The following is a 72,089-nucleotide window of genomic DNA, read 5'->3' as shown; positions in this document are numbered from 1 at the left end:
ACAGAAGACTTTCGGCCATCATTTCCCCCTTTTCTGTTTAAACAAAGAAGAAAGGCTTTCACTTTAACATAGTAAGATTACATATAACAAAGCAGTTATCAAGTAAGAATTAGTTACAATATTTATATCTATTTTATCTTTATCATAACTAAGGAAAACTATAACTATAACCATTCTTCAACTCCATCAAAGACTGCAGAAGGATATAGTATTACCTAAGTAAACAACTTCCAAAACTCTAGAAGTGACAGAGAAATCTCGCTGTCTGGACAGTCACCCAAAGTTCTTTTGTACCATTGGGGCATCCATCTTCGGCCTACAGGACCATAGTATCCAGCAGACTCTTCCATGAAGCAGGAAATTTCAAAGGCAGTTCAATCACTATCTGCTGTGTCCTGCAGAATATCTCGCAGACTCTTTCATGAGTCAGGAACCCAAAAAGACCATCTCACCTTTAGGCAAGTTCAGCAATCCTCTTTCTAAGGGTTCCTTGTGTCCAGTTTATGCAACAGTCCATGCAAGAGCAGTTTCTTGCCCAAATGACTATCAAACTCCATAAGGAGCCTCTTTGACGCCCATCTTCTTCTTGAAGTAGCTGGTGCTGCCAGGAGCAGATGTGTCTCATTGTAATGAAATGCCCTAAGTTATTAAAACATTTAAATGCCATATTCTGCAGTCTTTGAAAGATATGAAGAATGCCTATCTAACTGAAATATATCTCTATGTATCTAAAGAATCTAACTAACATGACTACAAGCTTGACTATTATTGATAATTATCCATTAACAACCTATATTTCTAATTATACATTACACTTTTAAATGAAGTACACAATCACAATACCTTAATCAAGATCAGAAATACATATACATATAACAAAATTGACCTTAAAATCTATACCAATGCAAATTATTCATATCTATATCAATTTATATTGCTCTATTTTACACTTAACACCTAAAGCAGTACTGATGAACACAATATTAATCACACTTGTACAATTGAACAAACATTATGATGATCTGGAAAAGAATCAAAAAAGAAATCCAAAATATTAGGTAAGTTAGTCTCATAGTCCATAACTTTAATAAGCTCTATTTTGTAACTATCTAGGTTTAGACTCATGATTCTAATGAAAACACAGTAATAAATACATCATAACCCCACTATTTTAATCAGTAAAAATGTCTATCTTAATTTATCTCTTTTTACATTTTTTTATGAAATTTTACATCTCTTAGGTCTGCAATTAAAGACATAACTACAAGTGAAAACCATTAGTGTACTTTCCATGCCCTGTGAATTGTATAAACATTATGGTCACAAATGGTCCTAGATTTCTCTCAGTTTACTTCCAATCTCATTTAAACCTTTTATGAACTTGATTTTAGATTTAAAGAAGTAACTCCCAGCTACCAAGACAAACACTATTTTTATTTTCTTTTTTTGGGGGGGCAGGGAGGAGATAAATTGTTAACAGTGAGAATCCTTGTGGCTTCTTCAGCCATTCATATTGTTATTTTACCTACCTACATCCTCCTTCTGTATTTATCTCTCTTCCCCTTCCCGAAGGAGCCCCCTCATCTTTTTTTTCCATTCCCCTTATCGGATCAATTGTCTTGTGCAATTCCCCTTTATCTTACTCCCACCTTCTTCTGGATTTGCCTCCCCCTCCTCCCTAAGGAGCTCCCTTTCCCTCTCTCCCTTATCAGATGTTACCCTTCTATTACTCTCCATTCTTCCCTACCACCATCCCCATCCTGGCCATGGTTACATTTTGCTTTCCTGGTATCTGCAGTTACTACAGGCTACATACTCATATCTGCAGAAATGGAGTCAGGACCCTCCAACAAAAGAGAACATGCCACACTAAACAAACACTATTTTCAACACATTGTGACAAATATTAACTTGTCACAGATGACCATATAGTGATCCTGTTTGGGATTTCTGTTTTAAAAGAGCTTCTTTCCCATGCAGTGGAAACCAAGGTCCCCAGTGCTATCACACACCATCAACACACAGACAGCTTTTATAATTTCAATCAACAGTGTAGTAAGGAGGCCACTTGTTTGTTTCACGGCTGCCCAGACTTCCAAAATAACAACACAGAAACTGTATTAATTAATTGACTGTTTGGCCATTTACTTAAGCATATTGATAGCTAGATCTTTTTATTTTCTTGATTTTTTTTTATTTTTCCATTCAAAAATTTACAATTCTTCCCTTCCTCCCATTCCCCTTCTTCTCCCCCACTCTCCTTAAGAGGGGAAGGGACCCCTGCCCTGTGGGAAGTCCAAGGCCCTCCCCCCTCAATCCAGGCCTAGGAAGCTGTGCATTCAAATATACTAGGGTCCCCAAAAGCCAGTACATGCAGTAGAAACAACTCCTGGTACCTTTATCAAAGGCTTCCCAGTCAGCCCCCATTGTCAGATAGAAATAGAGAGTCTGGTTTGATCACACATGCTCATTCACTCCTGGTCCAGCTGGATTTGGTGAGCTCCCATTAGAACATGCACATTCTCAACAGAAGTTGTTCAAATGGCCAAAAGACACTTAAGGTCACGTTCAGCTTCCTTAGAGATCAGGGAAATACAAATCAAAACAACGTGGAGATACCGTCTTACACCTGTCAGAATGGCTAAAATCAAAAACACCAATGATAGCCTATCCTGGAGAGGATGTGGAGCAAGGGGAACACTCATTCATTGCTGGTGGGAATGAAAACTTGTGCAACCACTTTGGAAATCAGTGTGGTGGTTTCTCAGGAAATTGGGAATCAACCTACCTCAGGATCCAGCAATACCACTCTTGGGAGTATACCCAAGAGATGCTCAATCATACTACAAAACTATTTGTTCAACTATGTTCATAGCAGCATTATTTGTAATAACCAGAACCTAGAAACAACCTAGATGCCTATCAATGCAAGAATGGATAAAGAAAGTGTGGAATTGATAGCTAGGTCTCACACGTAGAATTAACCCAGCTCCATTATTTTATAATTTTCCATGAGTTTTGTGATCTATCAGCAAGGTTTCAGCATTTCTGACTCAGGCGGCGGCTCCGTGGCTTCTCCCCTAATTCCAACTTCCTTCTCCCAGCATTCAGTTTAGTTTTCCTCACCTAGCTCTGTTCTACCCTATCAGTCCAACCTAGTTTTTTTATTAAACAATGCTATTCACCATTTACAGAGAGGAATCCCACATTACCAACAGTCTTATATTTGATGTTTATGTTAGTTTATTTGGTCTGGTTACTAGTGTCATTATTTTATCAAATCAACATAATTCAGTACTTTAAAATTGGCTTTGTGATAGAGAAATAGATAGCAATTACCTTGAATCAGGTTCTTGAGAGAAAAAGTGTACCCAATTGTATTTTAAATATCACTACTATACTCCACATACACAAATTAATGCATGTATAAAAATGATGCAGAATTTAGTGGGTGAGCTCACTGTAAAACCTCCCCATGGATATGAGACCATAAATTATACACTTTATATTTACATGAGATTTACTTTTTAAAAGCTTAATCTAGTAAAAAATTGATTTATCCCAATTGCAAGAGCCAAACATCTGTTTCTCCCAACAACATATATCTACAGTAGTTACACTGTCATGTACTGTCTTTTAGAATCTCCAGGACAGGAATTGGAGAGACACTCAGTATTAAGAGCACTTTTGGCTCTTGTGGATCAGGTTTGATTCTCTAGTAGCAACATGGTGCCTCATGACCATTTGTAACTAGTTCCAGGGGCTCCATTGCCTTCTTCTGACTCAGGCAAACAAGTGGTACACAACAACAACATACATGCAGGCAACACACACACACACACACACACACACACTATATATATATATATATATATATATATATATATATATATATATATATTCTTAATATAAAAGTTTCAGAATAAAATTTCATTCAAGTATTCAAGTGTTGGTTTCCAAACTGTAAGAAAAATAGCCCAGTTCCAACTTTAAAATTGCCAGAGGTCAAACCATATAGTTATAATCATTTATTAGTAACTATAGATCTATACTTAATAATATAGCACATCTTCTATAAGCCACATAAAAGAGAATAATATAATAATATAAAAATAATAATCTGAAAATTTTTTCTTACCCCCAAAACTATGCACTTCATCCTCTCTACTTCAAATCCATTGCTTTGTAAATGATTATCACATACAAAAAAATGAGATATCTTCTAGTTAATCAAGTGGCATCTTTCTCTTGGGTTCACTGGAGTTGAACTGGACCAGAAAAGTCCATAGGTACCATGGCTCCAAACTATGGTGATATATTCACTGAGAAAAGTCATTTGTTACATATAAATTTTTTTGCAGTGCTGAGGTCATTCTAAGTTGTAGTAATAAGGGTGGCGGGGCTGCATTCCCAGCACCCTGGCCACCTGCTCGGCTAGCTTATGCCCCGAAATAATTACACGGAAACTGTATTCATTTAATCACTACTTGGCCCATTTCTATCTAGCCTCTTCTCTAGGCTAATTCTCACATATTAATTTAGCCCATTTCTAATCATCTGTGCAGCGCCCCTAGGTGCGCTTACCGGGAAGATTCTAGCCTATGTCCATCCTGGGTTTGAGCTTCATCACTTGCGTCTGCCTGGGAGCTGGGAGCATGACATCTCTCTGAGGCGTCTGCTCCCGAGAGGAGAGCTGTGGAGTCTGAGCTCACTTCCTCTTCCTCCCAGCGTTCTGTTCTGTTTACTCCTCCCACCTATCTTCTAACCAATGAGGACCAAGCAGTTTCTTTTTATTTAACCAATGACCTTCCTCCATCACTAAGTATTCTGCACTTTGAAGAAAAGCTCTCTAAAACTAAGACATGCAAATTCTTGAGCTCTGAGGTTTTATTTGTTTGTGCTTGTTTTTAAGACAAGACTTCAGTCTAAAGCAGTTTCTGGCATTGACTGTGCTGTGAACCTGAGGATGTTCTCAATTTTATGATCCTTCTGCATCTGCCTCCTGAATTCTGAAGTTACTGCTGTGCACACCAACCAGGATATTTATTTTAATTTAAATTCTAAGTATTTATTAGACATTTTATTTCATGCCTCTGGCAGTTCTATAAGAGAAGAAAAAGAATTGTCCATAGGTAATATAATCAGGAAGCCATAGAATAGAAGAAAACATAGAGGCCAGGCGGTGGTGGAGCATGCCTTTAATCCCAGCACTCGGGAGGCAAAGGCAGGGGGATCTCTGTGAGTTCAAAGCCAGTCTGGTCTACAAGAGCTAGTTCCAGGACAGGCACCAAAAACTACAGAGAAACCCTGTCTCAAAAAAATCCAAAAAAACCCCAAAAAACAAAAAAATACAAAACATAGAGAGAGAGTCTACAAAGTACAGCAGTGCCAAGGAGATCTGGACCCTCTAGGACACACTGCATACACACCTCAAAGTCTGCAGGAGTGTGAAGACTGGGGCTGCTCAGGCTGATATGAAAGCACTGAGCACATTCAGAGCAGACACTGAAGGTGGCTGTTGGTTATTTCAGCATCTGGATCTCACAATAGTTTAAATTGCAATACTTAGCTGTAAGTACTAAAACCCAAAATGTGCCCATAAATACTCATAACAGTGGGGAAGCCACCACCATTATATTGACCTAGAACAAAAGAACAAGCATTCTGAATGAAGCTGTTAGAAAAATGTGCAACAAAAGCAAGTGTTGCTTCTTGCATTGCTCCATGTTCTTCCAAGAAATATAACTTTATCCCATCATTATTATAGTATTTAATTTTAGAACAGTTTGTTTTATAAATTATTCTGGACTGTTCCTTTTGCTTTGAGGAGATAATAATATAATGATCATACAAACATATTAGATCAAGTATCACTTTCAATTTGTTTTACCATAATTAGTGAGTAATGAAAAAAATAAGTGTGCCTGCTCAGAGAGAACATAAAGTGATTGTGTGACTTCAGGTGACAAGATACATGGTGTTGGCTGATGTGCTGTCCACTGTCAGAAATATTAATAAGTCTTAGAGAATCTCAGAAAGATGAAGACCTTAGCCACCTAAATTAGTTTCCATGAGATCTTTATGAAATACATAATGCCAGCAAGAACAAATAGTAACTACATATTAATAAGACATTAATTCTTAGCTATTGCCCAATACTCTTAAATAATTTAAATATGCAAACTATTCTTTGGAAATTAAATTTAGCCCAGTTAATTGGAAGCACAAAGACATAGATAGATTATAACGATCTCACACTTACCAGCCAGGTCCCCTGCAAGGAAGCAGCAGCAGCAGTGTCACTGCAGAGCCTGTGGGGAAGCAGTCAGACCCAAAGATTGATCATAACTCCCATGACATAAGTCTGGGAAAGATAGGAAAATGTTCACTGGGAATGTGTCTGTGTGTGTGTGTGTGTGTGTGTGTGTGTGTGTGTGTGTGTGTGTGTGACATTATTGGACTACTGAGACTCAGAACAGAGCAATAGCATTGTGCACACTAGGAGTACTAACATGAACACCTGTACAGCCCTTGAGTGAAAACCTGTGAGTTATATCAAATATGTTCGTGAAATAAAATGAACTTTAAGAAAAATGGAGAGTGCATTTGTCCTCTGTTTTCTGTTGACTTCATCAGAGATGTGGGCCTTGCCTAGTCAGCCCATGCAGACTTTTAAAGTAAATTGCTCAAAAGAAATGAATGTTTTATAATGTTTGCAAATGTTAACTCATATTTTCTTTCTTTCTTTTTCTTTCTTTCTTTCTTTCTTTCTTTCTTTCTTTCTTTCTTTCTTTCTTTCTTTCTTTCTTTCTTTTTTTTCCTTCCTCCCTCCCTCCCTCCCTCCCTCTCTCTCTCTTTACTTGATGAATAAGAAGTTAGCGAAGCAGTCTGCATTTCCAGATTGGCTTAGTGTCTACAAGGAAGGACCCTGTTTCCCCACCACTTCCAGAAATAATTCTGCTGAGAACCTGAAAACCTCTATCCAGCTCCCACCACACCTGAGTCTCCCTTCACCTCTAAGAACCCTGTGTCTGTGCAATCAGAGAACAGCTCTAGTTGCAGCTGGAGGGAACTTTGACTTCCATGACTCGTTGGGAAGCCCTGCATGGATTTTCATGGAGGCACCCTCCTGAGTCAATGAGGAGAGAAATGGCCTTTGTTTTCATTTTCTGGTTTATAAAAATCTTCACATGGAGTTTCCAGAAAGCCACTGAACAGGAAAAATGACCTACAGCGGCAGGTAGCCAAGGTGAAATTCTATTAAAAACCTATTTCTCCAAAGCACATCGTCCCAAGAGCTTTATAGATAAGGCAACCTACTGAATGCATTTACCATATGAGGGCTCTGAGAGACAGGAAGGTTGGTTATCCTGGAGGAAGGCACTGTTCTGGAAGGAGAGAGACTAAGACAGAAATTCTTTGATCTTACATTTCCAGACTACCACTCAGGAGCACATAGTGAGTTGCCTGTTATCTGGAGGGGATGAAGTGAGAATGAACAGCTGAACCCTCTTAGCATCTTGAACTTCCCAACTGCCAGAGGAGTTCAGAGTGATACCCATGGCCCTGACTTTATTCCTGCATGTAGGTGGGTCTTGCATATGTACAGAGTTGATTTCATTTTTCTACTCAGTAGTTACACTGTGTTACTTGGGAAAATGTTGGTGAATTGAGTAAGCATGTCCTACCACTGGCTCTTCTTTAAGGTTAGTGGTAAACTCACATATTTTAATATTGTGTTCTATTCTAACCAATTGCATTTATATACGTGTAGGTTTTTTCCATTTCCATTCTCACAACAGAAAAAGATTTATGGCTTTAGGTTTTTTTCTGTGGTTTGCTCACAGTCCATGCCTGGCATCTGTGTCACCTGTGAGGCTTCATCACATCATTTTTGACATCCCTGCCATGGAAGCTTATCATATGCCACACTCTGTTTTTGAATCTCAACCTCTCTCTCTCTTTGAAGATGTTGACTTTAAGCAGCATCTATAATGTGTCTGTTTCTTTTTCTTTTTAGTTGATTTTATTGGTTAACTCATATTCTAACAATTCATTTTTGTGTTGTTGCTAATCTGTACCCATAAACTTAATGACAATTATTTGCTTCATTTTGTTCCATTTTATTGATAATTATATCATAATTCTACATTATCCATTTTCTACTTTAATTTTGTAGTACTTTTGTGTGTGTGAAAGATGGGGGGATCTCACTCTGTAGGTCAAACTGAATTCAAGCTCACAATGCTCCTGCCTTAACATTGAAAATGCTGCGATCACAGGCGGGAACCAACGCACCTGCCTTCACTTCCATTTAGTCTCCTGCATACATTGGTAAGTGATATTCAAGCAAGTTAAAATAGACTTCTGATATTCAGCACCTAAACTAATTGACTTGGCAATATGTGAATGTGTATTTTGTAACTGTTAGAAAAGACATTTGGCGATTTTGGCTTAAACTGATTTTAAACTATCAAGAATTGCAAACACTATTCTCACTGCTAATGAAAATATTATATCAGTATCAGTGCACAAAGTTCAATTTAGAAAATTTAAAATAGTATAAATAAATTTATTTAATTAAAACATACAAGACTATTTGAAATGTCTGTTTTACATTTTTGTAAGAATAACCTTACAAAGATTTAATAAATAAGAAAGGTGAGATTTCCAGATACTTTTGAAATATGTAGAAAAGATCTGCTTTATTAGAAATCCATCAGTCATCTTTCACCCTGTTAGCCTTTACTGTTTCTATCCACACTTCTGCTTGGTCCTGTGCTCTTCGCAATATTCCCTTTTTACTGTACATACATTATATTCAGGGATTACTGTAAATGATTATACTATATGGTTTTATAAATCATTACAGTCATGCTTTTATGTAACAAGCATCAGTTGTGATTGCTTAAGATACAGTGTGTCTCAAAAGTAAAATTCTAAGCAGACAATTCTGCAATCATTTATTCCAGAAAACTGTAACCCATTTCACCACCTACTTAGAGCTTACTCTTAATCAATAGAAAAACACTCACCCGGCCAGGCCTTTGATAAACATCCACACAGAATGAGGCTCTAAGAAGCAGTTATAAGGAAGAAATGTCATCAGCTCATCTCTCTCTAGACTCATAATTTTCGTGTCATCTGGAAAAGGACAGTTCTGACCTTGACGTTGTTAGAAAGTGCAACCATCAAATGGGAAAGTAAACTTTTCTAATTCCAGGAAAACAGTGAAGTAGGAACAAATGAGCTCTGGGTTTCCCATGTGAGAGCTCTTCTCCCCAGGCCATATCTGTCTGTGTAGACTAGATGCTCTCAGGCCTTGTGAACAAAATGAAACTAGTAGCATTGCTTTTAACAAAAGCAGACAAACATTTCAGATTCCCCCAAGGTATCCTTCCTGTTTCCAAAAACATTTCTGGTAATTGTTACACTTCCTTCAGGGACTCATCTATAAAGTATTAACACTTTTGTTAAAATTAAGAAACTGTCACCTCCTCCAAATACACTTAGGAAAAGTAATCTTTCTTACAGAGGGCACAGAGAGAAGGTGATGTAACAGTACTATCAGCAAAAGCAGGCTGTGGGGCTATGAACATAGATCAGCTGATAGACTGCATCCCTAGAAAGTTTGAATCCCTGAGTTTGGAGCCCAGTGCCACATAATCCAACATTGTAATGCATATATATATATATATATATATATATGTGTGTGTGTGTGTGTGTGTGTGTGTGTGTGTGTGTGTTTAAATACTACACTTTGGAAACAGATCATGAATTCAAAATTGTCTGACCCATGGCCAGTTCAAAGCTAGATCATGCTGCATTTCCCTGCCAGATCAGTTTCTTCCTCTACAGTTTCTCCAGGCTCCAGTTGTGGACTGTACTTCTATTCCTACTCCTTAACCTCCTCCAGTGAGTGTACTCACAGGATTGTTTAGATCATACACTCAGAAGTAGAAACCAATAGAGTCTTGTTTTTAACACATAACTGTCAATGACCCCTTCTTATCATTTACATAAAGCTTATTTCAGCCCTAATCATAACTGTCTCCTTGCTTATTCTCTTAATTCAAATCCATCTGATTTTTTAAAGGTGACATTTGGGTGGACAAGATAGATCTGTGCGATAAAGGCATCTTGCACCCAGTCTCATCACTGGCACGCAATCGCAAGGACCCACATAGTAGAAAGAGAGAACTTCCACAAGTGAACTTCTGACCTCCACATACACAGTATAGCATCAATGTGCACTTTTAGTAACAGATACAAACAAAACAAAATAGGTGAAATTTATTTTATAAACATACATATCTTCTTATAGGATAACAGCTCTCTGAACACAGTGGAGAGAGGCTAAGGAAAGGGAAAGACTGTAGCAGGCATCCTTATTGAATTATTTTTGGATAACCAGTCCCCAAATAATGACATGGAGATTCTTATTAATTATGAAAGCTTGGCCTTTAGCTTAGGCTTGTCCTCAACTAGCTCTTTTTGCCAAATTAATCCACTTTTGATAATCTACACGGTGACACACAGATTTGTGCCTTTCCTCATTTGGCAAGTCTAACTATCTCCAAGCATGATGACAACAATTGTGGAATCCTCCTAATCTCTCTCTCTTTTCCTGGAAAACGCACCTATTCTCTCCTGCCTAACTATTGGTCATTTAGCTCCTTATTAAACCAATCAGAAGGTATCCTAGGCAAAGACATTTATTTAGAGTGTAAACAAATACTCCACAATAATAGAAATTATTAATATTGTGGCAGAAATTTATTATTTTTTATTAAAATTTTTAAGTTTTTCAAAAATTTCACAAGAAATGTATTTACAAAATTTATTCTATAAGAGTACATGAATTTGACTTGAGGTGAGAAGGGACTAAAGAGAAGTTGGGGACCACTGGCAATGGAACCAGGATTTATCCCTCTAACTGTATCGGCTTTTGGAGAACCTATTGTCTTTGGATGAATCCTTTTTTCTGTCTTGATGTAGTAGGCAGCGCCTTGGACCTTCTGCAAAGCAATGTGCCTTAGCCTCTCTGTGGAGTAGACTGGGGATGTGGTAAGAGGGCAAGTGAAGGGAGTGGGAGGTGGGGAGGGAGTGGGAACTTGGACTGGAATATACAGTGAAAAAAATAGTTTGTTTTATTTTTAAAAAAACTAAAAAAAAACAAATAAATTGTGGCTGTTTTGTCTACATGTTTATAAGTAGACCACACTTATGTCTTGAGCTAGTAAATGCTAGAAGAGCCCTGGGAATAAGTTAGGCAGTTATGGGTTGCCATGTGGGTGCTGGAACTAAGCACAGATCTTCTGTAAGAGCAAGAAGTGCTCTTGATCACTTTGTAAATATAGTATGTATGCTAATATTATCACTGTAATCATTCAAATGATTATACTGTTTGTCTTTTCACTCTATTTTTTTCTTCAGTGTATTGTGTAGACCTTAACAACCATGAAATTCCTCAAAAAACTGCCTGGGTAAATACCATCTATGGATTCCTTTCTATTCTTGAGGATGGATTACCTAAATACAGCCACACAAACCCCAGCTGAGACACCTAAGTGGTTTTGAACCCTACAGTTCCTGTCTTTGTTCCTTTCTAAAGGCCCAGCTTTTCTGGTTGAAAGAGGGAAAGTCTAGCATTGAAGATGCACTGAAGAAACAGTGCAGTTGGAAGCTCAGCCCTCACCACATCGCAGAGCAAAAGAAAACACTATTCAGAGTATGATAACCCAGACCCAAAAAGCGGAATATGAACCTTCATCCAGTGATGGTGGAGATAGAGACAGACCCACATCAGAGCAAGGAACTGAGCTCCCAAGGTCCAGTTGAAGAGCAGAAGGAGGGAGGAGAAGCAAGGAAGTCAGGACCACAAGGGGTTGGTCTACCCACTGAGACAGTGTGCCTGATCTAATGGGAGCTCCCCAAAACCAGCTGGACTGGGACTGAATGAGCATGTGACCAAACTGGACTCTCTGAATGTGACTGACAATGGGGGCTTGTCGACATCTGGAGCATCAGGGTCCCTAGGTAAGGGTCTCGAATAAACAAGGATACAGGGGATGCAGAGCAAAAGCAGCAATTGCTACTCACGCTGCATGTTTATTATGCAGCCCATTTATACACTATTGAAACAATTGCTTCAGTCAACAGTTTAATCAGAAAGAGGAAGTATAAGTGGGTGAAGTAACCATTTTCAAGAGAGCACGATGTATTTATTTACGGCTGTGGTCGCAAGAATATCAGAACAACTGGAAAAATACTATCAGGTGGTGTGGCCACAAAAGTCTCCAGAGACATTATCTCAATGTCACAAATCTAATTTAAGCTATACTAAATATCTGAGCAAAGCAATTCTATATGTACTGTGCTGCAGGGCAGCCAATTCCTTAAACTCTGTGGCATTCAAAAGTTGTGGCAAGGGGACAGGGGAGAAGAATGTTTTCTTCTCCTAACCCTGGCATTCCATAGCTGACCTGGGTCCTAGCCACAGTCCTCAAATTACCACAGAGCCAGGGCAGCACAGTTCGCTGCAAACTAAAGCACAGATTCCAAATCCTTACAGGGGCAGACTGAGAAGCCAATGATAATGGCACTGTGATTTGTCTCTACTGCATGTACTGGCCTTTTGGAATCCTAGTCTGTTTGGATGCACACTTCTAGGCCTGGATGAAGGTGGGGAGGGCCTTGGACTTCCCACAGGGCAGGGTACCCTGCTCTCTCTTAGGACTGGAGTAGGAGGGGAAGAGGGGAGCAGGAGAGAAAAGGGAGGAGGAAAGGAGGTGGAAATTTTGAATGGTATTATTTATAAAGCAATAAAACTTAAAAATTAAATAAGAAAAAGTTGGTGAATGTACAGTAGAGAGTCATGATCCTTTGGCATGGGAACCTGTTAGAAAAGTCAAAGTGCATCATTTTCCTTTTGAAGCTGCAAAGACACCGCCTACTGACACAGCATCATATGACTGGGCACACAAAGGGGACTCCCACATCACCTCCTCTTTTCTGTTTAAATAAAAAAGGAGGTTTTAACTTTAACATAGTAAAATTACATATAACAAAACAGGTATCAAGTAAGAATTATAGTTACAATATTTATATCTACTTTACCTTTTATCATAACAAAGAAAAACTATAACTATAAATTGTTCAACTCAATCAAAGACTCCAGAAAGATATAATGTTACCTAAGTAAACAGAAAGTACATTGCAAGCAACTTCCAAAACTCTAGAATTGACAGATATATCTCACTGCCTGCACAGTCACCCAAAGTTCTTCTGTACCATTGGGGCATCCAATCTTCACCCACAGGCCCATAGTGTCCAGCAGACTTTCCCATGAAGCAGGAAATTTCAAAGACAGTTCCACCTACACTTGCAGTTTGTCTACCACATTTCTGTGTCCTGCAGAATGTCTAGCAGACTCTTTCATGAAGCAAGAACCCTGAAGAATTGTATTTCTTTAGGCAAGTTCAGCAGTCATTTCTCGGTGGATCCTACATGTCCAGTTCATCTACTAATCTCCATAAGGAGTCTCTTTAATGCCCATCTCCCTCTTGAAGCACATTGGTGCTGCCAGGAACAGATGTGTCTCATTCTCATGAAAAACCTATGTTCTTAAACATTTTAGATGCCATATTCCGAAGGCCTCTGAAAGCTGTGAAGAATACCTATCAGAAATACATCTTTGTATATCTAGAAAATCTAACTCACATGACTATAGGTTTGACTATTATAAATGACTCTCTATTAAGCTATATTTCTTAATTATACATTACATTTTTAAATGAGCTATACAAACACAATACCTAATCAAACCAGAAATATACATATACATAGCATAACAAAATTGACATTATATTTGTATCAATAAAGCAAGATCCATACCAATGCAAATCTCTAAAGCATATTCCCCTTTCAATGTAAAGAAACAATTACAAGAAATATTTGGGAATAGTAATAGACTATATGTTTTAGGAGTCTCTTGGACATGGTATACATTTATTTATATGTGGATTTTAGCTCTTATGTCTTTGAAAAGAAAGCTACAATCTATATATAACCACAGAGGTTAGGAATATAATAGGGGAATAGAGAAAATGGATGCATTTCCTTATGAAAGTGCATATAGAAGAGTTGATGTTGGCTGGCTGGCTGGATGGATGGATGGATGGATGGATGGATGGATGGAAGGTTGGATGGGGGAGTTTGAATGGAAGATATAATGGGGATAGGGAAGAAAGGGAATGTGGAGAGAGACAACTAAAACTAAGGAACCCTTGAGGGGTTGTATGGGAATGTAATACAGTAAAAACTTACATATGTTTCTGAAAGTGAACTATATTAAATAACCAAATAATAGAGGAGACAGAGCCAAAAGTGAGCATTGCTATTGGCCAAATGTGGATTCTAGTGCCAGAAATGGGTTATATTTAATTGAGTTGTTGAACAAATGTGTGTTGAAAGAGATTTCTGACCTGCCCCGTTCTACTGCCATTTATTCCCAAAGACACACACAGAGGTCTACATGAATTATAAACTGATTGGCCTAATAGCTCAGACTTCTTATTAACTCTTATAACTTATAGTAGCCCATATTTCTTGTCTGTGTTAGCCATGTGGCTTGGTACCTTTTTCAGCAAGGCATTCACATCTTGCTTCTTTTGTGACTGGGTTTCTTTGTGTCTGGGTGATGACTGCACACTGCTTCTTTTCTTTTTCCAGAATTTTCCTGTTCTCCTTGCCCTGCTTCTATTTCCTGCCTGGTCAACCTGCTTCTACTTCCTGCCTGGCTACTGGCCAATCAGCATTTTATTAAACAAGTATAAGAAACAAATTTTTACAGGGTAAAACCATTGTCCCACAGCAAATGGGCCCCATGGAAACCCCACAAAACCCAGGATATCACCAAGGATATTTATTGATTGCTCTTCACAAATTGGTGGTAAGGCCTTTTTGCTGAAGACAATCCCAACACAAATCATTTAACATAGAAAATTTGAGCTGGTGCCTATCTAGAACCTTCACCTCTATGGTTTAATGTTCATTATTCTGTAGGGTACTCTGTACACCAACCCAGCTATAAACCCTTCAAGCTACAGTGCCTTGCCTGCCTCCAAGATATGCTGCTGCAATAGTGGCACTAAGCTTGTATAAATAACCAACCAATATCTGATTTGATTTAAAGCATGCACACCATGAGATGAAATCCATACCTGACACTGCTTGGGTGGATAAAAACCTGAGATCAGATAGGCCAGAAGCCTAGGGGAAAACCAAATACAGCAGAATTTCTACATTCTGCTATAATAACGTAGCAATGAAATGACTCCGAATGGCAATCTGCTATAGTCATAGATTAGTGCTTTTCTCAGCCATCATCAGAGAAGCTTCCTCTGGGAGCACATGGGAACAAATACGGAGACTCACATACAGACAGGATGCAGAGTGAGACCTAAAACACTCAGTCCTACATGGGATATTTTCTTCAAATCTTTACTCTCAGGACTCAGGGAACTCTGTGGAAGAGGAGGTGGAAAGAATGTCAGAGCCAGAGGGACGGAGGACACCAGGAAAACAAGGTCTTATTATCAGAAATTGCTCCAACAAAATCAGGTGAGGGATTCAGGGTAGGATATGAAGATTAAGGAAATGTCAGAGTGAAAGACATTGAGACAGAAAACATAGGATAGATTTGGGGGACTGCCAGCTTACAGTACAGTACCAAGTTTACTTCAGAGCCTGCTTACTTACAAAAGCAGAACAAAGTACAACATAGATGGTCAGTCAGTATCTAACCATAAGATTATTACTGTCCTGATTAAGCAGTTTTAAATTCTATCTTGATGTTCCTAAGGTTTGGCATCAGCAGTATTCTTTCTACTAGGTAGTATGTCATCTTCTAAAGGGCAAAATGCTCTTTCCCATGGTCTTAATCAGAACTTTTTCATAGCCCTCAAGAAATCTGGAACAAGCAGAACAGGCAAGATTGAACTCAAAGGATGTTTTAAGTCAGAATTGACTCCAAATGAAAACTGAGTCAAACGTGGGCTCCTACACCTTCTAAACACAGCACACCAACACGCATATAAATTCAGAGACTGTGGCAGCATGCACAGGCACTGCACAGGTCTGCACTACATGGGGTCCTAGAGCTGAGAGAAGTGGACACAGGATCACAATCCTAATCTAAAAGCTATCTCCTTTTTATAGCCCCTGCAAATGAAAAATTAGTTTTCTTCAAGGGAGCCTCACTAGGGAAATAAACCACTCTTTTTTTTTCCAAGTTTAACTGTGGTTTTTATTGTTTTATATCCAGTTAGAGATTTTTACTTGATTATATAACCTTTCAGGAAAATAAACAGTTTTGTTTACAGAATGTTTGGTTCTCTTCAAGAACTACAATAAACAGTGTGCCAAACATTTGATGTCAACAAGGAAATGTGAAACCCTAGCACGTGTTCTGTCCCTATAATGGTACATATTGATGAGAGCCATAATAAACGCAGGCCACCTGTCACATGCTAGTTGATCTGTTCAGAGCTGAAACCTCTTTGAAACCCACTTCCCTCTCAAATCTGTCATGGGGAGTCATGATGCCTGGTGTCCTGCCTCAGCCCAGTCCAAGACCAGCCATGTTCCACTCACTCAATTATATAACTTGTCTGAGCTTTAAAGCCTGAGCTCTATAAAATGAAGGCTTACATGATCTGTGTCTTAGTTTGCTCTCTATTGCTGTGATAAAACACCATGACCAAAGCAATAGTCTATCATCCAGGGAATTCAGATCAGAAACTGATGCAGGAACAGATACTCAGGTCGTGGAGGAACACTGGCTTACTTCCCAAGGCTTACTGAATTTGCTTTCTTCTATACCCCAGGACTGCAGGCCTAGGGCTTGCACCACCCACAATGAGATGGGCTCTCCTACATCAATTGTTAATCAAGAAAATGCCCTGCAGATTTGTCTGCAGGCCAATCAGACGGGCATCTTCTTAGTTGAAGTCCCTCTTCCCAGATGACCCTGGCTTGCTTCAAGATGACTAAAAACTGTGGGCATAGACTCTAAGAGAGCATCCAGTCCTAGATAAAATTTTATGTTCTAGTTACAAAAATAAAATTAAAGGCTGCAATGCCCACCCACAGAATTCTAGTTTTCAAAGATGACAAGTCCTTTGTCTTTATTTTTGATTTTACAATTGGCTTATCAGTAATTCAAACTTACCATTCTCTTTTCCTGGCTTTCGATTCATTGATAAATTATCCCATGACATATATAAATTATTCACAAACTTCCCCTTCTTCCTGATTTCAAGCCTATTTTCTCAAGAGATACTGCTGTTTACAAAAATAAACCACTCTTAATGCTAGTTCCCATGCCCTGTATTAGATAATCAGCACAAAATAATCTAAATGAAATATTCACAGATCCTTAACATCGATATTGTGACTTTTTTTCAGTTTTTATAAGATTTTTGTGTGTGCAAATGTGTGTGTTTCTATGTCTGTATGGTTTTTTGTGCTTTTTCTTTTCTTTTTTTAGATTTTTTATTTTATTTTACTTTTTTATTTTTCCATTCAAAATTTACACCTCCTTTCCTCCTCCCATTCCCCTCACTTAAGAGAAGGCAGGGAACTATGCCCTTTGGGAGTCCAAGGCCCTTCCCAGTACAGCCAGTCCTAATAACCTTTGCATCCAATAGACTAGGGTCCCAGAAAGTCATTACATGCAGTACAAAAAAGTCTCAGTGACTTTATCAATGGCTTCTCAGTCACCCCCATTGTCAGCCACATTCAGAGAGTACAGTTTGATCACATGCTCATTCAGTCTCAGTCCAGCTGGATTTGGTGAGCTCCCGTTAGAACAAGCACACTGTCACAGTGGGTGGACGAACCCCTCGCGGTCCTGACTTCCTTGCTCATCTTCTCCCTCCTTCTGCTCTTCAACTGGACCTTGGGAGCTCATTCTGTTGCTCTGATGAGGGTCTCTGTCTCTATCTCCAATCATCCCTGGACGAAGATTCTACGGTGATAATTGAGGTATTCATCAGAGTGATAGTGGGACAAGTCCAGTTCTCCCAAGGACCTAGCTGGGGACATCTCCGTGGACACCTGAGATCCTATCTAGAGCCAAGTTTCTTGTCAACCCTCAAATGGCTCCCTTAATATAGATATCTTCTTCCCTGCTCCTATATCCTTACTTTCTTCATCTCTACCCGCCCACTCCCACAAGCTCTCCCCAGTCTTTCCCTTCTCACTTCTCTCTCCCCTCTTTCCTTCCCCCAACACCGAACCCACACCTATCCCCACCCCAATGCTCCCAACTTTGTCTGGAGATCTTGTTTGCTTCCAATCTCCAAAAGCATGCATATATATATATATATATATATATATATATATATATATATGTGTGTGTGTGTGTGTGTGTGTGTGTGTGTGTGTGTGTGTGTGTTTTCTTACTACTGAATGGGAGAAGATCTTCACCAATCCTTCAATAGACAAAGGTTTGAACTACAAAATATATAAAGAACTCAAGAAACAGGACATTAAAATTCTAATTAACCCAATTAAAATGGAGTACTGAAATTGAATAGAGAATTCTCAATAGAAGAATTTCAAATGGCCAAAAGCCACTTAAGTCATGTTCAACCTCCTTAGCAATCAAGAAAATGCAAATCAAAACAAGGTTGAGACACCATCTTACACATGTCAGAATGGCTAAAATCAAAAAATACCAATAATAGCCTATGCTGGAGAGGATGTGGATAGAGGAACACTCATCCATTGCTGGTAGGAATGCAAACTTGTGCAACCACTTTGGAAATCAGTGTGGCGGTTACTCAGGAAATTGGGAATCAACTTATCTCAGGATCCAGCAATGACACTCTTGGGAATATACCCAAGAGATGCCCTAGCATACTATAAAAGCATTTGTTCAACTGTGTTCATAGCAGCATTGTTTGTAATAGCCAGAACGTGGAAACAACCTAGAAGCCCCTCAATGGAAGAAAGGATAAAGAAAGTGTAGAACATATACACATTAGAGTACTACTCGGTGGAAAAAAAATGACATCTTGAATTTTCCATGCAGATGGATGGAAATAGAAAACACTATCCTGAGTGAGATAACCCAGACCCAAAAAAATGAATATGGTATGTATTCACTCCTGTGTTTTTTCTTTGGCTCTTTTTCTTCTTTTATTCTATTCTGACTAATTGCTTTTGTTTTATCTTAGGGTTGTTTATTGGAGGGGATGTGGGGATGAACTGAGATGAGTAGGAGGAGGGGAACCTTAATCAGAATATATTGTATGAAACAAACCTCTTTTAAACAACAGAGAATAATGTTTGAAAAAGCTGGACATGGTGGTGAAAACTTTTGTCTCAGAGTTGTAGTGGCAGAGACCAAAAAATGCCTGGGGCTACCATTTGCCCTATCAGATAAGCCCCTTGTCATAGTGAGAGATGCCCTCTCATAACTCAAGGAGAATGACATATGAAGAACAACAGCCAACAACAATGGCCACCATGTGCACATTCAAACACATCATTAATCTGTGCACACACACACACATGCATACGCAGATGCAGTGTATAGCACGTATGTAGGTATAAACTATATCTATCCACCAGCAATATTTTACGAAGCATAGAGGAAATGAAGTGCAAATACAGAGGTACATGAAAACTTCATGTCATAGTGTTTACTTAACTGTAGTGAAAAATGGATTTGAAACTCACATAATGTTAATGGATCCAGAGAAATAATAATTAGGAAACAGATTTAAACTACAATCAGATATTTAAACAATTATTGATGACTGAAAGTAAATTAAAATATTTTCAAAAGAAAAACATAAAAATCAGTAACAGCACCAGCAGTGATGACACATGCCTTTAATCCAAGCACTTAGGAGTCAGAGGCAGGTGAATCTCTGTGAGTTCTAGGCCTGCCTGGTCTACAAGAGCTAGTTCCAGGACAGGCTCCAAAGCTACAGAGAAAATTTGTCTTAAAAACCAAAAATGAAAGAAAGAAAGAAACAAACAAACAAACAAAAAAAACCAGTATCACCATTTGAGTAGCATCAACATCAATGGTACATTAATGATATAAAGTAAAAAGAAGAGAATAAGAAAATTCCTGTAGAAATGTCAACTTATGGTATATAATAAACTTAAAGGACTCTATAGAACTTGGCAGCAGAAATGTCACAAGAATGTTTATGTGGTATATGACAAAATCATATTTATATATGTGAAAAATCTTGATTTGATACTTGGACTATTAAACAGTTAATGAAAATTGTGTTTTTTAAACAAAAATTATTGGTGCTATACCAGCATCATTGTCTACAACCATCTGCACCCCCAGGTCGAGGGAATTCAATGACCTCTTCTGACCTCCCTAGGAAACAAAAATTCACACATGCACACAAGCTGGAACAACACTCTCCATATAAACTAAAATAAATACATTTTAAAGAAAAATACATTTTTTTACAAAATCTGGTTGTATTTTGACCGAATGTTTTTTAGTATATTGATTATTCTGTTATCAGAGCTGATTTGTACCAAAGGAGTAATTGTGGGATAAACATTCATCACAAGCTTCTGAATACTCTGAATAACTGGGTCATACATCCATAACAGGACTGCAGTGGATGAGATGATGAAGTCCACCCAGTACATGACCACAAAGAAAGTCACCAGAAGCAAGATGGTCTGGGTGGCCTTTTTCTCAGGAGATGATCTCGGGTGGCTAAGGCTGTGAAGATACCTGTGTTGCCTCTGATGTCTGATCAAGATAAGCACCATGTATGCACTTGTGGTCAGCATAACTCCTACAAGAAATATATCAATTGAGGTTGCCACTGTTAAAATCAATCCTTTGATGATGTAGCTAATGGGGAAGAGTGAGCAGTATTTAGTGACCTTCATCTGACTGGTCTCACTCACATTGGTAAAACCACCTACATAGAAGATCAGGTAGCTATAAAATGACAAAGTGAGAGACCAAATATAGAAGAAAGCATAGATTATGTACTTCTTTAGCTTAAGTTTAAAGTTTGCCAAGAAAGAGGTACTGGGACTGATGGTGACAGCCTGGAACACACTCAGGAGGCAGGTGATGCAGATGGAGAGGCCTCTCATCACCCTGCTTATGTAAAACGATGTCTTGCATTTGATGTCATTGTCAATGATCAGTGAATCAAGTATTTCTGTAACCCAAACAAATCCTCCAGTGAGGAGCAGCACTATGTGGATGAAGGTCAGTTGACAAGAGATCAGGTCCATGGTCTTACGTCTGTGACATAGAATTATGAAAGTGTAGAAAAGAAAGAGAAACATATTGGCAAGGACCCCAAGTCCATTTTGGAAATAAAAGACATTGTTTAACAAGGACATAATTGGGAAGTGTAATCATCCAAAAATGCATAGATGAAGCATATTTCATAAACCTAAAAAATAAGAGAGTATACATCAAACTTGTGACTTGTGTCAATATGTCTATATCATCACTCTCTTTTACCTGCACTTTCTTGATTTATCTGTCACTTTACTTTTGTTGTTCCAGACTAGAAATGGCCTATATTTCTATGTACCATCCGCGTAATTCCTATATACATAACATATTGTGCATAATAAATGCATTGTTAGCTAAATACTAAACAGAATGCACACTTCGTGTTCCTGTATTTCATCTCGACCTCATGTCTTAGAAATCCAATCCTACTGATTTATATTGCTTTATTTTATAATTGAAACCTAAAAGAGTCCCCTCTAAATTGTCTTCTACCATCACCGTCATCTTGGCCATGGTTCTATTTTGGCTTTGCTGGTATCTGTAGCTACTACAGGCTAGATATTCAAATCTGCAGATGTGTAGCTATGAGCCTCCAAAAGAGAAAACATGCCACAAAAAAACAAATATTATTTGCAATACATTGTGACAAGCATGAACTTTCCAAAGATGACCACGTAGTGATCCTATTTTGGAATTTCTGTTTTAAAAGAGATCTTTTCCCATGCAGTGGAAATCAAGGGCCTCAGTGTTACCATACATCATCAACACACAGGCAGTTTCTATAATTTCAGCCACAGCCAACAGTCTTACCTTTGGTGTTTATGATAATTATTTGGCCCAGTTACAAGTGTCACTATTTTATCAAATTAATATACTTCAGTACTTTAAAAGTGCTTTCATGATAGAGAAATAAAAAACTATTACCTTGGCACAGGTTCTTGTAAGAAAAGTTGTGCCCAATTGCATTTTCAAGTTCACTACTATACTCCACATACACAGATTAATGCATGCATGCATGTATAGAAATGTTAGTGTGTGTACTCTGAAACCTCCCCATGGATGTAAAACCATATAGAAACCATAAATAGTATGCTTTATATTTACATGAATATGTAAAAAGATTAATCTAGTAATTGAATAATTTCATCCCAATTGTAAGAGCCAAGAATCTGTTTCTCCATCAAACATATATCAACGGTAACTGCACCATGTTGTTCTCTGTTTTAGAATCTCCAGACAGGGACAGGAGAGGTGGCTCAGTGTTAAGAGCACAGTTGCTCTTGTGGAAAACCTGGGTTTGATTCTCCAGTAGAAACATGGTAGAAAATGACCATCTGTAACTAGTTCCAGGGACTCCGTTGCGTTTTTCTGACACAGGCAAGCAAGTGGTGAACAACATGCACGCAGGTAAAACACATATGTTTATAAAATAAAATAAATAAATCTTAATTAATAAAAGTTCCAGAATAAAATCTCATTCAAGTGTTGATCTCCAAACTGTAAGAACTGTAGCCCAATTCCAAATGTAAAATTGCAAGTGGTGAAATCATATACTTGTAGACAATTTTTATTAACTCTAGATCTATAACTTATTAATATAGCACGTGTATTATAAGCCACATGAAAGAGGATAATAAAATAATATAAAAGAAAGTAATCTAAAATGTTTTCTTATCTCAAAACTATGCACTTCAAAATCTCTCCCCACATCCATTGCTTTGTAAGTGTTCATAACAAACAAAAAATGAGATATCTTCTTGTTACTCAAGTGGCATCTTTCTCTTGGGTTCACTGGAGCTGAAACTGGATCAGAAGTAAGGTTTATGACTTTAGGTTTTTTTCTGTGGTTTGCTCACAGTCTTGCCTGGCATCCGTTGTTCCTGTGAGGCTTGATCACATCTTTTTTGACATCCCTGCCCTGAAGCTTCTCATATGCCGCACTCTGTTTCCGATCCTCCACCTCTCTCTCTTTGAAGATGTTGACTTTAAGCAGCATCAATAATGTGTCTGTTTCCTTTTCTAGTTGACTTTATTGGTTATCTCATATTTTAACAATTTATTTATGTGTTGTTGTGACTCTATGCCTATAACTTAATGACAGTTATTTGCTTTACTTTGTTCCATTTTTTGATAATTATGTCACAATTCCACCTTATCCATTTTTTACTTTGATTTTGTTAAATTTTTCTGTGTGTGAAAGATGGGGGGATCTCACTCTGTAGGTCAAACTGATTTTAAGCTAACAATGTTCCTGCCTTTGCCTTCAAAATGCTGTGATCACAGGCAGGTACCAACGCACCTGCCTTCACTTCCATTTAGTCTCCTGTACACATTAGTAAGTGATATTCAAGCAAGATAAAATGGACTTCTGATATTCAGTACCTAAACTAATTGACTTGGAATTTTATGAATGTGTATTTTGTAACTATTAGAAGGGATGTTTGCGATTTTGTTTTAAATTGATTTTATACTATTCGAGAATTGCAAATACTTTTCTCACTGCTAATGAAAATATTATATCAGCATCAGTTCACAAAGTTCAATTTAGAAAACTTAAAATACTTGAAATAAATTTATTTAATTAAAACATACAGGATTCTTACTGAAATGTCCTGGTTTACATTTTTGTAAGAATAACCTTACAAAGATTTAATAAATAAGAAAGGTGAGATTTCCAGATACTTTTGAAATATGTAGAATAGATCTGCTTCATTAGAAATCCATCAGTCATCTTTCACCCTGTTAGCCTTTCCTGTCTCTATCCACACTTCTGCTTGGCCATGAAGTCTTCCCTTTCTAACATCACATACATTATATTCAGAGATCACAGTAAATGATCATAGTATATTCTTTTATAAATCATTATACTCACATTTGTATGTCAAAAAGTATCAGTTGTGCTTACTTATAACCACAGTGTGGCTCAAAAATAAAATTCTTAGCATGAATTCTCTAATCATTTATTACAGAAAACTGTAACACATTTCACCACCTACTTAGAGCTTACTATTAATGAATAAAAAAAACACTCACCAGCCAGGCTTTTGATAAACACCCACATACAATGAGGCTCTAAGAAACAGTTATATGGAAGAAATGTCATCAGCTCATCTCCCTCTAGACTCATAATTTTCATGTCATCTGGAAAAGGACAGTTCTGACCTTGAAGTTGTTAGAAAGTGCAACCATCAAATGGGAAAGTAAACTTTTCTAATTCAAGGAAAACAGCGAAGTAGAAACAAATGAGCTCTGGGTTTCCCATGTGAGACCTCTCTCCCCAGGCCATATCTGTCTGTGTAGACTAGATGCTTTCAGGCCTTGTGAACAAAACCAAACTAGTAGCATTGCTTTATAACAAAAGCAGACAAACATTTCAGATTCCCCCAAGGTATCCTTCCTTTTTCCAAAACTTTCCTGATCGTCATCATACTTCCTTCAGGGACTCATCTATAAAGGATTAACACTTTTGTTAAAATTAAGAAACTGCCACCTCCTCCAAACACACTTAGGAAAAGTAATCTTTCTTACAGAGGGCACAGAGGGGAGGTGATGTAACAGTACTATCAGCAAAAGCAGGCTGTGAGACTAGGGACATAGCTCAGCTTATTAGACTGCATGCCTAGAAAGTATGAATCCCTGAGTTTGGAGCTCAGTGCCACATAATCCAACATTGTAATGGATATATATATATATATATATATGTATATATGTATTACACATTACACTTTGGAAATAGATCATGAATTCAAAGTTGTCTGCCCCATGGCCAGTTCAACGCTAGAGGGAGATCATGCTGCATTTCCCTGCTAGAACACTTCCTCTACAGTTTAGGCATGAACTTCCAGGCTGCAGTTGTGGACTGTTCTTCTATTCCTACTACTTAAAATCCTGTAGTGAGTGTACTCACAAGATTGTTTATATCCTACTCTCAGAAGTATAAACCAATAGAGTTTTTTTTAACACATAACTGTCAATGACCCTTTCTTAAAATTTAACATAAAGTCTATATCAACCCTAATTATAATTGTCATCTTCGTTACTTTCTTAATTCAAATCCATCCTATTTTTAAAAGGTGACATTTGGGAGGACAAGATAGATCTGTGGGATAATGGCATTTGCAACAAGTATCATCACTTGCACGCAATCCCAAGGACCACATAGTAGAGTGAACTTCTACAAGTGGAATTCTGACCTCCACATACACAGTATAGCTTCAATGTGCACTTTAAGTAAACAGATAGAAAAAAAAACAAAAAAGGTGAAATTTATTTTGTAAACCTACATATTGTCTTATAGGCTAACAGCTCTCAGAACACAGTGGAGAGAGGCTGAGGAAAGGAAAAGACTGTAGCAGGCATCATATTTGAATTATTTTTGGATCACCAGCCCCCAAATAATGACATGGAGACTTCTAATAAATTATGAAATCTCGGCCTTTAGCTTAAGCTTGTCCTCAAATAGCTCTTTTTGCCAAACTAACCTACTTTTGATAATCTACATGCTGACACATGCATTTGTGCCTTTCCTCAGTATGGCAAGTCTAACTTTCTCCAAGCCTGATGACAAAATCATGTAATACTCCTAATCCCTCTTTCTTTTCCTAGAAGTCCCACCTATTCTCTCTTGCCTCACTTGGCCATTTAGCTCCTTATTCAACCAATCAGAAGGTATCCTAAGCAAAGACATTTATTTAGAGTGTAAACAAATACTTCAGAAATTATTAACATTCTGGCAGAAATTTATGATTTTTTTATTTAACTTTTAAACTTTTACAAAATTTCACAAGTAATATATTTACGAAATTTATTCTATAAGAGTACATGAATTTGATTGGGGGTAAGGGGATACTCAGGAGAAGTTAGAAGAATCAGTGAACAGAGTGTTGGTGCTTTGAAAAGTCAATCAAAACTAAAAAGCCCTTAGCCAAACTGAAATAAAGAGAAGACCCAAATTAGGAAAATTGAGAGGAAAGGTATTCATTAGAACAGACACTGTCGAAATTTAGAAAACCAAAAAGAAATGCATTTAAAATACATATTCCACTAAATTGAAAATAATGAGACCTCTACCTACAACACAACGAATCTCTAGATTTCCTCCATAACCTACCTACCTCCACCTACCTAGACAATTCTTTGTGCCACCCCAGTTAACCCACTCCATACCCATAGTTTTTCTTTTCTTTTTTTATCCATCTTTTCTTTTTTTTTTAAATTTTTTTTATTAATTTATTTATTAAAGATTTCTGTCTCTTCCCCGCCACCGCCTCCCATTTCCCTCCCCCTCCCCCAATTAAGTTTCCCCCCAGCCCGAAAAGCAATCAGGGTTCCCTGTCCTGTGGGAAGTCCAAGGAATCCCCACCTCCATTCAGGTCTAGTAAGTTGAGCATCCAAACTGCCTAGGCTCCCACAAAGCCAGTGCAATACCCATAGTTTTTATATCTGTCAACAAGGTATATATTGGTGTGCACCCCAAGCTTCTTATCCATACCCTTTCTATAACCTAACAAATTCAGACTCTGTCCTAGAAACAGTGTATCTGCCTAGTCTGGCCTTCCATGCCTTTATTGCTAGGAGCTCTAGGATTGGACCAAAGCTTACCTTATCATCTTCATGCCCAGCTCCAGCACTCTACAGTGTCATATTCAGGCTTTCAACTCAGACCAATTATTCGAGTAATATAGAAAATATTGAGAGTCTGGTTTAGAGAAACAGTTAACACTTTAAGTAGATAGACCTTAATTGCCCATCCTCTTCAGACCATGGAAGACAATAGTGCTGAAAGAAATTGGGACAATGGAGGCTCCAGTCTCAGAGGTTTCAAAGGAAATAAATATTAGTAAATAGCCTACAGACCATTCTTGTAATATTTTGTCAATGTATGTGGTCAGTTTCTGCCTTGCCCTTAAAATCTGCCTGAGGATAAAGTGGGGAGTTTTCAGATTAATATATTTGGCAAAGGAAATTACAAGATATCTTAGTATTTACTGTGTCAGATGATTATAAGTAATGACTGTTATGAAGATCTACATTGAAGAGTAGCAAACAGGACAAAGATAAATATAAAATGTATACTTTGAGGAAAAAAAGAAAAAACAGGAAATATAATGTTGGAGCCAAGTCTTAAGGAAACATTTAATGAAAAGCCTAATGCTAAATGGAATAAAGAGAATGGTGTTGTCAAATTCATTTGTATTTTAATCAATAAAGCTTGCCAAAAGATCTGAGAGTAACACAGCTCCACTAGTCAGCCTTACAGACCAGGCAGTGATGACACAAAACTTTAATCCCAGTAGTCATTCTAGCTCTCATAGAAACTGGGCAGTAGTCATGCACACCACTAATCCCAGCCCTAGAGAGGCATTTACGACTGGAGGAGAAAGTTCTCACACAGTCTCATCAGAGATTCCTGGAGGTGGGATCGATTGCCATTTATGACTGAGGTAGAGGTAAGAGCCAGTGGCTGGTTGTTTTGCACTTCTGGCCTTCAGTGTGAACCCCATTATCTGTCTCTGGGTTTTTATTATTAATGATACAGAATGGCAAGGCCCAATCAAGGTAATACTGAAACCAGTGAAAGGAAAGGCCTGAGGGATTTCCTGGGTCTTAACAACAAAATGACTTTGACCACCTGATTCTGGAATTGAGTCAATAACAATATAGGAAAATAATCAGGGTAGCTGAGTTCCTGCAGGTGATTTTATCTTGTTTCATTTTATCAAAGACAAAACAACACACAGAAACAAAACTACAAAAAGAGAGACACAGACTCAATACCAGAAGCCACACACTGCAAAACTGAAAGTACAGATGAAGGCAGATCATGCCTCCCAGGAACTAGGGCATCCTGGTCGCCCCTCCCTCAGAAATGCCCATACAGCATACTCCTGTGCTGGGGCAAGGGGTCTCAGGACATGTCTGCCTTGCCCCTTGTCCCACTTCAATACTAACCCTGCAAATGTACAATTTTCAAATTACTAACTAAAAATAACACAGAAAGAGGAAAATAATAAACGAATAGACAGACATAAAAGCAAGCTCATTCTTTCTTACCTCCAACGGGGTGGGTCTGGAGTAGGTCTGCCAGCAACTCTTTCCTGGCCAATGAACCAAATGTTGGATCCTAGACTCCAAGTACCTAGGACAAGGTCTCCCAAAGAAAACACTCTCACACTGCAGTTGATATAAAAGCAAGAGGATTTAATTCTGTCGCAACAGGGTCTTTCAGTATTTGAGAAGCCAAAATACCCCGAATAGCTGGGACAGACTATTTTTAAAGTAAAAAGTCATAGAAACAAGGTGGGGGAAACTTGGGGATTGTTCTTCAACTATTATGACTGGCTTACTCATAGGACTACTGGCAATGATTGGTCTGAGCCATGGCCAGAGAGTGGTTGCTAGATCAGGCGGGGTAAGGGGGAACATCTGTGGATCATTGTGACCCTATATTAGAAATTGAGTCAAAATATCAGGAACTGAGTCAACATCTAAGGGTTACCTTGCCCCAATTCCAGGAACAGAGATCTATTTGGAGAACATTCACAAAAACTGAGGGGAGATAGAAAGTTCCCAACATTTCAGTAAGTGCATGAATAGTTGTTAGGTCCTCGGTTCCCAGGGGAGGAGAGAGTACTAACTAATGCTGAGATGCCTCAGAAATGGCCTCAGAGTTGTTTTAAAATTGTACAATCTATAGAACATTCAATCCAAATACAAAGACTATACCTTCTTCTCAGTTCCTCATGGAACCTTCTCTAAATATGAACAAATACTCATCAACAAAGCAAACATCCACAGCCACAAAAAAATAGAGTAACCCCCGAGTCTTATCAGATCACCATGGATTACAGTTAGAATTTAACAACAATACTACTCTCAGAAAGCGTACAAACTCATGGAAATTGAACAGTTAACTCCTTGAACTATCCCTGGGTCAAGAAAGAGAGAGAGAGAGAAGGAGAGAGAGAGAGAGAGAGAGAGAGAGAGAGAGAGAGAGAGAGAGAAAGAATGAATAATTTCTAAGAATTCAATGAAAATAAATGCACAATGTATACAAACCAATGAGAAACTATGAAAGCAGTGATAAGAGGAAAGTTCATAGCACTAAAGGCCAACATGAAAAAAAATGGAGAAAGATCACATCAGTGACTTAGCAGCACACCTGAAAGTTCTAGAACAAAAAGAAGCAGACTCATCTAAGAAAAGTAGAAGACAGTAAATTATAAAATTGAGGGCTGAAATAAACACAATAAAAACAAAAAAAATACAAAGAATCAATGCAACAAAGAGCTGGTTCTTTGACAAAACCAACGAGATAGACAAACCCATATCCAAACTAGTCAAAAGGAAAAGAGAAAATATCGAAACTAAGAAAATCAGAAATAAAGGTATATAACAAGAAATACTGAGGAAATTTGAAGAATTATATGGGTATAATACAAGAAAACTGTGCTCCACATAATTGGAAATATAAAATAAAAGGACAATTTTCTAGACAGCAATCATATATCAAAATTAAATCAAGACAATGTAAGCAATTTAAATAGACCTATGAAATGTAAGGAAATGAAAGCTGTCAGCAAAAACCTCCCAACGCCCCCCCCCAAAAAATATAAGAAAAGAAAAAGACAAAAAAAGAAAAGAAAAGCCCAGGGCTGGAAGGTTTTAGTGCAGAATTTTAGAGGAACATCCAACAAGAGCTAGAAACTACACTCTTCAAAGTGTTCTGCATAATAAAAACAGAAGGAACATGGCCAAAATTTTATGAGGCTACAGTTACCCTGATATCAAAAGCAGAAAAAGATTCAACTAAGAAAGAGAATGACAGGCCAATCTCACTTATGAAAAAGCTTTTGACAAAATCCAAAACCCCTTCATGATAAAGGTTTTGGATAGATTAGGGATGAAAGGAACATATTACAATATAATAAAAGGAATACACAAGTCAACAGCCAACATCAAATTAAATGGAAAGAAACTCAAAGCAATTCCACTAAAATCAGGAACAAGACAAGGCTGTCCTCTCTCTCCATATCTCTTCAAGTACTTAAAGTTCTAACTATAGCCATAAGAAAACAAAAGGAGATCAAGGGGATACAAATTGGAAAGGAAGAAGTCAAACTTTGTTATTTGCAGATGACATGATATTATATATAAGAGACACCAAAAACTCGACCAGAAATATCATACAGCTGATAAATACATTAAGTGATGTGGTAGGATACAAGATCAACTCAAAAAATTCAGTAGCCCTCCTATATACAAATTATAAAAAAGCTGAGAAGGAAATCAGAGAAGCAACACCCTTTACAATAACAACACATAGCACAAATATCTTGGGGTAACACTAATCAAAGAAGTGAACTACCAATTTGACAAGAACTTTAAGGCTTTGAAGAAAGAAATTGAAGAAGACACCAGAAAATGAGAAGATCTCTGATGTTCTTCGAAAGGTTGACTTAAAAAGGAAAAATGGAAGTCCTACCAAAATTAATAGATTCAATGTAATCCCTATCAAAATCACAACTCAATTTTTCACAGACCTTGAAAGAAAAAATAATTTCATATGGAAAAATCCCCAAATAGCTAAAACAATCTTGGACAATAAAGGAACTTCCAAAGACATCACATCTCTGACATCAAGCTCTATTACAGAGATACAGTTACGAAAACAGGTGAGTGATGGCATAAAAACAAGGAGGTTGACCAATGGAATCAAATTGAAAACATGAATATTAACCCACACACCTATGAACAGCTGATTTTTCACAAAGAAGCTAAAATTATACAATAGAATAAAGAAAGTATCTTCAACAAATGGTGCAGACATAACTGGATGTCAACATGTAGAAGAATGAAAATAGATCCCTATCAATCCCTATGCACAAAACTCAAGTCCAAATGGATTAAATACCTCAATATAAATTCAACCACACTGAACAGGATAGGAGAGAAAATTGGAAGTATCCTTCAAAGCATGGGCACAGAAGACCACTTCCTAAATATAACCCAAGTAGAAAAGACACTGAGAGAATCAATAAATAATGGGACCTCCTGAAACTGGGAAGCTTCTGTAAAGCAAAGGACACAGTCAAGAAGTCAAAAAGGCAGCATACTAAATGGCAAAAGATTATCACCAACCACACATTATACAGATGACTGATCTTAACCTGTCAGAATGGCTAAGATATAAAACACCAATGATAGCTTATACTGGAGAGGATGTGGAGAAAGGGGAACACTCATCCATTGATGGTGAAAATGCAAACTTGTACAAACACTTTGGAAATCAGTATGGTGGTTTCACAGAAAACTGGGACTCAACCTATCTCAGGATCCAGCAATACCACTCTTGGGCATATACACAAAAGAGGCTCAATCATACTACAAGGACATTTATTTGTTCCACTATATAAATAGTAGCATTATCTGGAATAACCAGAATCTGGTAACAACCTAGATGTCCCTCAAATGAAGATTGGATAAAGAAAGTGTGACACATTTCGACTGAGAGTACTACTCAGCAGTAAAAATCAATGACAACTTCAATTTTGCATGCAAGTGAATGGAACTAGAGGACACCATCCTGAATGAGGTAACACAGACCCAAAAGACAAATATAGATTGGTTTGTACTTACAATTAATTAGTGGATACTAGCTATAAACAAAGGATATTGAGCCTATGGTTCATGATCATAGAAAAATGAAGTAATAAGTAAACCCTAGTACATACATATATAGATCCATAATAGATAATATTGCCTGACAAAATTGGCAGCTTGGAGTTTGGGGGAGAAGGGAGGTTGGAAGAGAAAGAGGATGAGAGAAAAAGAGGAGTGAGGAGAACTTGAGGGAATTGGATAGTTGAGATGGAGGAAGGACAGAAATATGAGCAAGGATTGAGATATCTTGATTGAGGGAGCCCTTATGAATCTCGAAAGAAACATGATTCTATAGAAATTCTCAGGAATGCAAAAGGATGACCCCAGATAAGACCCTAAGCAATAGAGAAGATGGTGCCTGAACTGGCCTTGCCCTGTAGTTAGACTGATGAATATATTAAATGTCCCCAAAGAATCTTCATAAAGCAATGGATGGATACAGAGGCAGAGACCTCCATCAGAGTTCTGGACTGAGCTTTCAAGGTCCAGTTGAAGAGTGGGAGGAGTGAGAATATAAATAAGGAGGTCAAGACCATGATGGATACACACACTGAAACAGTCTACCTGAGCTAATGGGATCTCATGAACTCCAGCCAGTCAGACTGAGAAGAAACAAACATAGGTAGAAAGAAGTCCCTCTGAGTGTAGTTGACAGTAGCATGCCTGGGGCAGACTTGGGGACCACTGGCAATGGAACCAGGATTTATCCCACTGCCTGTACTGGCTTTTGGGGAACCTATTGTCTTTGGATGGATACTTTTCTCAGCCTAGATATAGTAGGCAGAGCCTTGGACCTTCTGCAAAACAATGTGTCTTAGCCTCTCTATGGAGTAAATGGGGGATGTGGTGAGGGGGCAAATGAAGAGAGTGGGAGGAAGGGAGGGAGTGGGAACTTGGACTGGAATTGTGCAGTGAAAAAAAAGATAGTTTGTTTTATTTTTTTAAAAAATCTATATAAAACAAATAAAAAATACATGTTTTGTCTACACAGTGTACCATGCTTATGTCTTTAGCTAGCAAAGTCTAGAAGAGCCCTGGGAATAAGTTAGGCATTTGTGGTTTGCCATGTGGGTGCTAAAACTAAGCATAGATCTGTAAAAGCAGTGAGTGCTCTTGACCATTTTGTAACTACAGTATGTATGCTAATATAACCACTGTAATCATTAAAATGATTATACTATTCATCATTTTGCTCTATTTTTTTCTTCAGCATATTGTGTGGACCTTAACAACCATAAAATTCCTCGAAAAACTGGTTAAGTAAAGGCCATCTGTCGATTCCTTTCTATTCTTGAGGATGGATTACCTAAATCCAGCTACACAAACCCCAGCTGAGACACCTAAGTAGTTTTGAACCCTACAATTTCTGTCTTTGTTCCTTTTTGAAGGCCAAACTTTTCTGGTTGAAAGAGGGAAAGTCCAGCTTTGAAGATGCACTGAAGAAACAGTGCAGTTGGAAGCCCAGCCCTCATCACACCACAGAGCAATAGAAAACACTATGCTGAGTCAGATAACCCAGAACCAAAAAGATGAATATGTACCTTCATACAGCAATGGTGGTGAAAGAGACAGACCCACATCAGAGCAAGGGATGGAGCTCCCAAGGTCCAGTTGTATTGCAGAAGGAGGGAGAAGATAATGAAGGAAGTCAGGACCACTTGGGGTTGGTGCAACCACTGAGATAGTGTAACTGATCTAAGGGGAGCTCAACCAGGCCAGCTGGACTGGGACTGAATAAGCATGTAATCAAACTGAAATCTCTGGATGTGACTGAAAATGGGGGCTGACTGAGAAGTCAATGATAATGGCACTCGGGTTTTTCTCTACTGCATGTGCTGGCTTTTTGGGATCCTAGTCTGTTTGGATGCACACACTCCTAGGTCTAGATGAAAGGGGGAGGTCCTTGGACTTCCCACAAGGCAGGGTACCCTGCTCTCTCTGAGTACTGGAGAGGGATAGGAACAAGGAGGGAGGAAGCAGGAGGGAAATGGTAGGAGGAAATGAGGTGGAAATTTTGAATGGTATTATTTATAAAGCAATAAAAATTAAAAAAAGAAAAAGTTGGTGAAGGCACAGTAGAAAGGCATGACCCTTTGGCATGGGAACCTGTTAGGAAAGCCAAAGTGCATCATTTTTCCTTTTTAAGAGTCAAAGACAAGCCTCCTGACACACCCTCATATGACTGGACACACAAAGGGGACTCCCACATCAACTCCTCTTTTCATTTAAATAAAAAAGAAGGTTTTAACTTTAACATAGTAAAAATACATATAACAAAACAGGTATCAAGTAAGAATTATACTTACAATATTTATATCTACTTTACCTTTTATCATAACAAAGAAAAACTATAACTATAAATTGTTCAACTCAATCAAAGACTCCAGAAAGATATAATGTTACCTAAGTAAACAGGAAGTACATTGCAAGCAACTTCCAAAACTCTAGAATTGACAGAGACATCTCACTGCCTGCACAGTCACCCAAAGTTCTTCTGTACCATTGGAGCATCTAATCTTCAGTCCACAGGCCCACAGTGTCCAGCAGACTTTCCCATGAAGCAGGAAATTTCAAAGACAGTTCCACCTATACTTGCAGTTTGTCCACCACATTTTTCTGTGTCCTGAAGAATGTCTAGCAGACTCTTTCATGAAGCTGGAACCCTGAAGGATCATCTTTCCTTTAGGCAAGTTCAGCAGTCATTTCTCGGTGGATCCTCCATGTCCAGTTCATTGACTAATTTCCATAAGGAGTCTCTTCAATGCCCATCTTCCTATTGAAGCAGATTGGTGCTGCCAGGAACAGATGTGTCTCATTCTCTTGAAAAATCCTATGTTCTTAAACATTTTAAATGCCATATTCTGGAGGTACCTGAAAGATGTGAACAATATCTATATGGAATACATCTTGTATATCTAGAAAATCTAACTAACATGATTATAAGTTTGACTACTATAAATGACTCTCTATTAAGCTATATTTCTTAATTATACCTTACATTTTACAATGAGCTATACAAACACAATACCTTAATTAAAAACAGAAGTATGCATATACACAGAATAACAAAATTGACCTTATATTTGTATCAGTAAACCAAGATCCATATCAATGCAAACCTCTATAACATATCCCCCTTTGAATGTAAAGAATTATAAAGAATATTTGGGAATAGCAATAGGCTATATGTTTTAGGAGTCTCTTGGACATGGTATGTGTTTTTTAATATTTGGATTTTAGCTCTTATATCACTGATAAGCAAGCTACAGAGGTTAGGAATAGAATAGGTGAATAGATGCATTTCCTTATGAAGTGCATATAGGAGAGATTATGCTGGCTGGCAGGCTGGCAGGCTGGCAGGCTGGCAGGCTGGCAGGATGGATGGATGGATGGATGGATAGATGGATGGATGGATGGATGGATGGATGGATGGATGGATGGATGGATGGGGGAGTTGGTATGGAAGAATAGAATGGAGATAGTGAAGAAAGAGTGGGGAAAGAAGGAGAATGTGGAGGGAGATAACTAAAACTAAGGAACCCTCGAGGGGTTGTATGGGAATATAATACATTAAAAACTTTCATATGTTTTTGAACGTGAACTATATTAAATAACCAAATAACAGAGGGGACAGAACCACAAGTGAACATAACTATTGGCCAAATGTAGATTCTAGTATGAAAAATGGGTTATATTTAATTGAGTTGTTGAACAAATGTGTGTGTTTTTTTAAATTTATTTATTTATTAAGGATTTCTGTTTCCTCCCCATCCCCGCCTCCCATTTCCCTCCCCCTCCCCGATCAAGTCCCCCTCCCTAATCAGCTCGAAGAGCAATCAGGGTTCCCTGACCTGTGGGAAGTCCAAGGACGGCCCACCTCCATCCAGGTCTAGTAAGGTGAGCATCCAAACTGCCTAGGCTCCCCCAAAGCCAGTACGTGCAGTAGAAGGAATCCAAAGACAAACATATAGACATCCTCCTGAATATTAACCTTCATCAGGCGATGAAAGGAGACAGAGACAGAGACCCAAATCGGAGCACCGGAAAGAAATCTCAAGTTCCAAATCAGGAGCAGAAGGAGAGGGAGCATGAGCAAGGAACTAAGGACTGCGAGGGCTGCACCCACACACTGAGACAATGGGGATGTTCTGTCGGGAACTCACAAAGGCCAGCTGATCTGGGTCTGAAAAAGCATGGGATAAAACCAGACTTGCTGAATATAGCGGACAATGAGGACTACTGAGAACTCAAGAACAATGGCAATGGGTTTTTGATCCTACAAATGTGTGTTAAAAGAGATTTCCTACTGCCATGTTCTAATGCCATCAATCCCAAAGAAACACAGAGAGGTCTACGTTAATTATAAACTGATGTGCCTAATAGCTCAGACTTTTTATTAACTCTTATATCTTATCGTGGCCCATAATTCTTGTCTGTATTAGTCACGTGGCTTGGTACCTTTTTCAGCAAAGCAGTCACATCTTGTCTGTTTTGTGTCTGGATTCCTCTGTGTCTTGGTGATGACTGCACACTTCCTCTTTTCTCTTCCTAGAATTTTGCTGTTCTCCTTGCCCTGCTTCTACTTCCTGCCTGGGCAACCTGTCTCTACTTCTTTCCTGGCCTCTGGCCAATCAGCATTTTATTTAAAAAGTACAAGAAACAAATCTTTACCGAGTAAAACCATTGTCCCACAGCAAATGGGCCCCATGGAAACGGCACAAAACCCAGGATATCAAAACCGCACAAAACCCAGGATATCACCAAGGCTATTTATTGATTGCTCTCCACAAATTGGTGATAAGGCCTGTTTGCTGAAGACAATCCCTACACGAATCATTTAACAGAGAAAATTTGAGCTGGTGCCTATCTACAACCTTCACCCAAATGATTTAGTGTTCAGCATTCTGAAGGGTGCTCTGCACACCAACCCAGCTACAAACTCTTCAAGATACACTTCTGCAACAGTGCCACAAAGCTTGTATAAATAACCAACCAATATCTGATTTGATTTAAAGCATGCACTCCCTGAGATGAAATCCATACCTGACACTGCTTGGGTGGATAAAAACCTGAGATCAGATAAGCCAGAAGCCTAGGGGAAAACCAAATACAGTAGAATTCCTACATTCTGCTATAATAGCGTAGCAATAAAATGACTCCATCATCACAGAAGCTTCATCTGAGAGAACATGGGAACAAATATGGAGACTCATATACAGATAATATGCAGAATGAGACCTCAAAACACTCCATTCTACATGGGATATCTCCCTCAATCTTGCCCCTCAAGACTCATGGAACTCTGTGGAAGAGGAGGTGAAAAGAATGTCAGAGCCAGAGGGACTGAGGACACCAAAAAACAAGGTCTTATTATCAGAGATTGCTCCAACAAAATCAGGTGAGTGATTCAGGGTAAGGCACGAAGACTAAGGAAATGTCAGACTAAAGACATAGAGACAGAAAACATAGGATAGATTTCGGGGACTGCCAGCTTACTCTGCATAGTCCCAAGTTTATTTCAGAGCCTGCATATATACAAAACAAAACAAAGGACAACACAGACAGTCAGTATCTAAACACAAGACCATTTCTGTCCTGTTGTAAGAAGTTTCCATTTCTATCTTGATGTTCCTAAGGTTTGGCATCAGCAGTATTTTTTCTACTAGGTAGTTTTCCTCTTCTGATGGGCAAAATGCTCTTACCCATGGGCTTAATCAGAACTTTTTCATAGCCCTCAATTAAGCTGGAACAAACAGTGCAGTCAACCTTGAACTCAAATGGCATTTTAAGTCGTAATTGACTCCAAATGAAAACTGAGTCACACGTGGGCTCCCACACCTTCTAAACACAGCACACCAACACACATATAAATTCAGAGACTGTGGCAGCATGCACAGGCACCGCACAGGTCTGTACTACATGGGGTCCTAGAGCTGAGAGAAGTGGACACAGGATCACAATCTTAAGCAATCTCCTTTTTATAGCCCCCTGCAAATGAAAAATTTGTTTTCTTCAAGGGAGCCTCACTAAAGAAATAAACCACTCTTAAGGCTAGTTCCCATGCCCTGAACTAGATAATCAGCACAAAAATAATCTAAAAGGAATATTTGCAAATCATTTACATCCATGTTGTAACTTTTGTTTTTTCAGTTTTTATAAGATTTCTGTGTGTGCAAATGTGTGTGTTTCTGCATCTGTATTTGTTTTTGTGCTTTTTCTTTTTTTAGATTTTTTATTTTTCCCTTCAAAAATTTACATTTCCTCCCCTCCTCCTGCTCCCCACTCTCCCTTGTCCATCCCTCTTCCTTCTTAAGAGAGGACAGGGAACCCTGCCATGTGGGATGTCCAAGGCCTTCCCCTGTATATCCAGGCCTAGGAAGCTTTGCATGCAAATAGAATAGGGTCCCAAAAAGCCAGTACATGCAGAGAAACATGTCCCAGTGCCTTTGGCAATGACATCTCAGTCAGTCCCCATTATCAGCCACATTCAGAGAGTCCGGTTTCATTACATGCTCATTCAGGCCCAGTCCAGCTGGATTTGATTAGCTTCCATTAGACAGGCACACTGTGTCAGTGGATGAACCAACCCCTTGCAGTCCTGACTTCCTTCCTCATCTTCTCCCTCCTTCTGCTGTTCAACAGGACCTTGGGAGCTCAGTCTCTTGCTCTGATGAGGGTCTCTGTCTCTATCTCCATCTGTCATAGGGTGAAGTTTCTATGGTGATATTCCAGATAATGATGAGTGTGATACTGGGATAAGGCCAGTTCAGGCATCCTCTCCACTGCTGCCCAATATCTAGCTGGAGAATTCCAAATGCACACCTGAGATCTTCTCTAGAGCCAAGTCTCTTGCCAACCCTCAAATGGCTCCCTTAATGTAGATATCCTCTTCTCTGCTCCTTTATCCACCCTTCCTTTATCTCCACCTTCCTACTCCCCCAAGCTCTCCTCAGTCTTTCTTTTCTCAACCAAGAAAACATGCTTTATTCTATTCTTTCCCATTCTTTCTCAGGCTTTATGTGGAGTTCAGACATCCACGTCTGGCCTCCATTCTATAGAAGGAGCTGTGGGCTGCTTTCCTGCTGTGCGGCTCATGGTCACCTGGCTAGCTTCTGCCAGAAATAACAACACACAAACTGTATTCAAATAAACACCGCTTGGCCCATTTCTATTAATGTGTGTAGCACCACGAGGTGGTGACTTACCAGGGAGATTCTAGCCTAGTCCTTCTTGGATCGGAGCTTCATCTTGTCTGCCATGAAGAGGAGAGGCATAGCATCTGAGCTCACTTCCTCTTCCTCCCAGCATTGTGTTCTGTTTACTCCACGTGCCTATGTTCTAACCTATCAGGCCAAGCAGTTTCTTTCTTAATTAACCAATGAATGCAACGGCTATATGACACTTCAACATCAGCTGGCTGGATGACTGGCTGGCTGGCTGAATGGATGGCTAGAAGGCTAAAAGGATGGATGGATGGATGGATGGATGGATGGATGGATGGATGAGGGAGTTGGTATGGAAGAATAGAATGGAGATAGGGAAGAAAGAGTGGGGAAAGAAATGGAATATGGAGGGAGACAACTAAAACTAAGGAACCATTGAGGGGTTGTATGGGAATGTTTCTGAACATGAACTAAGTTAAATAACCAAATAACAGAGGGGACAGAGTAACAAATGAACATAACTATTGGACAAATGTAGATTCTAGTACCAGGAATGGGTTATATTTAATTGAATTGTTGAACAAATGGGTGTTAAAAGAGATTTCCTAACTGCCAGGTTCTAATGCCATTTAATCACAAAAAAACCACACAGAGGTCTACATGAATTATAAACTGATTGGGCTAACATCTCAGACTTCTTATTAACTCTTATAACTTATCATAGCACATAATTCTTGTCAGTGTTAGCCACGTGGCTTGGTACCTTTTTCAGTGAAGCAGTCACTTCTTGTCTGTTTTGTGTCTGGATTCCTCTGTGTCTTGGTGATGACTGCACACTGCCTCTTTTCTCTTCCCAGAATTTTGCTGTTCTCCTTGCCCTGCTTCTACTTCCTGCCTGGGCACCTTGCCTCTCTTCCCATCTGGCTATTGGACAATCAGCATTTTATTTAAAAATACAAGAAACAAATGTTTATAGAGTAAAACCATTGGCCCACAGCAAATGGGCCCAATGGAAACTCCACAAAACCCAGGATATCACCAAGGATATTTATTGATTGCTCTTCACAAATGGGTGGTAAGGCAATATTTTTGCTGAAGATAATCCCTACACAAATCATTTAACAGAGAAAATTTGAGCTGGTACATATCTACAACCTTCACCCCTATGATTTAGTGTTCATCATTCTGGAGGATGTTCTACACACAAACCCTGCTACAAACTCTTCAAGATACAGTGCCCTGCCTGCCTCTAAGATATGCTGCTGCAATAGTGGCACGAAGCTTGTATATATAAACAACCAATATCTGATTTGATTTAAAGCATGCACACCATGAGATGAAATCCATACCTGATACTGTTGGGTAGATAAAAACCTGAGATCAGATAGGCCAGAAGCCTGAGGAAAAACCATATACAGCAGAATTTCTATATTCTGCTATAATAACATAGCAATAAAATGACTCCATCATCACAGAAGCTCCCTCTGAGAGAACATGGAAACAAATATGGAGACTCATATACAGATAATATGTAGAATGGGACCTCAAAACACTCAGTTCTGCATGGGATATCTCCCTCAAATCTTGCCCCTCAAGATTCAGGGAACTCTGTGGAAGAGGAGTGAAAAGAATGTCAGAGCCAAAGGGAATGAGGACACCAAGTAAACATGTTTTTTTTTTTTTTATCAGAGACTGCTCCAACAAAATCAGGTGAGGGATTGGGGTAGGGCATGAAGATTAAGGAAATGTCAGACTGAAAGACATTGAGACTGAAAACACAGGATAGATTTGGGGGCACAGTTGCAAGTTTATTTCAAAGCCTGCATATATACAAAACAGAAAAAAGCACAGCACAGACAGTCAGTATCTAAACACAAAACCTTTTCTGTCCTGTTGTAAGAAGTTTCAAATTCTATCTTGATGTTCCTAAGGATTGGCACCAGCAGTATTCTTTCTACTAGGTAGTATGTCATCTTGTGAGGGGCAAAATGTTCTTTCCCATGGGCTTAATCAGAACTTTTTCATAGCCCTCAAGGAAGCTGGAACAAGCAGAGCATTCAAACTTGAACTCAATTAATGTTTTAAGTTAGAATTGACTCCAAATGAAAACTGAGTCACACGTGGGCTCCCACACCTTCTAAACACAGCACACCAACACACATATAAATTCAGAGACTGTGGCAGCATGCACAGGCACCATACAGGTCTGTACTACATGGGGTCCTAGAGCTGAGAGAAGTGGACACAGGATCACAATCTTAATCTAAAAGCTATCTCCTTTTTATAGCCCCCTACAAATGAAAAATTGGTTTTCTTCAAGGGAGCCTCACTAAAGAAATAAACCACTCTTAAGGCTAGTTCCCATGCCCTGAAGTAGAAAATCAGCACAAAAATAATCTAAATGGAATATTTGCAGATCCTTTACATCTATGTTGTGACTTCTGTTTTTTTTCATTTTTATAGGATTCCTGTGTGTGCAAACATTGTGTGATTGTGTGTTTCTACATATGTATGTGTCTTGTGCTTTTTCTTGTTTTATTTTTTATTTTTTTTATTTTTCCATTAAAAAATTACATTTCCTCCCCTCCTCCTATTCTACTTCTGCTCCCCACTCTTCCTTGTCCCTCACTCTCCCTTCTTAAGAGAGGACAGGGAACACTGCCTGTGGGAAGTCCAAGGCCTTCCCCTTTATATCCAGGCCTAGGAAGCTTTGCATCCAAATAGAATAGGGTCCCAAAAAGCCAGTACATGCAGAGAAACATGTCCCAGTGCCTTTAGCAATGACTTCTCAGTCAGTCCCCATAATTAGCCACATTCAGAGAGTCCGGTTTCATTACATGCTCATTCAGGCCCAGTCCAGCTGGATTTGATGAGCTTCCATTAGACAGGCACACTGTCTCAGTGGATAGACCAACACCTCAGAGTCCTGACTTCCTTCCGGACCTTGTGAGCTCAGTCTCTTGCTCAGATGAGGGTCTCTGTCTCTATCTACATCTCATAGGGTGACGTTTCTATGGTGTTAATCCAGATATTCATCAATGTGATACTGGGGCAAGGCCAGTTTAGGCATCCTCTCCTCTTCAGCCCAAGGACCTAGCTGGGGAAATCCATGGGTGAAGGCGTAAGTCATAAACAATGCCACACCAGTTTGGAATTATGATTAATAGGGTGGTATTTATTTAAAGGGGGAAAAAACTTACAGATCACCGTCAGCCCTCTGCACAACCAGGAAGGAAGTCTAGTTGCCAGCGGAGCAGGAAGTGAAGAGAGAGAGGAGAGGGAAGTGGCCGCTTTTTTTAAAGGGAGAGAGACCACACTCCAATGGGCTGGTATCTCAGTGGTGATAGGCTGGAGGAGTGGGAGGACCTCCCGTAACACACCGGGACAACTGAGATTCCCTCTAGAGCCAAGTCTCTTGCCAGCCATCAAATGGCTCCCTTAATGTAGATAACTTCTTCCCTGCTCCTTTATCTGCCCTTCCTCCATCTCCACCCTAATACTTCCCCAAGCTCTCCTCAGTCTTTCCCTTCTCATTTCTATCCCCCACTTTCATCTTCACCCAACCCAGGACCCACCCCAACCCCCAACTCGATGGTCCCAACTTTTCCTGGTAATCTTATTTGCTTCCAATTTCCAGGAGGATCTATATATGTTTTTCTTACTACTGAATGGAGGAATCTTCACCAATCCTGCAACAGACAAGGTCTGATCTCCAAATTATATAAAGAACACAATAAACTGGATATTAAAATTCTAATTAACCCAATTTAAAAATGAGGTACTGAACTGTACAGAGAATTCTCAACAAAAGAAGTTCAAATGTCCAAAAAACACTTAAGGTCATGTTCAACCTCCTAGAGATCAGGGAAATCAAAACAACTTGGAGATACCATCTTACACCTGTCAGAATGGCTAAAATCAAAAACACCAAGGATAGCCTATGGTGGAGAGGATGTGGAAAAAGGGAAACACTCATCCATTGCTGGTGGGAATGCAAACTTGTGCAACCACTTTGGAAATCAGTGTGGCGGTTTCTCAGGAAATAGCGAATCAATGTACCTCAGTATCTGGTAATACCACTCTTGGGAATATACACAAGAGATGCCCAATCATACTACATAAGCATTTGTTCAACTATGTTCATAGCAGCATTATGTGTAATAGCCAGAATCTTGAAACAACCTAGATGCCTCTCAATGGAAGGATGGATAAAGAAAGTGTGGAACATATACACATTAGAGTACTACTCAGCGGCAAAAAAAACAATTACATTTTGAGTGGCATGGAAATGGGTGGAAATAAAAAACACTATCTTGTATAACTCAGACCCAAAAAGATAAATATGTTATGTACTCTCTCTTGTGTTTGTCTTTAGCTCTTTTTCTTCTTTTTTTCTATTCTGATTTATTTGCTTTTGTTTTATCTTAGGGTTGTTTACTGGAGGAAATGTGGGAAGAACTGAGAGGAGTAGGAGGAAGAAAACCCTAATCAGAATACATTGTGTGAAACAAACCTCTTTTCAATAACAGAGAATAATGTTTGAAAAAGCTGGAGCATGGTGGTGAACACTTTTATCCCAGAGTTGTAGTGGCAGAGACTAAAGAATGCCTGGGGCTACCATTTGCCCTATCAGGTAAGCCCCTAGTCATAGTGAGAGATGCCCTTTCAAAACTCAAGGAGAATGACATATGAAGAACAACAGCCAACAACAATGGCCACCATGTGCACATTCAAAAACATCCTTAATCTGTGCACACATACACACATGCATACACATATGCATTGTATAGCATGTATGTATGTATAAACTATCTATCTGCCAGCATATTTCAGGAAGCATAGAGGAAATGAAGTGTAAAAACAGAGGTACATGAAAACTTCATGTAATAGTGTTTACGTAACTGTAGTGGAAAATGGATTTAAAACTCATATAATTTGTATAGATCCAGAGAAACGATAATTAGAAAATAGATTTAAACTACAATCAGATATTTAAACAATTATTGAAAACTGAGAGCAGATTAAAATATTTTCAGAAGAAAAACTTAAAAAGTCAGTATCAGCACCAGACAATAGTGACACATGCATTAATCCCAGCACTTGGGAGTCAGAGGCAGGTGCATCTCTGTGAGTTTGATGCCTGCCTGTTCTACAACAGCTAATTCCAGGACAGGCTCCAAAGCTACAGAGAAACCCTGTCATAAAAAACAAAAAAAAAGAAAAAGAAAGAAAGGAAAAATCAGTATCACTAAGCAGGTTCAGTTGAGTAGCCTCAACATCAAGGGTACATTTTTGATATAAAATATAAAGAAGAGAATCAGAAAATTTCTGTAGAAATTTCAACTAATGGTGTATAATTAATTCAAGAACTCTATAGCGGTTGGCAGCAGAAATGTCTAAAGAATGTTTATGTGGTATAAGACAAGATTGTATTTAAATATATGACTATTAAACGGTTAATGAAAAGTCTGTTTTTAGATAAAAATTATTGATGCTACACCAACATCATTCCCTAAAACCATCTGCACCTCCAGGTCCAAGGAATTCGATGACCACTTCGGACCTCCCTGGGAACCAAAAATTCACACATGTACACAAGCTTCCACAACATTCTCTGTATGAATTAAAATAAATACATTGATTAGAGAATAAAAATGACGTTTTTACAAAATCTGGTGGTATTTTGAGCGAATATTCTTCAGTATATTGATTATTCTGTTATCAGAACTGATTTGTACCAAAGGAGTAATTGTGGGATAAACATCCAACACAAGCTTCTGAACACTCTGGATGACTGGGTTGAACATCCATAACAGGACTGCAGTGGATGAGATGATGAAGTCCACCCAGTACATGACCACAAAGAAAGTCACCAGAAGCAAGATGGTCTGGGTGGCCTTTTTCTCAGGAGATGATCTCGGGTGGCTGAGGCTGTGGAGATATTTGTGTTGCCTCTGATGTCTGAACAAGATAAGCACAATGTATGCACTTGTGATCAGCGTAACTCCTACAAGAAATACATCAATGGAGGTTGTCACTGTTAAAATCAATGCCTTGATGATGTAGTTGGAGGGGAAGAGTGAGCAGTATTTAGTGACCTTCCTCTGACTGGTCTCACTCACATTGGTTAAACCACCAACATAGATGATCAGGTAGCTATAGAATGACAAAGTGAGAGACCAAATATAGAAGCAAGCATAGATTATGTACTTCTTTAGTTTGAATTTAAAGTTTGCCAAGAAAGAGGTACTGGGACTGATAGTGACAGCCTGGAACATACTCAGGAGGCAGGTGATGCAGATGGAGAGGCCTCTCATCACCCTGCTTATGTAAAACATTGTCTTGCATTTGATGTCATTGTCAATGTTCAGTGAATCAAGTATTTCTGTAACCCAAAGAACCCCTGAAGTCAGAAGCAGCACTGTATGGGTGAAGGTCAGTTGACAAGAGATCAGGTCCATGGGCTTAGGTCTGTGACATAGAATTATGAAGATGTAGAAAAGAAGTAGAAATATATTGGCAAGGACTCCGATTCCATTTTGGAATAAAAGACATTGTTTAATGAGGACATAAGTGGGAAGTGTAATCATCCAGAAAGCATAGTGGAAGCATATTTTATATACCTAATAAATAAGAGAGTATACATCAAACTTGTGACTTGTGTCAATATGTCTACATCATGCTCTATTTTGGCTGCCCATTCTTGATTTATCTGTCATTTTACTTTTGTTGTTCCAGACTGAACATTGCCTATATTTCTATGAGTCCTCCATGTAATTCTTGTATATATAGCATATTATGCATAATAAATGCATTGTCAGCTACATTTTATACAGAATGCACCCTTTGTGTTCCTGTATTGCATCTTTACCTCATGTCTTAGAAATGCAATCCTACTGATTTTTATTGCTTTATTTTATAATTGAAACCAAAACAGTCCTTTCTTCATTGTCTCCTACCACCACTGCCATCCAGTCCATAGTTCTACATTTTTTTCCTGGTATCTGTAGCTACTACAGGTTAGATATTCAAATCTGCAGATATGGAGCTATTACCCTCAAAAGAGAGAACATGCCACACTAAAACAAATAATAGTTGCAACACATTGTGACAAACATGAACTTTCCAAAGATGACCATATAGTGATCCTGTTTTGGAATTTCTGTTTTAAAAGAGATGCTTTCCTGTGCAGTGGGAATCAAGGGCCTCAGAGATACCATACATCTTCAACACAGGCAGTTTCTACAATTTCAATCAACAGTCTTACACTTAGTGTTTATGTTCGTTATTTGGCCTGGTTACAAGTGTCATTATTTTATCAAATTAGCATAATTCAGTGTTTTAAAAGTGGCTTTATGATAGAGAAATAAAAACCCATTACCTTGACACAGGGTCTTGTAAAAAAAGGTGTGCCCAAATGTATATTCAAGTTCACTACTATACTCCGCATGCACAGATGAATGCATGCATGCATGTATAAAATGTTAATGTGTGCACTAACTCTAAAACCTCCCCATTGATGTGAAATTATATAGAAACCATATATCGTATGATTTGTATTTACGTGAATATGTAAAAAGCTTACTCTAGTAATTGAATAGGTTCATCCCAATTGTAAGAGTCAAGAATCTGTTTCTCTATCCCACATATATCTATGGTAGCTGCACCATGTTGTTCTCTGTTTTAGAATCTCCAGAACAGGGACAGAAGAGATGGCTCAGTCTTAAGAGCACATTTGCTCTTGTGGAAAACCTGGGTTTGATTCTCCAGTAGAAACATGGTAGATAATGACCATCTGTAACTAGTTCCAGGGACTCCACTGCCTTCTGACTCAGGCAAGTAAGTGGTGCACAACATGCATGCAGGCAAAACACATATGTATATAAAATGAAATAAATAAATCTTAATAAATAAAAGGTCCAGAATAAAATTGCATTTAAGTGTTGATCTCCAAATTGTAAGAACTGTAGCCCAATTCCAACATTAAAATTGCAAGTGTTCAAATAATATACTTATAATCAATTATTATTAACTCTTGATCTATAACTTATTAATATAGCATGTGTATTATAAGCCAAATGAAATAAGATAATATAATAATATAAAAAGGTAATGTAAAATATTTTCTTATACTAAACCTATGCACTTCCAACTCCCTAGTTCATATCCATTGCTTTGTAAATGTTTATCACATACAAAAAATGAGATATCTTCTAGTTGATCAAGTGGCATCTTTATCTTGGGTTCACTGGAGCTGAAACTGGACCAGAAAACCCCATAGCTACCATGGCTACAAACTGAGGTGTTAATACATATATTCACTGAGAAAAGTCATTTGTTTTATAGGAGCCTTTTTTTTTGCAATTCTTAGACCACTGTAAGTATTCTGCCCTTTCTAGAAAAGCTCTCTAAAATGAAGACACACACACATCCTTGAGCTCTGAGATTTTGTTTGTTGGTTCTTGGTTTTAAGACAGGACCTAAGGAGCGAACCTGATCCTGGACCGGAAGACCCATTAGAGGGGTAAGTGTGTTGTTGACCTGCAGCAGGAGCCCAGAAATGGAGCACAGACATTCCCCGAGCCCCTTCACTCCCCAGTCATTCGGCAGGGGCTGCTCCCCTCTGCTGAAATCTCTCTCCCTAACCCATCACAGTTTGCTCCCAGGAACCTCCTCCCTTCTTCCTCCCTTCTGCAGGGCCACAGGAAATGCCAGCTCAGCCTGTTTGGGTGCTGGGACGGGTGCTGAGGGTGGGCAGGAGTTCTTTGCTTCAATAGACTGCCTGCACCAAAATAGGCCTTTTGTCAGCGAGGTTCCTGGCCAGCAAGGGAACCTAATCCTGTTCCATAAGATCCATTGGATAGCATTTGAAGGAAGAGATGGGCAGCGCCAAGGCAAGAATTCCTCCAACAATCTGAAAAACAATATGAAAACACCAGAATCCAGTGATCTTACAACAGAAGGTCTTGAACACCATAATCCAGAAGAAGAGGAAAAATTGACATTATGAAAGCGATAGAGTCCCTTAAAAAGCACGTAAAAAGACGCCCTTATATAAATGGATGAGAAGTATAACAAAAAGTTTGAAGAAATGAATAAATACGTAAATGATACCCTGGGAAACCAAGAAAAAACAAACAGGTAATGGAAACAATTCAAGAATTGAAAACTAAAATGGAGGCAAGGAAGAAAACACAAACCGAGGGATGGCTGGATATGAAAAATCTAGGTCAATGAACAGAGACTACAGAACAAGCATAACCAATAGAATATAAGAGATAGAAAGAATCTCAGACTCTGAAGACACCATAGAAAATATTAAATGCGCTGATCAAAGAAAACAGCAAATCTCAACAAATTCTCATCACAAAACATTCAAGAAATATGGGACACAATAAAAAGACCAAACCTACAAGAGCTAGTTCCAGGACAGGCTCCAAAACCACAGAGAAACCCTGTCTCAAAAAGCCAAAAAAAAAAAAAAAAAGACCAAACCTAAGAATAATAAGGATAGAAGAAGGAGAAGAATTACAGCTCAAAGGCCCAGAAAATATATTTAACAAAGTTATGGAAGAAAACTTTCCCAATATAAAGAAAGATATTCCTATGAAGGTTCAAGAAGCATACAAAGCACCAAATAGACTGGATCAAAAAAAAAAATTCCCTCGCAATATAATAATCAAAACACAAAACATACAAATTAAAGAAAAAATATTAAGAGCTGCAAAGGAAAAAGGTCAAGTAAGTTATAAAAGGAAACCTATAAGACTTACACTGGACTTTGTCAGGAGCCAATTTCCTCCTAAAATCATTACAGGAACCATCACCCTGGGGAGTCTGCAGAGAACCCCACACCCCTAATTGTGTTAGGAATCAAAGCCTACCCCACACCCAAATTGGCTGTTAATGAGAGCTATCTGTTAGCGGAACCCGCCCCACATTCCAAACTATCTAGGGAGCTAGGCGTGTCAACTTCCAGGCCTACAGTGATCTGACTGAAGATAACCTCCTGCCTACGTGACCAACTCGGACCATGGGACCATGTGACCAACGTGAATCATGCGGCAAGAGCCCAGAACCCTGTGCCCATCCCCCAACTCTTTACCATATATAAAGCTGTACCCCATCTGCAATAAACGGAGGCTCTGACAAACTTTGCATGGCCTTCTTCCTGTCTCCTAGCCCATATCTTCCAGGTAGTGCCTCTCCGTGACCCTGGAATAACTGAACTGCCAGGCGGGCTACTAACCCTAGACTAAGTAACCCACCAAGGCAATCAACAGTGGCGCCCGAACAGGGACTTGAACCAATCAACAGTGGCACCCGAACCAGCAACGCGGAGCACGGTCAACTATCGGACGACAACGCGCAGTCCTGGGAGAACAAGAAGAAAACAGAAGGTTCTGCGGCTGTAGAACTCGGACAGATCTGCAGGACAAGGTAGGCGCAGGCTCACCGTCGTCCAAAAAGAAATGGGACTTTCAAGGGAAGAGAAATTCATACAGGAATTTAATCAATCACTCAGGGAGAGAGGAGTAAAGTCAAAAACAGAGATTCATGTGTTTGCTTTATATGTTTGCTTAATGTGTTTGCTTGTGGACTCAAAAGGGAGTCCCTCGAGATGCGAGAAGTTAGGGTACAATTCACACAGCTACGCCTGCCAAGCAGGCTGGCTGCTAGGGCTAGAGAGCCTATGTCTTTAACCCCCTGCCATATGGAGCAAAAGCTGATAGGCAGGTTTGCTATACAGGAATCTAGACTCAAAAAGCTGCAGCTTCATTTAGGACAGTAAATATGCTTCTTTTTCATTTTAAAATCTTGCTTCTTGGTCAAAAATCTTTAGTTTGTAGGTATATATGTTTATATCTAAGGTAGATTAATTTCAGCACTGTGTTTCTGTAGGAAAGTTTTAAAATCAAAATTGTGATATATTCAGAGGATTTTAAGAATTGTTTAGGCTATCCTGAGTTTTTATTTCTTTCGTATAAGGTTGAAGATTGTTCTTTTGAGTTTTATATTGTTCTTTCGAGTTCTGTAAAAAGTTTTGCTATAATTTTAATGAACATTTACATTAAATCTGTGAGTTCTGTGAGGAATGTTGCTATAATTTTTAATGGACATTTACACTGAATCTGTAAACTGCTTTCAGTGAAATTGTCATTTTTGCTGTGTTTCTTCTGCTTTCCCAAGAAAGTAGGGGATCTTTCAAGATTTAAAGTTCTTATCCTACAAGTTTTTCCATTTGTACGGCCCGCTCTTGGGTGGGAGTCTTATTGTTTCAGCTTGAGGTCCTTTCCTGCTGCCAGGTGTGGCTTCAAGGTGGACTGCTGAGACTCAGGCCTCAGGCCTCTTAATTAAATTTATCAAGGGCCAGAGTTATACTCTAACAAGTGATAATGGTTAAAAATAAAAAAAAAAATCTGCCTTCACAGGCAAACATGACAGGACCCAAAACTTCTGTTCTGCTTGGAGTTACTCCAAGATATTTTGTGGTATTCATGAATATTAAAAAGGATGATGTCTCATTTATCCTAGATGTAAAAGAGGTACATCTGGGTTATTTTCAGATTCTAGGCTATGATAAAATGGTTCTGCTATGGGCACGGCTGAGCACGTGTCCTTGTGGTTTGGTCAAACATCTTTGTATTTAGGCCCAAAAGGGGTATTGCTAAGTTTTGAGGTAGATATTTGCCTAATTTTAAAAAATAGACAAAATGAGGGTCCCTCAATGCTGGGGAGACTCTCACTTGGGTCTCTGGATGGCAAGGGCCAGGAGACCATCCTTGCTGAGGTCGCACACGTGGCCTTGGTTGGTGGGGGAGGAGTTCGACCCCCAGTGACCAGGAGAAAGAATTTTTTGAGGAAAGGGGCCACACCCCAGTGGTCCAGGAGGGTCGTAAATTCCAAAAATCCAATGGTGGTCTCTGGAGGACAGCTCCCTGCCTCTCGGGACCACTCCCAATAATCTGCTAGTTCCTAAAACAGTACTGTGATAATTGCAGCTGGAAAACCTGTTTTTTGAGGTCAAGGCTTTGTCTTCAGCTGGTTCCTAGGGCAGTGTCGCTAAAGCGGCTAGCCCTGGATTTTTGATTCTTCTCTTCCTGCTGGGAGAGTCAGGTTCATCCAGGTTTTTCAATATGATGTGTGATCCAAAGATGGCTATGTCAGTTTACACTTCCAGCAATAAAAGTTTTTTCTTTACCCACATTTTCTTAAGCATAAATTGTTAACAATAATTTTTAATCTTGGTCATTTCTACAAGGATAAGATAAAATCTCGGAGTTTTGGTTTGCATTTCTCTGAGGGCTAAAGGTTATGTTTGAGCATTTTTAAGTGTCTCAGTCATTTTTAAGTTCGTCTGAGAGTTTTCAGTTTAGGTCTATAACAAATATTTTTATTGGATTAAAATTTTTAATAACTAATTTCCTGAGTTCTTCATATATTTTTGGAATGGATTTATGATAAGTAAAGATATTTTCCCACTATATAACCTTGTTACATAAAAGTTTCTCAATTCAGGAGATTTATGGTTTCTCCAAATGTTTGTGCCACTGAGGCTGTGTTTGAGATGTGGCAAAGTATACTTCAAAAATTTTTTTCTGTGAGATTCAACATAATTTTTATATGCTGAGGCCTTTGGCTCATTTAAACTTAAGTTTTGTACATGGAGATGGATGTAGATCTATTTTCATTTTTCTACATGTTGGTGTCTAATGAGGCCAACATTATTAGTTAAAAAACGCTTCATTTTTCCATTTTCCTATCTGCAAGGCAGACTTAAAACTTAAGAGGAGGATAGCTTAAAAACTTTGAATTAGATATACAATGGTTAAAGCTCTAGTTATAATATTCTTATGAAAGACCTTGAGCCGCTAGGTAAAATTCTTACAAAAAAAGTTTCCAATAGAGAGCTTAAAGCTGCCTAACAGGTACTCAAACAGGTAAAGTATACACTAATCAACAAATGCAATATATTGTAATTCAGCTATGACAAGTGTGTATATTAAATGTAAAACTTATTCTACAACAGTTTTATAAAAAAATGCTGTTTATGGCTAAACCTTCTCAATTTTGCTAGTTAAGATATTAAACTCTTAATTTAAAACAGTAGCCTGTCTGATACAAAAGGGCAGGATAAAAGCTGGAAAATGGCTTGACAAAATATTGACTATGATCAATGTTTCTTATACTAAATAATAGATTCATTGATAATTTTAAGACTGATTCCTAGACAATTGTCTTTGCTCAATTCAAAGGCAAAAACAATCTTTTCCAAGATCATTGCTACAATTCAAACAACCGTATTTTGCTAATGTTATAACAAAAAATCCCTTAAAGGATTTTATGCTAAATTTTACAAACGGCTTTTCCAATGGAAAAACTGCATATATGGTTAAAATAAAAAAAAATGTGGAGCTTAACAAGACTCCTTGAAAGCAACTCATAAAAAGTTGCAAGCAGATCCTGATGCAAGTGGATCTGGCGTGATAACACCAAGCTATCCTTTGCTAAGGCAAGGTGGAAAAGCCCTTACAATGCATTATGAAAAAACCCGACCTATTTATATTTGGGGTCGAGGATATGTTTATGCTCTTTTCACAGAAAGAAAATAAAAGCTGGATCTTATGCTGTCGAGGCTGCGGACATCCCACAGAGGAGTTCCAGAGGAGATTGGAGAGAGGTCCTTGGTCCGGCCTTTCCTGCCCCCAAGGAGAGAGGAGTGCCTGATAACAGAACCTGCTACTTTGCTCTGCAGGGTGTCTCTCTGCCCCTAGAGAGTCCAGGGAGACCCGCCTGAGATAAGTGCCAGGATGTGCTTCAGATAGCTGAACCCAGCTCACCTCACTCAGGAATCCCACCTGCCCTAAAGCACAAATGCTGAGCTGCTTCTGATGTGGACTAAACATCAGACAGTTTTAATCTTTGGGACACAAAACTCATTTTAATTAAAATATTAACCTCTCTTCACTTAAGAAGGGGAAAGATTAGGGTTCCTGTCACTGTTGCTCAGAGACTGGAACTGGTGGTATTTGATAACAACAATGTATGTCATTGTGCCCTTACTACAATTGACCTGATATTTGTAACTGCTTATAGATGTTGGGAAAAGTCTGACATACACTGTAAAATGTTTGGGTTTAATGCATATGCTAAAAATTTTAGATTTAGATCCCTTTTACACTGCCCTAATTTTTGGCAGGCAGCACTCGTAATCTTATTGTGGAGTAGGCATTTAGGAAGGAGGATACCTAAGGCCAGATTAAAAGGTGAATACTGGCTTTGGAAAACGCCCTTTCTTCTTGTCTGGAAGATGGAGTTATTGGTGCCCAAAATTATATCATTATATCTTGTTTGAGGAGCTCCTCACAGTCTTCATTAATGATAGACACAGGGGCCCAATGACGGGAGATATTGTGGAGCCCTCGCCTGAACAGCACACCATACAGAGGCTGTACTGGCCGGCTCAACAATGGCATGGTGCCAAGCATGAGGAGTGCCCTCCACATGGCCTAAGACAGGGCGCCCTGTGATCTGCTTACTTTAAATCTCGCTAGATACCTTTCATTTGAGGAGCTCCAAGGACGGGTGACTTGTGGCAGGACTTCCCCCAACCTAAGACAGGATACTGGGAATCCTAGGACAGGTAAGGGGGATAAAGACCTGGTCCCCACTCGACCTAAGAATCATAAGGCACCCCTCTGTTCCCAGGAGAGGTAAATTGCTTCACCATTCGAGAGGAGGGTCTCTCCTTGTCCCAGTCCCTTCTCCTTTGGATCTGACACCATGGTTGGACTCTGACCTGATGCCCTTCACTTAATAGCTGCCTGTCTTTATAAAAGAAAGGGGGATCTGTCAGGAGCCAATTTCCTCCTAAAATCATTACAGGAACCATCACCCTGGGGAGTCGGCAGAGAACCCCACACCCATAATTGTGTTAGGAATCAAAGCCTACCCCACACCCAAATTGGCTATTAATGAGAGCTATCTGTTAGCGGAACCCACCCCGCATTCCAAACTATCTAAAGATCTAGGTGTGTCGACTCGTGACTTCTTGGCCTACAGTGACCTGACCGAAGATAACCTCCTGCCTACGTGACCAACTCGGAACATGTGACCAACGTGAACCACGGGGCAAGAGCCCAGAACCCTGTGCCCATCCCCCAACTCCTTACCCTATAAAAAGCTGTATCTCGTCCCTAATAAACGGAGGCTTTGACTAACTTTGCATGGCCTTCTTCCTGTCTCCTAGCCCATATCTTCCAGGTAGTGCCTCTCCGTGACCCTGGAATAACTGAACCGCCAGGCGGGCTACTAACCCTAGACTAAGTAGCCCACCAAGGCAATCAACAAATAACTGGAGTCAACAACCACTGGTCATTAATATCACTTAATATCAATGGACTCAATTCACCTATAAAAAGGCACAGGCTAAGAGATTGAATACGAAAACAGATTCCAACATTCTGCTGTTTACAATAAACACACGTCAACCACAAAGACAGACATCTACTCAGAGTAAAGGGTTGGGAATAGGTTTTTCAAGCAAATGGACCTAAGAAACAAGTGGTATGGCCATACTAATTTCTAAAAAATCTGACTTCAAACCAAAATCAATCAGAAGAGATCGAGATGGTCATTTTATACTCAAAACAGCAACAATTCTTCAGGATGAAGTCTCAATCCTGAATATCTATGCTCCTAATATAAAAGCAGCTACTTATGTAAAAGAAACATTACTAGAATTCAAGGCAGATATTAAGTCCCACACACTAATAGTCGGAGACTTCAACACACCTCTCTCACCAATGGACTGGTCAATCAGACAGAAACCTAACAGATAAATAAGAGAATTAATGGAGATAAAGAAGCAAATGGACTTAACAGACATCTATAGAACATTCCACCCAAATAGGAAAGAATATACCTTCTTCTTTGCAGCTCATGGAACCTTCTCGAAAATTAACCACATACTCGGTAACAAAGCAAACCTCCACAGATACAAAAAAATTTTATAACCACCTGTGTTTTATTGGATCACCATGGATTAAAGTTGGAATTCAACAACAATGCTACCCCAAGAAAGCTGACAAACTCATGGAAACTGAACAGTCAACTACTGAACCACACATGGGTCAAGGAAGAAATAAAGAAAGAAATTAAAGTCTTCCTTGAATTTAATGAAAATAAATACTCAACATACTTAAACATATGGAACACTATGAAAGCGGTGCGAAGAGGAAAGTTCATAGCACAAAGTATCCACATAAAGAAAACGTAGAAAGCACACATTGGAGACTTAAGAGCCCACCTGAAAGCTCTAGCAAAAAAAAAGAAGCAGACTCACCTATGAGGAATAGAACACTGGAAATAATCAAACTGAGGGCGGAAATCAACAAAATAGAAATGCAGAAAATAGTCCAAAGAATCAATGAAACAAAAAGTTGGTTCTTGGAGAAAATCAACAAGATTGGCAAACCCCTATCCAAGCTAATCAAATGACAGAGAGAGACCACACAAATTAATACGATCAGAAATGAAAAGGGGGACATAACCACAGACACAGAGGAAATTCAGAGAATTATTAGATCTTACAACAAAAGCCTGTATGCAACAAAATTGGAAAATGCAAAAAAAGGACACTTTTTTAGATAAGTACCATATACCAATGTTAAAAAAAGACCAGGTGAACAATCTAAATAGACCTGTTAGTTGTGAAAAATTAGAAACTGTTCTCAGAAACCTCCCTTACAAAAAAAGTCCAGGACCAGATGGTTTCAATGCAGAATTCTACCAGAACTTCCGAGAAGAGCTGATACCTATACGCCTTAATGATTTTCACAATATAGAAACAGAAGAGTCATTTCCAAATTCCTTTTATGAAGCTACAGTTACCCTGATACCAAAACCAAACAAAGACCCAACCAAGAAAGGGAATTACAGGACAATCTCACTCATGAACATTGATGCAAAAATTCTCAATAAAATACTGGCAAACTGAATCCAAGAACACATTAGAAATATTATCCATTATGATAACGCAGGCTTTATCCCAGAGTAGCATGGTTGGTTCAACATACGAAAATCGATCATTTCATTAGATGCTGAAAAAGCATTCGACAAAATTCAACATCCCTTTATGATAAATGTCTTGGAGAGATTAGGATACAAGTGTCATATCTAAATATAATAAGAGCTATTTACAGCAAGCTGGCAGCTAGCATCAAATTAAGTGAAGAGAAACTCAAACCCATCCCACTAAAATCAGGAACACGACAGGGCTGTCCACTCTCTCCATACCTCTTCAATGTAGTGCTTGAAGTTCTAGCAATAGCAATAAGACAACATAAGGGGATCAAGGGAATTTGCATTGGAAAGGAAGAAGTTAAACTTTCATTATTTGTAGATGATATGATAGTATAAATAAGCGACCCCAAAAACTCCACCAAAGAACTCCTACAGCTGATGAACACCTTTAGTAGTGTGGCAGGATACAAGATCAACTCCAAAAATCAGTTGCCATCCTATACACTGAGGATAAGGATGCAGAGAGGGAAATCAGAGAAGCATCACCTTTCACGACACCATAAAAGCATGAAATATCTTTGGGTAACTCTGACCAAGGAAGTGAAAGATCTATTTGAAATGAACTTTAAGTCTTTGAAGAAAGAAATTGAAGAGGATACCAGAAAATGGAAGGATCTCTCTTGCTCTTGGATTGAGAGGATCAATATAGTAAAAATGGCAATTCTCCCAAAAGCAATCTATAGATTCAATGAAATCCCCATCAAGGTCCCATCAAAATTCTTCACAGACCTTGAGAGGAAAATAATCAACTTTCTATGGAAAATCAAAAAGCCCAGGATAGCCAAAACAATCTTATACAATACAGGAATATCTGGAGGCATTACCATCCCTGACTTCAAACTCTATTACAGAGCTACAGTATTGAAAACAGCTTGGTATTGGCATAAAAACAGAGAAGTCAACCAATGGAATAAAATAGAAGACCCAGAATTTAATCCACTAACTATGAACACCTGATTTTCGAAAAAAGAGCTAAAAGTATACAATGGAAGAAAGAGAGCACCTTCAACAATTGGTGCTGGCACAACTGGATGTCAACCTGTAGAAGAATGAAAATAGATCCATATCTATCACCATGCACAAAACTCAAGTACAAATGGATCAAAGACCTCAATATCAGTCTGAACACACTGAACGTGGTAGAAGAGGAAGTGAGAAATCTCTACAACATATGGGCACAGGAGATCACTTCCTACGTATAACCCCAGCAGCACAGACATTAAGGGCAACATTGAATAAATGGGACCTCCTGAAACTGAGAAGCTTCTGTAAAGGAAAGGACACTGTAACTAAGAAAAAAAGGCAACCCAGATTTTCACCAACCCTGCGAAAGACAAAGGTATAAAAATATATAAAGAACTCAAGAAAATAGACTTTAAAATGCTAATTAACCCAATTAAAAATGGGGAACTGAGGGGGCTGGAGAGATGGCTCAGTGGTTAAGAGCATTGCCTGCTCTTCCAAAGGTCCTGAGTTCAATTCCCAGCAACCACATGGTGGCTCACAACCATCTATAATGAGGTCTGGTGCCCTCTTCTGGCCAGCAGACATACACACAGACAGAATATTGTATACATAATAAATAAATAAATAAATAAATAAATATAAAAAAAATGGGGAACTGAAATGGAACAGAGAATTCTCAACAGAAGAATTTCAAATGGCCAAGAGACACTTAAGGTCATGCTCAACCTCCTTAGCGGTCAGGGAAATGCAAATCAAAACAACTTTGAGATACCATCTTACACCTATCAGAATGGCTAAAACCAAAAACACCAATGATAGCCTTTGTTGGAGAGGATGTGGAGTAAGGGTAACACTCATCCATTGCTGGTGGGAATGCAAACTTGTGCAACCACTTTGGAAAGCAGTGTGGTGGTTTCTCAAGAAATTTTGGAACAACCTACCTCAGGACCCAGGAATACCACTCTTGGGAATAAAACCAAGAGATGCCCTATCATACTACAAAAGTATTTGTTCAACTATGTTCATAGCAGCATTATTTGTAATAGCCAGGACCTGAAAAAAACCTAGATGCCCTTCAATGGAAGAATGAATGAAGAAAGTGTGGAACATATACATATTAGTGTACTACTCAACGGCAAAAAAAAAAATGACATCTTGAATTTTGCATGCAAATGGATGGAAATAGAAAACACTATCCTGAGTGAGGTAACCTAGACACAAAAAAGATGAACATGGGATGTATTCACTCATAGTTGGTTTTTACCCATAAACAAAGGAAATTGCGCCTATAATTCGTGATCCTAGAGAAGCTAAATAAGAAGGTGAACCCAAAGAAAATCATATAGTTATCCTCCTGGATACTGAAAGTAGACATGGTTGCTCAGCAAAATTGGGAACTGGGGATGGGGTGGGATGTGGGAAAGGAGAGATAGGGAGCGAAAAGTAAGATGAGGTGGATAGGGAGACCTTGGGGGATTTGGATGGTTTGGATAAAGGAAGGGTGGATATGGGAGCAAGGAAGTATATATCTTAATTAAAGGTGCCATTTTAGGTTTGGCAAGAGTATTGACTCTAGAGGGGTTCCCAGGTGTATAGAGAGATGTCCCAAGCTAGGTCCTTGGCAGATGAGGTGAGAGAGCCTGAAATGGCCCGATCCTATAACCATACTAATGAATATCTTGCATATCACCATATTTTGCATAACTGGCGACGGATGGAGATAGAGACAGAGATAGAGCTCCCAAGGTCCAAATGAGAAGCATAAGAAGGGAGAACGTGAGCAAGGAAGTCAGGACCGCGAGGGATGCACCCACCCACTGAGACATTGGGGCTGATCTAATGGGAGCTCACCAAGGTCAGCTGGACTGGGACTGAAAAAAGCATGGAGTAAAACCAGACTCTGAACATGGCAGACAATGAGGGCTGCTGAGAAGCCAAGGACAATGGCACTGGGTTTTGATCTTACTTCACATACCGGCTTTGTGGGAACCTAGCCTGTTTGGATGCTCACCTTCCTAGACCTGGATGGAAGGGAGAAGGACCTTGGACTTCCCACAGGGCAGGGATCCTGACTGCTCTTTGGACTAGAGAGGGACGGGTAGGGGAGTGTGGAGTGGGGAATGGAGAGGGAAAAGGGAGGCTGGGAAGAAGCGAAAATTTTTAATAAAAAAACAAAAAACAGGACCTCAGTCTACAGCTGATGCTGGCCTTGACCTTGCTGTGAACCTGTGGATGTTCTCAATTTTATGTTCCTTCTGCTTCTGCCTCCTGAATGCTGGAGTTACTGGTGTGCACACCCATTCAAGATGTTGATTTTAGTTTAAATTCTAAGTACTTATTAGACATTTTTATTTGATGCCTCTGACAGTTCTGTAACAGAAGGACAAAAAAGAATTACCCTAAGCTAATGTAACCAGTAAGCCATAGAATAGAAGAAAACACCAGAGAGAGTCTACAAAGTACTGCAGTGCCAAGGAGATCTGGACCCTCTAGGACACACTGCATACACACCTCAAAGTCAGCAGGAGTGTGAAGACTGGGGCTGCTCAGGCTGATATGAAAGCACTGAGCACATTCAGAGCAGACACTGAAGGTGGCTGTTGGTTATTGCAGCATCTGGATCTCACTATAGTTTAAATTGCAATACTTAGCTGTAAGTACTAAAACCCAAAATGTGCCCATGAATACTCATAACAGTGGGGAAGCCACCACCATTATATTGACCTAGACCAAAAGAACAAGCATTCTGAATAAGGCTGTTAGAAAAATGTGCAACAAAAACAAGTGTTGCTTCTTGCATTGCTCCATGTTCTTCCAAGAAATATAACTTTATCCCATCATTATTATAGTATTTAATTTTAGAACAGTCTTGTTTTATAAATTATTCTGGACTGTTCCTTTTGCTTTGAGGAGATAATAATATAATGAACATACAAACATATTAGATCAGGTATCACTTTCATTGTGTTTTACTATAATTAGTGAGTAATGAACAAAATCGGTGTGTCTGCTCAGAGAGAACATGGAGTGATTATGTGACTTCAGGTGGTAAGTTACATGGTGTTGGCTGATGTACTGTCCATTGTCAGCAACATTAATAAGTGTTAGAGAATCTCAGAAAGATGAAGACCTTAGTCACCCAAACTAGTACCATGAGATCTTTATGAAATACATAAAGCCTGCAGAAACAAATAGTGACTACTTATTAATAAGGTATTAATTCTTAGCTATTACTGATACTCTAAAATAATTTAAATGTGTAAGTTATTCTTTGGAAATAGATTTAGCACAGGAAAACTGGAAGCACAAAGACATAGATAGATTATAATGATCTCACACTTACCAGCCAGGTCCCCTGCAAGGAAGCAGCAGCAGCAGTGTCACTGCAGAGCCTGCGGGGAAGCAGTCAGACCCAGATATTGATCAAAACTCCCATGACATAAGTCTGGGAAAGATAGAAAAACGTTCAGAGAAAAGGAGTGTGTGGGAGAGAGACAGAAAGAGAGAGAGTGAATGACATTACTGGACTACTGAGTCTAAGAACAGAGAAATGCCTAGTGCCCAATAGGAGTACTAACATGAACACACATACAGCCCTTGAGTGAAAACCTGTGAGTTATATCAAATACGATCATGTAATAAATGAACTTTAAGTAAAATGGAGAGTGCATTTATCCTCTGTTTTCTGTTGTCTTCGTCAGAGATGTGGTCCCTGCCTAGTCTGCCCATGCAGACGTTTAAAGTAAACTGTTCAAAACAAATGAATGTTCCATCATGTTTGCAAATGTAAACTCATATTTCTTTCCTTCCTTTCTTTTTTCTTTCTTTCTTTCTTCCTTCCTTTCTTTCTTTCTTTTTTTCTTTGAAGGAGGTAAACAAAGTTTTACTTCACAAATAAGACGTTAGCGAAGCAGTCTGCATTTCCAGATTGGAGTAGTGTCTACAAGGAAGGACCCTGTTTCTCCACCACTTCCAGAAATGATTCTCCTGAAAACCTGAAAACCTCTACCCAGCTGCCCCTACTCCTGAGTCCCACTTCAACTCTAAGAGCCCTGTGTGTGTGCATTTAAACAACAGTTCTAGTTACAGCTGAAGGCAACCCTGACTTTCTCGGAGTTTCCAGAAAGCCACTTAACAGGATAAATGTCCTACAACAGATGGTATCCAAGGAGGGTTGGTTAGCCAGAAGGAAGGCACTGTTCTGGAAGGAAAGAGACTAAGATGGAAATTCTTTGCTCTTACATTTCCAGACTAACACTCAGGAACACTTAGTGAGTTGCCTTCTATCTGGAGGGGATGAAGTGAGAATAAACAGCTGAGCCCTCTTAGCATCTTGACTTCCCAACTGCCAGGAGTTCAGAGTGGCCCTGACTTTATTCCTGAATGTAGGTGGGTCTTTGTATATGTTCAGAGTGAATTCCATTTTCTTTTCAGGGGCTAGCCTCTCTTAGTTCAGAGGATGTTGGTGAGTTGAAGAAGCATGTCCTGCCACTGGCTCTTCTTTAAGGTTAGTGGTAGACACACATATTTTAATATTGTGTTCTAATCTAACCACTTGCATTTATATATGTAAAGGTTTTTTACATTTTTATTTTCAAAGCAGATAAAGGTGTATGGCTTTAGGTTTCTTTCTGTGGTTTGCTCACAGTCCATGCCTGGCATCTGTGTCACCTGTGAGCCTTCATCACATCTTTTTTGACATCCCTGCACTGGAAGCTTCTCATATGCCACACCCTGTCTCTAATCCTCAACCTCTCTCTCTCTTTGAAGATGTTGACTTTAAGCAGCATCTATAATGTGTCTGTTTTTTTTCTTTTTAGTTGGTTTTATTGGTTAGCTCATATTACTAAAAATTTATTTATGTGTTGTTGCTACTCTATACCCATAACTTAATGACAGTAATTGGCTTCATTTTGTTCCAGTTTATTGATAATTATATCATAATTCTACATTATCCACTTTCTACTATAATTTTGTTGTATTTTTCTGTGTGTGAAAGATGGGGGAGCTCACTCTGTCAAACTGATTTTAAGCTCATAATGCTCCTGCCTTAGCATTCAAAATGCAGCAACTACAGGCGGGTACCAACGCACCAGCCTTCATTTCCCTTTAGTCTCCTGTACACATTAGTAAGTGATATTCAAGCAAGATAAAATGGACTTCTGATATTCAGCACCTAAACTAATTGACTTGGAATTTTGTGAATGTGTATTTTGTAACTGTTAGAGGAGATATTTGCGATTTTGTCCTTAATAGACTTTATACTATTCAAGAATTGCAAATACTATTCTCACTGCTAATGAAAATATTATATCAGTATCAGTGTACAAAGTTCAATTTAGAAAACTTAAAATATTAGAAATAAATTTATTTAATTAAAACATACAAGACTCTTACTGAAATGTCCTGTTTAACAATTTTGTAAGAATAACCTTACAAAGATTTAATAAATAAGAAAAGTGAGATTTCCAGATACTTTTGAAATACGTAGAAAAGATCTGCTTTATTAGAAATCCATCAGTCAACTTTCATCCTGTTAGCCTTTCCTGTCTCTATCCACACTTCTGCTTGGTCCTGTAGTCTTCCCAATATTCCCTTTCTAACGGCATATACATTATATTCAGAGATCACAGTAAATGATCACAGTATATTCTTTTATAAATCTTTACACTCACGTTTTTATGTCAACAAGTATCAGTTGTGCTTGCTTATGACCACAGTGTGGCTCAAAAATAAAATTCTTAGCATGAATTCTCTAATCATTTATTACAGAAAACTGTAACCCATTTCACCACCTACTTAGAGCTTACTCTTAATCAATAGAAAAACACTCACCTGGCTGGGCCTTTGATAAACACACACATAGAATGAGGCTCTAAGAAGCGGTTATAAGGAAAAAATGTCATCACCTCATCTCCCTCTAGACTCATAATTTTCATGTCATCTGGAAAAGGGAAGTTCTGACCTTGACATTGCTAGAAACTGCAACCATCAAATGGGAATGTAAACTTTTCTAATTCCAGGAAAACAGTGCAGTAGGAACACTGAGCTCTGGAATTCCCATGTGAGAGCTCCTCTCCCCAGGCCAAATCTGACTGTGTAGATTAGCTGCTCTCAGACCTTATGAACAAAACCAAACTAGTAGCATTGCTTTTAACAAAAGCAGACAAACATTTCAGATTCCCCCAAGGTATCCTTCCTTTTTCCAAATCATCCTGATCATCATCATACTTCCTTCAGGGACTCATCTATAAAGGATTAACACCTTTGTTAAAAGAAACTGCCACCTCCTCCAAACACACTTAGGAAAAGTAATCTTTCTTACAGAGAGCACAGAGAGAAGGTGATGTAACAGTACTATCAGCAAAAGCAGGCTGTGGGGCCAAGGACATAGATCAGCTGATAGATTGCATGCCAAGAAAGTATGAATCCCTGAGTTTGGAGCCTAGTGCAACATAATGCAACACTGTAATGGATGTGTGTGTGTGTATGTGTGTGTGTGTGTGTGTGTGTGTGTGTGTATTACACTTTGGAAATAGATCATGAATTCAAAATTGTCTGCCCCGTGGCCATTTCAATGCTAGAGGGAGATCATGCTGCATTTCCCTGCCAGAACACTTCCTTCCTCTACAGTTCAGGCATGAACCTCCAGGCTGCAGTCGTGGACTGTTCTTCTATTCCTACTACTTAAAATCCTGTAGTGAGTGTACCCACAAGATTGTTTATATCCTACACTCAGAAGTAAAAACCAATAGAGTCTTGTTTTTAACACATAACTGTTAATGACCCCTTCTTAAGTTTTTTTTCAACAGAAACACTACAGTATTTATTGTAGTACTCACATAACAGTTTCATGTTGGAACCAACTTAGGTAACCAGTAATAGTGGAGCAGTTAAAATATGTGTGAAGGCTTTTTCCGGCCTCAAAAAGAATCAAGTTGTGGAATTTGCAGAAAAATGGATACAACTGGAGATAATCATATTGAGTGACTTAAGTCACCTTCAGAATGATAAATGTCATATATTTTCTCTCATTTTAGGTCCCTGATTTGATAGGTACATAAAATCATACACACACACATACACACACATACACACACACACATACACACACATACACACACACATACACACACACATACACACACACATACACACACATACACACACACATACACACACACATACACACACATACACACACACATACACACATACACACACACATACACACACACACATACACACACACACACACAGTGATGGTTTGAAAGTAGAAGCGAAAATGGCAAGCAAAATGAAAATGGGAAGGGCTAAAAGGGAGAGTACCAGAGTCTGGGGCACATGCTCAAAGTACATTATATACTTGCATAAAATTGCCTTATATTATTCATTATTGTTATTATTTAATAAGTACAACATGTAATACACATAAAATAAATATATAGTACATATAATAAGAAGTTGAAATAATTTTAGCTATGAAATTTAGTTTATAAACACTTAGTCATAAGCTTTTTGACTTATTTCTAGAAGGATAAAATAAAAAAATTAGAAGCAAAACAAAGTCCTTTGAATTTAACACCTTGTAATTGGATGTTAGATTGAATGGAGTGTCTGTGATGAGCTCTAATGATGGACCAGCTCTCTCCCTAAAATGATAACTTCCAAGTCATCTCAACTGAGATCAAGCACTGAAGGAAGTGCTGATGTAGCTCACCTACTAGACAGTTTCAATTCTTAAACTTGTGAAACTTTCTGGAGATTTCTTGACTTAAACTGGTGGCTCATTCTTTTTTTTTAAATTTATTTATTTATTAAAGATTTCTGTCTCTTCCCCACCACCGCCTCCCATTTCCCTCCCCCTCCCCCAGTCAAGTCCCCCTCCCTCCTCAGCCCGAAGAGCAATCAGGGTTCCCTGCCCTGTGGGAAGTCCAAGGAACCCCCACCTCCATCCAGGTCTCCTAAGGTGAGCATCCAAACTGCCTAGGCTCCCACAAATCCAGTACGTGCAGTAGGATCAGAAACCCATTGCCATTGTTCTTGAGTTCTCAGTAGTCCTCATTGTCCGCTATGTTCAGAGAGTCCGGTTTTACCCCATGCTTTTTCAGACCCAGGCCAGCTGGCCTTGGTGAGTTCCCAATAGAACATCCCCATTGTCTCAGTGTGTGGGTGCACCCCTTGCAGTCCTGAGTTCCTTGCTCGTGCTCTCTCTCCTTGTGCTCCTGATTTGGACCTTGAGATTTATGTCCGGTGCTCCAATGTGGGTCTCTGTCTCCTTTCAATGCCTGATGAAGGTTAATATTCAGGAGGATACCTATATGTTTTTCTTTGGGTTCTACTTCTTATTTAGCTTCTCTAGGATCACTAATTATAGGCTCAATGTCCTTTGTTTATGGCTAGAAATCAAATATGAGTGAGTACATCCCACGCTCCTCTTTTTGGGTCTGGCTTACCTCACTCAGGATAGTGTTTTCTATTTCCATCCATTTGCATGCAAAATTCAAGAAGCCCTTGTTTTTTACTGCTGAGTAGTACTCTAATATGTATAAATTCCATACTTTCTTCATCCATTCTTCGATTGAAGGGCATCTAGGTTGTTTCCAGGTTCTGGCTATTACAAACAATGCTGCTATGAACATAGTAGAGCATATACTTTTGTTGTATGACAAGGCCTCTCTTGGGTATATTCCCAAGAGTGGTATTGCTGGGTCCAGAGGTAAGTTGATCCAAAATTTCCTGAGAAACCACCATACTGCTTTCCAAAGTGGTTGCACAAGTTTGCATTCTGGTGGCTCATTCTTTTTTATAGAAGAATTGTGCTCTTCAGGAATCTATTATTATGTGTGTACAATGGAGAAAGCTACTGTGTCCTGAAGTAGAAATATGTCCACCCTACTGAAGCAGAGCAAAGAGCAGAGTCCTCCTCACTTGTAAAGGTGTGACTGTGAAGTCCTGTGCTATGTGGCAATGCTGAATTTGCAGGAGTGCTGTGCAGGTTGGTGGTGTTCCAGACTAGTATTTACATGAAGCCCTGTTTATGCAACCGTTAGCAGGATCTGACACACACCTCTTTGAATTTTATTGTAAGCAACATAAATCTGAGCTTGTGGAAGGAATCAACGATGGTAGCTTTCTACTTCTGTTGGCACAATATCACCAACCTCAGTTTTATGTCTCAATCTAGAGCCCCCAAGAACCCAAGGTTGGTGAGCAGAGCTGCCTGACAGCTTGGGGTAGAATTTCAGGCTTTCAACTCTACTTAATCCCAGCCTTAACCCCGTTTCACTTCAGTGATCTGTCATATCCAATCCTCATAAATTTTTCAAGTATGTTATTTCTTTGGAAAAGAATTAGCCTTTGCTACTGGTGTTTTATAATCTCCTTTAACTTCCATACCATTATGAGAAATCTCACATCCTCATTTAATTTTATTTGAAAATGTAAAAGTATTGTAACACCCCTAGCATTAATAAGCAAATATTTCCTGTATTTCTCTGTATTTATTAGTAGTCTTCCCCTACTTCAGTTTTATTGGGCTATCTGACCTTTTAGCCAGAAATGGCAGTTTTTCATCTCCTGTTTAAGGTCCTCTATCATTTTCATAGTTCCATTTAAAGTCAATTTCTTCTATTTCTTCTGGAGTAGGGTGTTCAAATCTTCTTGTTTCAGGATCCCTGTATTCTGGTGATGTCATGTTGCCTTTCAGGTTGTTGGAGGAGTTCTTGCATTGGCGCCCACCCATCTCTTCCTTCAAATGGAGCCAGGAGAGGCCTGGTGTCTTGGTCCATATCCAGTGGCCCTCGATTTGTGTTTTCTTCCTTGCATCCATTTCAGTTTTCAAGTCTTGAACTTTTTCCATTATCTGTTTGATTCTTTTTCCTTGGTTTCCTAGGATATCATTTAAGGATTTACTCAATTCTTCAAACGTTTTGTTATTCTGCTCATCCATTTCTTTAAGGGAGTTTTTCACCTCCTGTTTAAGGGTCTTTATCACTTTCATAAAGTCAGTTTTTTCTACTTCTTCTTGATTAAGGTGTTTATCTCCTCCTGTTGTAAGTTCACTGGGTTCTGGTGGTTTCATGTTTTTCAGATTGTTGGGTGAATTCTTGCATTGGTGCCTGCCCATCTCTTCCTCTGAATGCTCCCCCTATGGATCTTCTTTTACAGGAACAGGTCTCCTTGCCCACAGATGGATCTTCTGGCACCAAGATCGGGTCTCCTTGCTGGCCAGGTAGCTCGCAAACAAAGGTCCTATCTTGCTTGCTACAGGCAGGCTATTGAGACAAAGGGGCCCCCGCCTGCCCAGTTGCCCTCACAACTTGGTCCCAGCACCCAAACAGGCTGAGCTGGGTGATGTTATGGGCCTGAGGATTGGAGGGAGGCTGAAGGGAGAGGTTTTCTGGATTCAAGTTTGGTGGGGTAGGAAGAGAGAGGCATAGCCGGGAATTATAGCTACTGCAGGAAGACTAGGAAGTATAGGGGGATGAGGAATGTCTGCGCTCCCTGTCCCAGGCTGCTGTCATGGGTCGGGAACTCACTCACCCCACTGATGGCTCATCTGGCATCAAGATTGGGTCTCCTTACTGGCAAGGTAGATTGCAAGCAAAGGGCTTACCTTGTTTGCTGCAGGCAGGCTATTGAGACAAAGGGGCTCCTGCCTGCCTGGTTGCCGTCATGACTCGGTCCCAGGGCCCAAACAGCCCCCTTCTTAAAATTTATCATAGCTCTTGCCAACCCTAAAATGATTCCCTTAATTAAGATATATACTTCCCTGCTCCCATATCCATTCATCCATTATTCCATCCATCCCATTCCCCCAAGCTCTCGCCATCCTCCCCTTCTCACTTGTCTCTCCCATGTCTCCTTCCCCCCATCCCACCCCATCCCCCATTTCCCAATTTTTGCCCAGCAATCTTGTCTACTTCAAATATCCAGGAGGATAACTATGTTTTTCTTTGGGTTCACCTTCTTAATTAGCATCTCTAGGATCACGAATTATAGGCTCAATGTCTTATATTTATGGCTAAAAACGAATTATGAGTGAGTAAATCCCATGTTTATCTTCTTGGGTCTGGGTTACCTCACTCAGGATAGTGTTTCCTATTTCCATCCATTTGCATGAAAAATTCAAGAAGTCATTGTTTTTGACCACTGAGTAATACTCTAATATGTATATATTCCACACTTCATCCATTCTTCCATGGAAGGGCATCTAGGTTGTTTCAATGTTCTGGCTATTACAAATAATGCTGCTATGAACATAGTTGAACAAATACTTTTGTAGTAAGATAGGGCATCTATGGGGTATATTCCCAAGAGTGGTATTGCTGGGTCCTGGGGTAGTTTGATCCCGAAATTCCTGAGAAATCACCACACTGCTTTCCAAAGTGGTTGCACAAATTTGCATTCCCACCAGCAATGATGAGTGTACCCCTTACTCCACATCCTCTCCAGCAAAGGCTATCATTGGTGTTTTTGATTTTAGCCATTCTGACAGGTGTAAGATGGTATCTCAAAGTTGTCTTGATTTGCATTTCCCTGATGGCTAAGGAGGTTGAGTATGACCTTAAGTGTCTTTGGGCCATTTGAAAATGACTCCTTCTTTTGAGAATTCTCTGTCCAGTTCAGTGCCCCATTTTTTAATTGGGTTAATTAGCATTTTAAAGTCTAGTTTCTTGAATTCCCAGGGGTCCAGAGAGATGTCCCCAACTAGGTCCTTGGGCAGCTGAGGAGAGAGAGCCTGAAATGGCCCGATCCTATAGCTATACTAATGAATATCTTGCATATCACCATAAAACCTTCATCTGGCGATGGATGGAGATAGAGACAGAGTCCCACATTGGAGCAATGGAATGAGCTCCCAAGGTCATAATTAGGAACAGAAGAAGGGAGAAAATGAGCAAGGAAGTCAAGACCGCGAGGGGGGTACCCACACAATGAGACAGTGGGCTGATCTATTGGGAGCTCACCAAGACAAGCTGGAATGGGACTGAAAAAGAATGGGATAAAACCAGAATCTCTGAATATGGTGGACAATGAGGGCTGACTGAGAAGCCAAGGACAATGGCACTAGGTTTTGATCCTACTGCCTGTACTGGCTTTGTGGTAGCCTAGCCTGTTTGGATGCTCACCTACCTAGACTTGGAAGGAGGGGCGGGGACCTTGGACTTCCCACAGGGCAGGGAACCCTTACTGATCTTAGGACTGGAGAAGGAGGGGGAGGGGAGTGGGGCATGAGGAGTGGGGAGAGCGGGACAGAAAAGGGAGGCGGGGAAGAGGTGGAAATTTTTAATAAAATAAAATATAATAAAAAAGTATCATAAAGTTTATTTCCACCCTAATTATAATTGTCACTTTGGTTACTTTCTTAATTCAAATCCATAATCCATCTGATTTTTGAAAGGTGACATTTAGGTGGACAAGATAGATCTGTGCGATAAAGGCATCTTGCACCAGGTATCATCACTGGCAAGCAAACCCACGGACCCACATAGTAGAGAGAAATTCTACAAGTGGAACTCTGACCTCCACATACACAGTATTGCGTCAATGTGCACTTTTAGTAAACAAATAGTAAAAAAACAAAAAAGGTGAAACTTATTTTGTAAACCTACATATTGTCTTATAAGCTAACAGTTCTCAGAACACAGTGGAGAGAGGCTGAGGAAAGGGAAAAACTGTAGCAGGTATCATTGTTAAATTATTTTTGGATCACCAGCCCCCAAATAATGACATGGAGACTTTTCATCAATTATGAAAGCTTGGCCTTTAGCTTAGGCTTGTCATCAACTAGTGCTTTTTGCCAAACTAACCTACTTTTGATAATCTACATGCTGACACATGGATTTGTGCCTTTCCTCAGTATGGCAAGTCTAACTTTCTCCAAGCCTGATGACAAAATCATGTAATACTCCTAATCCCTCTCTCTTTTCCTAAAAGTCCCACCTATTCTCTCTTGCCTAACTATTGGCCATTTAGCTCCTTATTAAACCAATCAGAAGGTATCCTAGGCAAAGACACATATTTAGAGTGTAAACAAATACCCTAGAACAAAAGAAATTATTAACATTGTGGCAGAAATTTATGATTTTTTATTTAAATTTTTAACTTTTTCAAAAATTTCACAAGTAATGTATTTACAAAATTTATTCTATAAGAGTACATGAATTTGAGTGGAGGTAAGGGGGAATCAGGAGAAATTGGAAGAATCAATGAATAGAGTGTTGGTGCATGGATAAGATAATCAAAACAAAAAGCCCTTAGCCAAACTGAAATAAAGGTAAGAACCAAATTAATAAAATTGAGAGGAAAGGTAGTCATTAGAACAGACACTGTTGAAATTTAGAAAACCAAAAAGAAATGCATTTTAAATACATATTCCACTAAATTGAAAATAATGAGACCTCTACCTACAAAACAACGAATTTCTAGATTTCCTCCATGACCTACCTATCTCCACCTACCAAGACAATTCTTTGTGCCACACCAATAACCCACTCCATACCCAGAGTTCCTATATCTGTCAACAAGGTATATCTTGGTGTGCACCCCAAGCTTCTTATCCATACCCTTTCTATAACCTAACAAATTCAGACTCTGTCCTAGAAACAGTGTATCTGCCTAGTCTGGTCTTCCATACCTTTATTGCTAAGAGCTCTAGGATTGGACCAAAGCTTACCTTATCATCTTCATGCCCAGCTCCAGCACTCTACAGTGTCATATCCAGGCTTTCAACTCAGACCAATTATTCGAGTAATATAGAAAATGTTGAGAGTTTGGTTTAGAGAAACAGTTAACACTTTAAGTAGATAGACCTTAATTGCCCATCCTCTTCGGACCATGGAAGACAATAGTGCTGAGAGAAATTGAGACAATGGAGGCTCCAGTCTCAGAGGTTTCAGAGGAAATAAATATTAGTAAATAGCCTACAGACCATTCTTGTAATATTTTGGCAAAGAATGTGGTCAGTTTCTGCCTTGCCCTTAAAATCTGCCTGAGGATAAAGTGGGGAGTTTTCAGATTAATATATTTGGCAAAAAAATTACAAGATATCCTAGAATTGACTGTGTCAGATGATTATAAGTAATGACTGTTATGAAGATCTACATTGAAGAGGAGCAAACAGGACAAAGACAAATATAAAATGTATAGTTTGAGGGGAAAAAAAAAGGAAATATAATGTTGGAGCCAAGTCTTAAGGAAACATTTAATGAAAAGCCTAATGCTAAATGGAATAAAGAGAGTGGTGTTGTCAAATTCATTTGTATTTTAGTAAATAAAGCATGCCAAAAGATCTGAGAGTAGCAGAGCTCCACTAGTCAGCCTTACAGACCAGGCAGTGATGACACAAAACTTTAAACCCTATAGCCATTCTAGCTCTCATAGAAACTGGGCAGTAGTCATGCACACCACTAATCCCAGCCCTAGAGAAGCATTTAAGACTGGAGAGGAAAGTTCTCACACAGTCTCCTCAGAAATTCCTGGAAGTGGGATCGATTGCCATTTCTGACTGAGGTAGAGGTAAGAGCCAGTGGCTGCTTGTTTTGCTTTTTTGACCTTCAGGTTGAACCCCAATATCTGTCTCTGTTTTTTTTATTAATAATGAAACAGAATTGCAAGATACTATTAAGATAATGTTGAAACCAGTGAAAGGAAAGGCCTGAGGGATTTCCTGGGCCTTAACAACAAAATGACTTTGACCACCTGATACTGGATTGAATCAATAACATTATTGGAAAATAATCAGGGTAGCTGATGATGGCCATGGGGCCAGTACAGGGCTCTGAGTTCCTGCAGGTAGTTGTTTTGTTCCATTTTATCAAAGACAAACTGACACACAGGAAGAAAACTACAAAAAGAGAGACACAGACTCAATACCAGAAGCCGCACACTGCAAA

The 72,089-nt window shown here is 39.0% G+C and overlaps 2 protein-coding genes across 2 annotated transcripts; both read right to left on the bottom strand.

Moving 5' to 3' along the window:
* Positions 1–20,505: 20,505 nt before the first annotated feature.
* Positions 20,506–21,414, bottom strand: LOC142855603 (vomeronasal type-1 receptor 90-like). The gene has a single exon (XM_075982061.1). It carries the CDS (start codon positions 21,412–21,414, stop codon positions 20,506–20,508), a length of 909 nt encoding a protein of 302 aa, XP_075838176.1.
* Positions 21,415–44,801: 23,387 nt separating this feature from the next.
* Positions 44,802–45,728, bottom strand: LOC142855359 (putative vomeronasal receptor-like protein 4). Its single transcript, XM_075981875.1, has one exon. It carries the CDS (start codon positions 45,726–45,728, stop codon positions 44,802–44,804), a length of 927 nt encoding a protein of 308 aa, XP_075837990.1.
* Positions 45,729–72,089: the final 26,361 nt, after the last annotated feature.

Source organism: Microtus pennsylvanicus, chromosome 8 (genome assembly GCF_037038515.1).
Source record: "Microtus pennsylvanicus isolate mMicPen1 chromosome 8, mMicPen1.hap1, whole genome shotgun sequence".
Lineage (NCBI taxonomy): Eukaryota > Metazoa > Chordata > Mammalia > Rodentia > Cricetidae > Microtus > Microtus pennsylvanicus.
The sequence above is the reverse complement of the archived record's forward strand: the minus strand, read 5'-3'. Positions and strand labels throughout refer to the sequence as shown.

What these genes read in the sequence shown, in the direction of transcription:
- LOC142855603 (XM_075982061.1), bottom strand. Translation starts at nt 21,414, where the DNA reads ATGTCCTTGTTAAACAATGTCTTTTATTTCCAAAATGGACTTGGGGTC.
- LOC142855359 (XM_075981875.1), bottom strand. Translation starts at nt 45,728, where the DNA reads ATGATTACACTTCCCACTTATGTCCTCATTAAACAATGTCTTTTATTC.